This window comes from Aegilops tauschii, chromosome 7 (genome assembly GCF_002575655.3).
Source record: "Aegilops tauschii subsp. strangulata cultivar AL8/78 chromosome 7, Aet v6.0, whole genome shotgun sequence".
Classification (NCBI taxonomy): Eukaryota; Viridiplantae; Streptophyta; class Magnoliopsida; order Poales; family Poaceae; genus Aegilops; species Aegilops tauschii.
The window spans coordinates 599,846,072-599,918,160 of record NC_053041.3 but is presented as its reverse complement, the minus strand read 5'-3'; the positions used below and the strand labels follow the sequence as shown (position 1 = coordinate 599,918,160).

The 72,089-nt window shown below is 45.2% G+C and overlaps 1 protein-coding gene across 1 annotated transcript; it reads left to right on the top strand.

Moving 5' to 3' along the window:
* Positions 1 to 46,759: 46,759 nt before the first annotated feature.
* On the top strand, positions 46,760 to 47,965 carry LOC109763092 (F-box only protein 8-like). The gene has a single exon (XM_020321954.1). It carries the CDS (start codon positions 46,760 to 46,762, stop codon positions 47,963 to 47,965), a length of 1,206 nt encoding a protein of 401 aa, XP_020177543.1.
* The last annotated feature ends 24,124 nt before the right edge of the window (positions 47,966 to 72,089 follow it).

Here is a 72,089-nt window from a genome sequence, read left to right as displayed (position 1 = left end):
TTTGGGACCCCCTACCCGAGATCCGCCGGTTTTGACACTGACATTGGTGCTTTCATTGAGAGTTCCGCTGCGTCGTCACCAGAAGGTTCGATGGCTCCATCAATCATCTACAACTATGCTGCCCTGGGGGAGGTTTTCCTCCTCGGCCAGATCTTTGTGTTCGGCGGCTTCACAATGCGGGCCAACTCGCTTGGCCATCTAGAGCAGATCGACAGCTACGCCCCAGGTCACCAGATTAGTTTTGGAAATCTGGACTATGTTCCTGATATTTGAGGAGACTTGATCTTCCAAGGATTCGCGCCCCCAACCTCCGCTCTGGCCTTAGATCTGGAGCGTATCGCTAGGTCCGAAGACGGGCTTCCTGAGCTCGCCGGACTATTGATATGTCTCCGTCGTATCTACTTTTCCAAACACTTTTGCCCTTGTTTTGGACTCTAACTTGCATGATTTGAATGGAACTAACCCGGACTGACGCTGTTTTCAGCAGAATTGCCATGATGTTATTTTTGTGCAGAAATAAAAGTTCTCAGAATGACCTGAAACTTCACGGAGAATATTTTTGGAATTAATAAAAAATACTAGCGAAAGAATCAAGGCCAGGGGGGCCACACCCTGTCCATGAGGGTTGGGGGCGCGCCTACCCCCCTGGGCGCGCCCCCTGCCTCGTGGGCCCCCTGGTGCTCCACCGACCTCAACTCCAACTCTATATATTCATGTTCGGGGAGAAAAAAAAATCAGAGAGAAGGATTCATCGCGTTTTACAATACGGAGCCGCCGCCAAGCCCTAATCTCTCTTGGGAGGGCTGATCTGGAGTCCGTTCAGGGCTCCGGAGAGGGGAATCCGTCGCCATCGTCATCATCAACATTCCTCCATCACCAATTTCATGATGCTCACCGCCGTGCGTGAGTAATTCCATCGTAGGCTTGCTGGACGATGATGGGTTGGATGAGATTTACCAAGTAATCGAGTTAGTTTTTTTAGGGTTTGATCCCTAGTATCCACTATGTTCTGAGATTGATGTTGCTATGACTTTGCTATGCTTAATGCTTGTCACTAGGGCCCGAGTGCCATGATTTCAGATCTGAACCTATTATGTTTTCATGAATATATGTGAGTTCTTGATCCTATCTTGCAAGTCTATAGTCACCTATTATGTGTTATGATCCGTTAACCCCGAAGTGACAATAATCGGGATACTTACCGATGATGACCGTAGTTTGAGGAGTTCATGTATTCACTAAGTGTTAATGCTTTGGTCCGGTACTCTATTAAAAGGAGGCCTTAATATCCTTTAGTTTCCAATAGGACCCCGCTGCCACGGGAGGGTAGGACAAAAGATGTCATGCAAGTTCTTTTCCATAAGCACGTATGACTATATTCGGAATACATGCCTACATTACATTGATGAATTGGAGCTAGTTCTGTGTCACCCTATGTTATAACTATTGCATGAGGCATCGCATCCGGCATAATTCTCCATCTCCGATCCAATGCCTACGAGCTTTTCACATATTGCTCTTTGCTTAGTTACTTTTCCGTTGCCACTGTTACAATTACTACAAAACTATCACTGTTACTTTTGCCACCGTTACCATTACTTCCATACTACTTTGCTACTAAATACTTTGCTGCAGATACTAAGTTATCCAAGTGTGGTTGAATTGACAACTCAACTGCTAATACTTGAGAATATTCTTTGGCTCCCCTTGTGTCGAATCAATAAATTTGGGTTGAATACTCTACCCTCGAAAACTGTTGCGATCCCCTATACTTGTGGGTCATCAAGACTATTTTCTGGCGCCGTTGCCGGGGAGCATAGCTCTATTCTTTGAGTCACTTGGGATTTATATCTGCTGATCACTATGAGGTACCTGAAAGACGAAAGAACTAAGATTTTCCCCTCAACTACGAGGGGAGGTAAGGAACTGCCATCTAGCTCTGCACTTGATTCACCTTCTGTTTTGAGTAAGCTTGCGACACCTAAACCTGCTTCTGCTATTAATTCTGATATGTCGCATGTCATTGATGATGCCACTTCTGCTATGCATGATACTTATGATGAAACTACTTCTATGCTTGATACTACTGTGCCACTAGGTGAATTTCTTGATGAACAACTTGCTAGGGCTAGAGAAAATGAAATTATTGAAACTGATAATATTGATGAAAGTGACGATGAAGATTCTCCCCCTAGATATGAATTTCTTGTTGTGCCTGAGGGTTATGTTATGGATAAAGAAACTGCTAGAGACTTTCTTGCTTGCAATGATAGGAATGATCTTAAGAAACTATTAGCTAAGCTGAAAGAAAAATCTCTGAATGCTAGAATGAAATATGACCCTGCTTTTGCTACTTCACCTATCTGTGTTACTGATAAGGATTATGATTTCTCTGTTGATCCTGAGATAATTACTTTGGTTGAATCTGATCCTTTTTATGGCTATGAATCTGAAACTGTTGTGGCACATCTTACTAAATTAAATGATATAGCCACCCTGTTCACTAATGATGAGAAAACTCGCTACTACTATATCCTTAAGTTATTTCTGTTCTCATTAAAGGGTGATGCTAATACATGGTTTAATTCTCTTGATCATGGTTGTGTGCGTAGTCCCCAGGATATCATTTATCACTTCTCTGCTAACTATTTCCCCGCTCATAAGAAACAAGCTGCTTTAAGGGAAATATATAATTTTGTGCAAATTGAAGAAGAGAGTCTTGGCTTCTCCAATTACTTAATGCTTTGCCTGATCATTCTCTCAAGAAAAATGAAATACTTGATATCTTTTATAATGGACTAACCGATGCTTCCAGAGACCACCTGGATAGTTGTGCTGGTTGTGTTTTCAGGGAAAGAACAGTTGATCAAGCTGAATTGCTATTGAATAATATGTTGACTAATGAAAATAATTGGACACTTCCTGAACCAACTCCTAAGCCAACTCCAAAGAAAAGGGGTATTCTATTTCTCAGTCCTGAAGATATGCAAGAGGCAAAGAAATCTATGAAAGAAAAAGGTATTAAAGCTGAAGATGTTAATAATTTACCTCCTATTGAAGAAATACATGGTCTTGATAACCCGACGCAGGTAGTAAAGGTAAATTCTCTCTATAGATTTGATGAAGGTGATATTCCTCGTTATAAGTCTGCTAGCCAATGCTTAGATGAGTTTGATAATTTTATTGTTAAACAAGAAAACTTCAATGCTTATGTTGGTAGACAATTGAAACATAATGCTTATATGATTGAACACTTGAGTGATTATATGTCTAGAGTTAAAGGTGAACTTAAACTCATTAGTAAACATGCTTCTATGGTTACCACTCAAGTAGAACAAGTGCTTAAAGATCAAAATGATTTGCTCAATGAATTAAATAATAAGAAGAATGATAATGCTATTAGAGTTATGACTAGAGGGTGCAAAATGACTCAGGAACCTTTGTATCCTGAGGGACACCCTAAGAGAATTGAGCAAGATACTCAGAGAACTAATGTTGATGCACCTAGTCCTTCTAAAAAGAAGAAAAAGAAAAATGATAGGACTTTGCATGCTTCCAGTGAACCTGTTGTTGACACACCTGAGAATCCCAATGATATTTCTATTTCTGATGCTAAAACACAATCTGGTGATGAACATGAAGCTAGTGATAATGCTAATGATGATGTTCATGTTGATGCTCAACCTAGCAATGATAATGATGTAGAGATTGAACCTGCTATTGATCTTGATAACCCACAATCAAAGAATCAACGTTATGATAAGAGAGACTTCGTTGCTAGAAAGCACAGTAAAGAAAGAGAACCATGGGTTCAGAAACCCATGCCTTTTCCTCCTAAACCATCCAAGAAAAAGGATGATGAGGATTTTGAGCGCTTTGCTGAAATGATTAGACCTATCTTTTTGCGTATGCGTTTGACTGATATGCTTAAAATGAATCCTTATGCTAACTACATGAAAGATATTGTCACAAATAAGAGAAAGATACCGGAAGCTGAAATTTCCACCATGCTTGCTAATTATACTTTTAAGGGTGGAATACCTAAGAAACTAGGAGATCCAGGAGTACCAACTATATCATGCTCCATTAAAAGAAACTATGTTAGGACTGCTTTATGTGATCTTGGAGCCGGTGTTAGTGTTATGCCTCTCTCTTTATATCGTAGACTTGATTTGAATAAGTTGACACCTACTGAAATATCTTTGCAAATGGCTGATAAATCAAATGCTATACCTGTCGGTATTTGTGAGGATGTGCCTGTTGTGGTTGCAAACGTTACTATTTTAACAGACTTTGTTATTCTTGATATTCCCGAGGACGATAGTATGTCGATTATCCTTGGTAGACCCTTTTTAAATACTGCAGGGGCTGTTATTGATTGCAACAAAGGCAATGTCACTTTTCATGTTAATGGATATGAGCATACGGTACACTTTCCGAGGAAACAACCTCAAGTCCACAGTATCAATTCTATTGGAAAAATTTCATCAATTATTATTGGAGGTTTTGAATTTCCTCTTCCTATTGTCAAGAAGAAATATAATATTCTTATTGTTGGGGATGTGCATATCCCCGTTGAGGTAACATAGTGCTATTCGAAAATTCTCCGGTTTCATGTGATTCAGAATGAGTTTGTTAACAAGACTTGATCAACCTTGTTAGTGCATTCCTTTTGATGATCATGAGATGGATGAAGTTAGAAAGCACAACCTTCTGTACCCTCATTTTACTTTCTGTTATTTAGATTAAATAAAGCAAAAATAGTATTTTCTGTCTGTTTTCTGAATTATCCGTGCAATAAAAAATACCCCAAAAATAAAAGTTCTCCAAATGCCCTGAAAATGAAATATGATTTTTTCTGGAATATTTGAGAATATCTGGCACTGAGAACACATCAGGGGGAGCAAGCACCTTGCCATGAGGGTCCAGGGCGCGCCCACCCCCTGGGCGCACCCCCTGCCTCGTGGGCCCCTGGTGGCCCCCCTCCACTTATTCCAGCCACCACACACTCCTTCCTCCCAAAAAAATCACCAACCAGCTCAAGCACGAGTTCTAGCTCATCTTGCTGCCATTTTCGATCTCCTTGCTCAAGCTCCACTCACAAAACTGCTTTGGGGGATTGTTCTTCGGTATGTGACTCCTCCAATGGTCCAATTAGTTTTTGTTTTAGTGCTTTATTCATTAAAACTTTTTGCTGCCTAGGTGACCCTGTTCTTGAGCTTGCATGTCAAATTTATATGGTCCCAAGTAGTTCTAATACATGATATAGTCTCTAGGCACTTGTGGGAGTAGTTGCTATAAATTTTGTTGAGTTTGGTTCACTTTTATTTGGAGTTACTAAAATTTTCAGAGGAAGAAATATGTTTAGCAAATTGTACCAAGGTGGTTCTTCAAGGAAGCAAGGACCCAGGCCCGCAATGCGTGAGCCAGACCATGAACTACCAAGAGAAGCTCGAGTGCGGCCTTGTGAATGGCCGTTAGAAGATTTCATGGTCCAAGCAGGAATTAAGGAGGAATTTGACACATATGTGCGTAATGCTGAACTCGAGGGCTTCATGCTAGATAAGTGCCCTCAGTATTATCACCTAACTGATTCCTTTGTGAGAAGGTTCAAATTTTCATCTTCACGTAATTCTCACACTGTCCTATTTGATCTTTATGGTAAATCTTACACTATGGACTTAGAAGATTTTAATACTGCTTGCAAACTTCCACATTGGGGTAGTGCTAGTGAACCTCGCAAATCTGAGTTTAAAGATTTTCTTGCTAGTATTACTGTGGGGGAATCTAGAGAGATAACACAAGCTACCATAGGGAGCATTCATTTTCCTGCTATACATTATTTTGCTCTCTTTATAGGTAGATGCATAAATGGTAAGGATGAGGCATGCCCCATGTGTGTTCCAGATCTTAGTGTTCTCAAGAGTGCTATTTTAGGAGATAAACAATACAACTTGGGGGCCATTATTGCACGAAGGTTGCATAATAATGGTTTAAGTGGAGACTTGTTTGGTGGAATTTATGCAACCCGTGTGGCTAATTTTCTTGAGATACCCATACATGAAAATGATATGGAGTTGCCTCCCACTTATCTAGGTTATGAGGCTATGGTTCGCCATCAGTTTATTGAGAGGAATGAACAACCTCTCCAGTACCGACTAATGTTTGACAGGCGCCGCATTTTCCATGTTGCTCTCCCTGCTCCTACTTTCTTTTACTTTCAGACAAAAGGGAGATATATTATAACCAGGGAGGAGGCGAACGAGTATAAGAGGAGGACGGAGGCAGCTCGCCTCCAAGCGGTAGCTCATGAGGCAATAGCTGCTGCATCTCATTACGGCCCCAGCTACAACTTTGGATATCCGCCAGGCCAGCCATGGCCCTAGACCAACTTAGGTCAAAAGCCTAAGCTTGGGGGAGTACGTATTTCTCATAGACATTACATTCATGTTCACACACTCATGCTAGTTGTCGGTGCTCATACTTTTTCACTGTAATATCCATGCTAGTTTATTTTCTTTTCTCACCTTTTTCTTGTGTGTTTGAAAAACCTTAAGAAAAACAACAAAAAATTAGTTGTAGCTTCTAGCTAGTTTACTTTCCATGCTTTAGTAGTAGTAATAAAAAAGAAAACCCAAAAATATTTATCGTTCTTCTTTTTCTTGTTGGGAGCTTTCCCGTGTAAATAGTTCTATTTCTTTTTCTTTTCTTTGGGGGTCGAGAGGGGAAGACCATAATGAAAATGTTGAAGTGGCTCTTATATGCATTATTGTTGATTTAACCAAGAGCCCGTATTATCTTGTCTTCTCCTTTGTATTGAATGCTTGCAGATTTCAACTTAGTCCAATGCACGTGCACTATTATTATTATCCACATCGTTCAGTCGTGCAAGTGAAAGGCAATAATGATGATATATGATGGACTGATTGAGATGAGAGAAGCTGGTATGAACTGGACCTCTCTTGTTTTTGTAAATATGATTAGTTCATCATTCCTTAATTCAGCCTATTATGAATGAAACATGTTTGCAATGACAATTATAGATTATAGTTGCTTATGCCATGCTTAATTTGCTAGGAGTTTATAATGATTTAGCTTGCGTGCCAACATGCTATTAAAATGGTTGTGATGTGGTATGATAGGGTGGTATCCTCCTTTGAATGATTCGAGTGGCTCGACTTGGCACATGTTCACACGTGTAGTTGAAACAAAATCAACATAGCCTTCACGATATTTATGTTCATGGTGGATTATATCCTACTCATGCTTGCACTCAATGTTTATTAATTTTAATGCATGTCCATGACTGTTGTCGCTCTCTAGTTGGTCGCTTCTCAGTCTTTTTCTAGCCTTCACTTATACTAAGCGGGAATACTGCTTGTGCATCCACTTCCATAAACCCCAAAGTTATTCCATATGAGTCCACTATACCTTCCTATATGCGGTATCTACCTGCCGTTCCAAGTAAATTTGTATGTGCCAAACTCTAAACCTCCAAATGAAATTCTGTTTTGCATGCTCGAATAGCTCATGTATCAACTAGGGCTGTCTGTATCTTCCATGCTAGGCGGGTTATTCTCAAGAGGAGTGGACTTCGCTCCTCACTCACGAGAAAATTGCTGGTCACCGGGATGACCAGTCCCATGCTCTAAGCAAATCAAATCAAAATAATTGCAAACAAAACTCCCCCGGGACTCCCCGGGACTATTGTTAGTTGGAGGCACCCGTTGTTTTGTGCAAGCCATGGATTGATGCTTGTTGGTGGAGGGGGAGTATAAACTTTACCATTCTGTTTGGGAACCGCCTATAATGTGTGTAGCATGGAAGATATCGAGATCTCTCGGTTGTTATGTTGACAATGAAAGTATGCCGCTCAAAATATTGTTCATCTCTATTTCAAAATCGAGCTCTGGCACCTCTACAAATCCCTGCTTTCCTCTGCGAAGGGCCTATCTATTTACTTTTATGTTGAGTCATCATCCTCTTATTAAAAAGCACCAGCTGGAGAGCACCGCTGTCATTTGCATCCATTACTATTAATTTATATTGGGTATGACTGGATCTCTTTTACCATGAATTACAATGTTTAGTCAGTCCTTGATCTTCAGAGGTGCTCTGCATTTATGTTTTGTGGTCTCAGAAAGGGCTAGCGAGATACCATCTTGTTATATCATATTATGATTGTTTTGAGAAAGTGTTGTCATCCGAGATTTATTATTATTGCTCGCTAGTTGATTATGCCATTGATATGAGTAAACATGAGATCTAAATTTTATTGTGAATATGGATAGTTCATAATTTTTGCTGAAAACTTGAATGCTGGCTTTACATATTTACAACAACAAGAGCAAACATAGTTTGTAAAAGTTTTTCTTTATCACTTTCAGTTTGTCAACTGAATTGCTTGAGGACAAGCAAAGGTTTAAGCTTGGGGGAGTTGATACGTCTCCGTCGTATCTACTTTTCCAAACACTTTTGCCCTTGTTTTGGACTCTAACTTGCATGATTGGAATGGAACTAACCCGGACTGACGCTGTTTCAGCAGAATTGCCATGATGTTATTTTTGTGCAAAAATAAAAGTTCTCGGAATGACCTGAAACTTCACGGAGAAAATTTTGGAATTAATAAAAAATACTGGCGAAAGAATCAAGGCCAAGGGCCCACACCCTGTCCACCAGGGTGGGGGGTGCGCCTACCCCCTGGGCGCGCCCCCTGCCTCGCGGGCCCCCTGGTGCTCCACCGACCTCAACTCCAACTCTATATATTCACGTTCAGGGAGAAAAAAATCAGAGAGAAGGATTCATCGCATTTTACGATACGGAGCCGCCGCCAAGCCCTAATCTCTCTCGGGAGGGCTGATCTGGAGTCCGTTCGGGGCTCCGGAGAGGGGAATCCGTCGCCATCGTCATCATCAACCTTCCTCCATCACCAAATTCATGATGCTCACCGCCGTGCGTAAGTAATTCCATCGTAGGCTTGCTGGACGGTGATGGGCTGGATGAGATTTACCATGTAATCGAGTTAGTTTTGTTAGGGTTTGATACCTAGTATCCACTATGTTCTGAGATTGATGTTGCTATGACTTTGCTATGCTTAATGCTTGTCACTAGGGCCCGAGTGCCATGATTTCAGATCTGAACCTATTATGTTTTCATGAATATATGTGAGTTCTTGATCCTATCTTGCAAGTCTATAGTCACCTATTATGTGTTATGATCCATTAACCCCGAAGCGACAATAATCGGGATACTTACCGGTGATGACCGTAGTTTGAGGAGTTCATGTATTCACTAAGTGTTAATGCTTTGGTCCGGTACTCTATTAAAAGGAGGCCTTAATATCCTTTAGTTTCCAATAGGACCCCGCTGCCACGGGAGGGTTGGACAAAAGATGTCATGCATGTTCTTTTCCATAAGCACGTATGACTATATTCGGAATACATGCCTACATTACGTTGATGAATTGGAGCTAGTTCTGTGTCACCCTATGTTATAACTATTGCATGAGGAATCGCATCCGGCATAATTCTCCATCACCGATCCAATGCCTACGAGCTTTTCACATATTGCTCTTTGCTTAGTTACTTTTCCATTGCCACTGTTACAATTACTACAAAACTATCACTGTTACTTTTGCCACAGTTACCGTTACTTTCATACTACTTTGCTACTAAATACTTTGCTGCAGATACTAAGTTATCCAGGTGTGGTTGAATTGACAACTCAACTGCTAATACTTGAGAATATTCTTTAGCTCCCCTTGTGTCGAATCAATAAATTTGGGTTGAATACTCTACCCTCGAAAACTGTTGCGATCCCCTATACTCGTGGGTTATCAACTATCTGCGGCCACTAGGCCCATTATGGGAGAGCCGGAGGAAGTAGTGTCCCTGGCAACCATCACGAAGCCGGACCCTTCTCCGGACACTGGCTCCGAACCCACGGAGTCAGCATCGTACGAGTTCGGCCAAGGAGTTTCCCCCCTGCCGTACTCCACGAACTCCCTTTTCCCTGGCCAAACCTCGCCTTTAAGCGAGGCTATGGACTTAATGCGATCTCTTGTCATTACAGAGGAACAATATCCGAACTACGCCCAGCCCGGACTAGGGGCTAAGAGCAGGGAATTTTACGTCCCACCCACCACCCACTTTATAGCCACTGTCGAGGACTTAACCGACATGCTCGATTACGACTCCGAAGACATCGACGGTATGGATGACGATGCCGGAGAAGAGCAGGCCCAAAACCCGCCGTTTACCGGACGCTGGACGGCCACCTCTTCGTATGACGTGTACATGGTGGACACACCCAAAGATGGTAATGGCGACGATAAAGAAGATCCAGTCGAGGATAAACCTCCTGGGACACAGCCAAAGCGCCGACGTCAGCGGCACCGTTCTAAATCACACCGTGGAAAAGACAGCAATACCGGCACAAGAGAGAACAACACTCTGGATGATGCCGAAGATAAAGAAAACCCCGTCGAGCCAACTTTCGAACAGGACGACCAGGAAGATGGGCAAGTTAGCCCTGACGAATAGGCCGTAAACGAAGACTCGGAGGACAGTAATTACCTCCCACTCTCCGAGGACGAGGTGAGCCTCGGTGACGAAGACTTTATCGTACCTAAGGAACCTCTCGAGCAGGAGCGCTTTAAGCGCCGGCTAATTTCCACTGCAAGGAGCCTGAGAAAGAAGCAGCAACAGCTTCAAGCTGATCAAGATCTGCTCAATGATAGGTGCACTAATGCCCTGGCAGCAGAGGAATACAACCTCGAGCGCCCAACCAAAAGATACCCGAAGCGTAAGCTGCTACCCCAATTTGACGACGAGGCCCCCGAGCCCACGCCATTAGCACGTAATGCGGCTGACCGACCACCTCGTGGCCGGGACAAAATGGCAACTCAAGCCGAACACCAGCCCATACTACCTTGCCGTAAAGGTAGAGATATAATAGCTCGAGGACATGCATATGACCTGCGGCAAGGCCTGGACAGTAGAGCAGGTCAGACCAGATCGATCTATGGATCGCGGGGGCGTACCCCGACGCGCGACGACGGCTATCTAGCCGCACGTGACAAGCATAATCACGCCCGGGCCGAAAACCACAGACGAACTCAATCCGAGCTACGTCGCGACCTGGCCCGATATAGAGGCGCCGCACACCCCCTCTGCTTCACTGATGAAGTAATGGAGCATGAATTCCCAGAAGGGTTCAAACCTATGCATATCAAATCATATGATGGAACAACCGACCCCGCAGTGTGGATTGAAGACTTCCTTCTCCATATCCACATGGCCCGTGGCGATGATCTACATGCTATCAAATACCTCCCACTGAAATTAAAGGGACCAGCTCGGCATTGGCTAAATAGCCTCCCTGAAAACTCTATTGGAAACTGCGAAGACCTGGAGGACGCCTTTCGCGACAACTTCCAAGGTACATATGTCCGGCCTCCGGATGCCGATGACCTTAGTCACATCATCCAACAGCCCGGAGAGTCAGCCAGGAAGCTCTAGACTAGGTTCTTAATTAAAAAGAACCAAATCGTCGACTGTCCTGACGCCGAAGCCCTAGCGGCCTTTAAACATAGCGTCCGAGATGAATGGCTGGCCCGTCACCTCGGCCAAGAAAAGCCAAAGTCTATGGCAGCTCTTACCGCACTGATGACCCACTTCTGCGCGGGAGAAGATAGCTGGCTGGCTCGACGAAACAATAGCACCAGCGATCCTGGCACCTCTAAGGCCAGGGACGGCAATGGCAAGCCTCGACGCAATAAAAACAAGCGTCTAAACAACAATGTAGGAACCCAAGACACGGCGGTCAACGCCGGATTCAGTGGTTCCAAACCCGGTCAACGAAAGAAGCCATTCAAGGCAAACAAAAATGGTCCATCCAGTTTAGACAAGATACTGGATCAACCCTGTCAAATTCATGGCAGCCCTGACAAACCCGCCAACCATACCAACAGAAATTGTTGGGTTTTCAAACAAGCAGGCAAGCTCAACGCCAAACACAAAGGGAAGGGGCCGCCTAATGACAGGGAAGACGAGGAGACTCGCCAGCCAAACACCGGGGGTCAAAAGCAATTTCCCCCGAAGTAAGAACAGTAAACATGATATATGTGACACACATCCCTCAAAGGGAGCGCCAGCACGCACTACGGGACGACTATGCTATAGAGCCGGTCGCCCCAAAATTTAACCTATGGGCGGCCTGCCCGATCACTTTTGATCGCAGGGAGAACCCAACCAGTATCCGTCATGGAGGTTCGGCAGCTCTGGTCCTCGACCCAATTATCAACGGGTTCCATCTTACGAGAGTCCTTATGGACGGCGGCAGTAGCCTTAATCTACTCTAATAAGACACTGTCCGCAAGATGGGCATTGATCCTTCGAGAATCAGGCCCACCACAACTACCTTCAAGGGAGTAGTACCTGGCGTAGAAGCCCACTGCACGGGCTCAATTACATTGGAAGTAGTCTTCGGTTCACCGAACAACTTTCAAAGCAAAGACTTGATCTTCGATATTGTCCCATTCCGCAGTGGCTATCATGCACTGCTCGGATGGACCGCTTTTGCTTATTTTCATGCGGTCCCACACTACGCTTCTGTAAAGCTTAAGATGCCTGGTCCACGAGGCGTCATCAGGATAGACGGAAATACGGAACGCTCCCTCCGTACAGAGGAGCATACTGCAGCTATTGCAGCCGAAGTACAAAGCAGCCACATTAAGCCGTGTATCTCATCGGCCATTAAGCCGCCGGCCTTTACTACACAGGACCGGTCAATTTCAGAGCTGGATTAGCAATTCGGCCTCCGTCGTTCACCTCATATACTCGCAAAGTTTGTATCGCGCATACATCATTATACACTTAAAATACCTTGGTCATCGGCGGAGGCACAATATAGACATGCTTACAATGTGGTTCGCATTCCTATAGCCTTCTTCTTTTTTTTCTAACTATTTTTTATTTTTTACTACAGGTGAATCAAAACCTGTTCATCCTATAGACTTACAAGGACTCTTTTTGAGTTCGGCTTTGTATAAATAACCAACGGCTATTCCTATTAAGGAAGCTTTTAGTGAAGGCAAAGGCAGCACAGACGTGCGACAGGAGGTCCAAATAATTTTTTGTAGACCACACACTTTATTTCAAACCTGTAAAGTGTCTTTTTCCCCAGCCTTCGACCCCTGGCATGTCAAATAGCCTGGGTAGGGGTGGTGTAATCTGTATAATTGCGTTTGACGTATAAATCAGATTCCAGTGAACATAAATCCGTATTCAGTATTTGCTTTTTCGAGAACTGAATTTTGCTTCTCCGGTTGTTTCACACGCGCACCTCGGCTCAAATCGCCACGGGCTCGATACGGCAACATATGTGTTGCCGAAAAATTCGAACAACTTTATAGCATAATTCGGCATCACGAGTTTGGCCTTATATGCATCAGCTCTGAATCATGTCTTTGATCAATAGTTGGGTTGCCCGGCTCCTGTGCTTACTACCTTACGTTCCGTCCTATCGGCTAGGGTAGTAAAGGGAGAACTACTGCGACTGTGTTCCCGGTTCACCTGGTTAAGCACCTCAGTAGAGAAAGCCGAAAGCTGACTGTTGATACATCTCCGTCGTATCTATAATTTTTGATTGTTCCATGCCAATATTATACAACTTTCATATACTTTTGGCAACTTTTTATATTATTTTTGGGACTAACATATTCTTTATTGATCCAGTGCCCACTTCCTGTTTGTTGCATGTTTTTGTTTCGTAGAATATCCATATCAAACAGAGTCCAAACGGGATAAAAACGGACGGAGATTATTTTTGGAATGTTTGGAAAATTCCGAAAGAAGAATCAACGCGAGACGGTGCCCGAGGGGGGCACGGGGCAGGGGGTCGCGCCTGCCCCCCTCGTGGGCCCCCGTAAGGTGGTTGCTGCTCTACTTTGGACACAAGAAAACTAATCTTCGGAGAAAAATCTGGGTGAAGGTTTCAATCCAATCGGAGTTACGGATCTTCATATATATATATGAAACGGTGAAAGGGCAGCAGACGAGAGCGCAGAAACAGAGAGAGACAGAGAGACAGATCCAATCTCGGAGGGGCTCTCGCCCCTCCCACACCATGGAGACCATGGACCAGAGGGGAAACCCTTCTCCCATCTAGGGAGAAGGTCAAGGTAGAAGAAGAAGGAGGGGGGCTCTCTCCCCCTCGCTTCCGGTGGCGCCAGAGTGCCACCGGGGGCCATCATCATCACCGCGATCTACACCAACACCTCCGTCATCTTCACCAACATCATCATCACCTTCCCCCCTCTATCTACAGCGGTCCACTCTCCCGCAACCCGCTGTACCCTCTACTTGAACATGGTGCTTTATGCTTCATATTATTATCCAATGATGTGTTGCCATCTTATGATGTCGGAGTAGATTTTCGTTGTCCTATCGGTGGTTGATGAATTGCTATGGTTGATTTAATTTGCTTGTGGTTATGTTGCTGTGCTTTGGTGCCCATCATATGAGCGCGCGCGTTGATCACACCATAGGGTTAGTTGTATGTTGATAGGACTTTGTATTGGAGGGCAAGAGTGACAGAAGCTTCAACCTAGCATAGAAATTGATGCATACGGGATTGAAGGGGGACCAATATATCTTAATGCTATGGTTGGGTTTTACCTTAATGAACGTTAGTAGTTGCGGATGCTTGCTAATAGTTCCAATCATAAGTGCAGATAATTCCAAGTCAGGAATGACATGCTAGCAGTGGCCTCTCCCACATAAAACTTGCTATCGGTCTAGTAAAGTAGTCAATTGCTTAGGGACAATTTCGCAACTCCTACCACCGCTTTTCCACACTCGCTATACTAACTTTATTGCTTCTTTACTTAAAACAACCCCTAGTTTTTATTTACGTGCTCTTTATATTCTTGCAAACCTATCCCACAACACCTACAAAGTACTTCTAGTTTCATACTTGTTCTAGGTAAAGCGAACGTCAATCGTGCGTAGAGTTGTATCGGTGGTCGATAGAACTTGAGGGAATATTTTTTCTACCTTTAGCTCCTCGTTGGGTTTGACACTCTTACTTATCGAAAGAGGCTACAATTGATCCCCTATACTTGTGGGTTATCAAGATCTTTTTCTGGCGCCGTTGCCGGGGAGCAATAGCGTGGGGTGAATATTCTCGTGTGTGCTTGTTTGCTTTATCACTAAGTAATTTTTATTTGCTGTTCTTAGTTGTTCTTTATCATTAGTTATGGATATGGAACACGAAATACCAAAAAAATTAGGTGTACTTGCTACTCTTGGAGATGGGGAACCTCGTAAAACCCTCGATGATCATTATGTGAAAAATATTATGTACTACTTTGATAATCCTGAGAAAACCTCATTTAATTATGTAATGGGAGACACGTTGGACCTACGTGAATACTTTAGGGATTATTGCTTGACTCAAAAAGGGAAACTATTATGGGATTAAATTTATATGTTGAAATGGTATGCTCGGCAAGTATGCTTGAGATATGATTATACTCGTTGATCTAGGATGAAGGCTCCACACCTTCCCTTTTCATGCAAATTTAATGATAATAAAACCTTAGCTTCTTATGCTAATGGTATATATGATTACTATGATGTGGAACAAATAGAAGAATTCGTTGCTTTTATGGGTGCTTATGAAATTGAATCTATGTTCAATGAGTTTGAAAATCTTTATGATGCTGTTTAGAGACCTGAAAATTCAGCTATCCTTAAATATTGCTATGCCAATTATGAATTCAATTCCGATATTGATGCATTTATTGAGAAAGTCTCCGCTGTCCAAGAAGAGACTAATATTTTTCAGGAGCCTATGGAAGAAGAAATTGATGAAACTGTGAGCTCATTAGATGAAAAAGATGATGAGGAGAGCGAAGAACAAAAGGAGGAAGAGCGGATTAGCTACCCGTGCCCACCTTCTAATGAGAGTAACTCTTCAACTCATACATTGTTTAATTTCCCTTCATGCTTACCGAAGGATGATTGCTATGATGATTGTTATGATCCCGTTGATTCTTTTGAAATATCCCTTTTTGATGATGCTTGCTATGCTTGTGGCCATGATGCCAATATGAATGATGCTTATGGAGATGAACTTGCTATAGTTCCTTATGTTAAACATGAAATTGTTGCTATTGCACCCACACATGATAGTCCACTACTAGAAAAAGGCTTACTAGTGGCGCACCAGTTTTGCCTACTAATGGCGCACTACTGGTGCGCCACTAGCATCACGCCACTAGTAATTTTTACTAGTGGCGCACCGCTGGTGCGCCATTAGTATCTGGTACTCTAATGGCGCACCGGGCAGTGCGCCATTAGTATAGGCCACGGTGCACCATTAGTATGCCTCCCAGGGGGCCATATATACCCATGTGCTTTGCCATACTAATGGCGCACTGCAGTGTGATGCGCCATTAGTATTCTTCGGCATACTAATGGCGCACTGCTGGGTGATGCGCCATTAGTACCCTCTGGCATACTAATGACGCACTGCTCTGGGATGCGCCATTAGTATCCTTTGGCATACTAATGGCGCACGTTGGCGTGATGCGCCATTAGTATGTATATTAGGGATTTTTTTTTCTTTTCTGATTTTTGCACAGATTACAAAATATATTATTGGACAGAAAATAAGCAGCAGGACACAGCAACAGCAGATTCATCGAATACAATAGAAGAGTAGTCTCCGAATACAATTCATCATATTAGTCTCCGAATTCAAAAGACCAAACGAAGATAGAACATTACAAGTCTCGAGACCGCGAGTAGCGAGTTTGTCTTCACATTACAAGTCGATATCGATCATCTAAACTACCATCACATAGAAGAGAGATGCGGTCATCACGATGAGCATCATCACGATGAAACTGGTCTTCATCCGGTTCCTCCAACGCTCCCTCCTCTCTCCCGCTAGATAGCGCGCGTATCTAGATTCCGCCTCCGCCCTAGTGGTGTACCCTTTGTAACTGTTACCGCTGAAACGGTGAACCTGTCTCCGACACTCCTCCCAGTCGTCGTAGACTCCGGGAACCTTACCCTTGTACACGACATACGACGGCATCTCTATGCACTAGCCAAACAACAGACAATACATAAGCAATATATAAGTATGCAACAAAAGGATCGGAAGAGAAAAGCAAGACATCCATAGCACGATTCATGGTCCTACTAACAAATAGCATCGATTACATCTAAGTTGAACGACTGTCCAAACCAAAGAGACATACAAGTTCACTACAGTTTAATTACAACATGAGCTAATGAATGTTTCAGAACTACACATAGCATCACAACTTTCGACTCGACTCATGGGACCGGAGCGTGGATGAAGCCGCCGTCTGTCGTGATGGTCATGAAGTTGCGGGCGTTGTCAGCCTGCATTTGTAGCGTTGTGTCTATCTCGCTGTTGGACGGTTGAAATTTGAGGTAGAACTGCCCCGAGGTACGAAGGACATCTTGATGGATGATTTCTGCAAACTCCGACTGGATGCGAAAGAATTCTTGTCGGATGTCCGCGTCCTGGATTGCCCCCAAGCTTGCGGCCCAATCTTTGAGATTATTTGGTAGCAGAAGGTGATTATGGTCCCGCACGATCGCCCGCATGTGATGGAGGGCGTAGTAGGCATCCTTCTGACCGCCAGGCGGCTGCTTGACGCAGGGGAACGTCGTATTGTGGGTGAACACGTGCCTGCCGTACCTATGAACTGGCCTCTTAAAGGTGCCTCCAGATGCGGCGTAGCCGGGGAGAGCATCATCAAGAACTTTCTTGTTATTTGTGTAGTCTATCTTGGAGTCACGGTCCGGGTAGAGATACGTGGCCATGGAATATTTTGGGCTTAAGAGGATGAGTGTGCAATGTGTGTCACTGCACAGAACACGGAATGTTAGAAAAAAAAGAACGATCGAAATCTAAGAAATCATATGTTACGGGGCGGTTAGGAGATGACTTACTCGGGAAAGTAAGGCACGAGGAAGTTATCCTTATCTGGGTTTGCCAGAATGACGCCTTCGAGGTGTGAACTCGCGACTTGCCGGTCCCCAGCGCTGCCCAAGATCTTGGCACGCATGTAGAAGGGGTCGACTATCACAATGTCCGGGGTCTTGTCTCTAATGATCCGCATCTCCATACTCAGCGAAAACAGCCGAACGAAGGTGTAGTGCAGCGGATGAAGGTTAAGCATAGCAAAGATGTCATCAAATCGCAGGATGATCATACCCCCGACGGCGCTATCCACAAAGCCCTTGCCCTCTGGCACCTTGGCCACGAAAACCGGGTATGCCACATCATTCTCTCTGAGACGCCGCTTCTCCAAAGAAAGAACACTGTCATGCAGACTCCGCATAGCACCAGTTGCAGCATTGAGCATATTTGTCGGTAGCATCGGCCTACCCGCCACATGCACCCTCCTCGAGATATCCTTAGGTGAAGGTGGTCCGTCCTGAGCACGGATCGTACTCGGTGCCGGTTGGCTCGCACTGGCGCCCTTGTTAGTCTTTCGTTTCCGTCCCTTCTTCTTGATCTGCTGTAATGGGATCGAGTTCTGCTCACAGACCGCCTTCTTGAGCGTGTTGGGGCTGATAATATTTGGCACCTCAGCTATCTGAGGCTCGGTGAAGGCGGCAGCTGGAGGCGTCTCCTGAGAACTGAACGCCAGACGACGCCTGTTGCAATTGGGTTTCTCCGCCGTACCAGCTAGATCGCGGTCGTCTTTTTGAGGGTTGGGTTCTTGAGAAGGAGGCCCGCAGAACTCGTCACCGTACCCATGTTCGGCAAAGTACTTATCGACGTTGGTAAATGTACCGTCGTCGTTGTCGTCGTTGTCCGGATCCTATGCCATATGCATGTTCGGATCCTGTGCCATAGGGATGTCCGGCAGGTCTGGTAGCGTTGCGGCGTTCTTGCCATGGCTTGGCGCTGGCACGACTGGCGGTCTTGTCTGTGGAGTGGTGTCCCCCGCCCCCAAACGAATCTGGCTCTTCGGCCAAAGCAGGGGCCAGCTTAGACAGGCGCTGAGGGTCATCACATCATCTTCGTCGGCCCCAGCGGGTCGAATCGGAGGTAACAACTCGTCGCAGCCTGGCAGTACCCGAACCAGTTCAACCCTATAGAAGGTGGGTGGCATCGGATTACCGTGGAACACGCGGTTGCCCGGTTGAACGATTCTGCCCTTGGCGACATCGACCAACTCTCCGCCCATGAAGTGCAGGAGAGTGCAAGGAACATCGGTGGCGCCCTGCGAAAACATGTAGGGCGTCAGGGATGCCCAGTCAAAGGCAAGGAGATGAAGTCATCGGCCGAGAGGCTTAGTTACCGTGATGCCGTCGAGCTCGGCTAATGTCGAGGCACCGCCAACGGCGGGCGTGCGCGTGCAACTGACGGAGGGGCCGCTTGCTGGCGAGGTGCCGGCCGGCGTACACCCAGGTGCATTAAGCTCCAATGCCCGTGCCGGCGCCGGAGACACGAATACCGCCTCCGCCGGAGACACCAATGGCGCCGCCTGCGCGTTGTGCGAGTTGCTGGCCGTGAAGCTGGGAACCGGGGGAGGCCCCTGTTGGCCACCCGCAATCCACGTCGTCAGCCCCTGAATCAAGGTAGGCACAATGGCGGTGAGCGTCGTTCCCAGTTGTTGTTGCACTTGCTCTTGGACAATCTCCGAAATCCGCGCCACTTGTGCCTTGAGTTCTTGAACCTCGCGCGACTGGCTTTCCGAGCTGGTCTTTTTCTCCTTTCGCCCACCAGCGGTATAGTACGATGACCATTTTGTGGACAAGCCTTTGCCGGCCACACGACCAGCTGACGACGGCTTACTGAGCTTATCCTTGTTTTTCATTACGTTCAACGCCCTATTTAAAGGGGTGTCAAAAGGGGAGCTCTGAGATGACCCCGCGCTACTGCTTTCAGCCTCCTGTGGAAGGAATGTGAACCATTTAGAAATTTGGCTTCATTAACTAGAATGCAACCATATATGTAGCTAATTACGCGGGGGTGTATTCCTTACCAGAACATTCTCAAGCGCCTTGGTCTTCGGATACGTGGTAAGCTCCTTTGTTACCGGGTCCTCCTTGTACCGGGCCCTGACAAAGTTCCTGGTCTGCTTGTCAGGGAATTTCTCGAAGCGGGGCGGTAGGCCTTGCTCGGCACGCTCCGCGTCCTCCTTGTCCCATATAGGCTCCGCCACTCTATAACCGCCGGGACCGAGTTGGTCGACCCCTAAGTTCAACTGCCGCATTTCTTTCCCCCACTGACTTGATTCGGAGGTTGCGCTGCTCTCGCACTTGATCTTGAACTCCTTGTAGTCATCTTCGCTCATCAAAGGATATTTCGCCTTGATCTTCTCATAACTATCACCTTTTTCAATCATTGCCTTCACCGTGCTTCTCCATGTAGACAGGGCCGTGCTCATCCTCGTGAGGGCGGCACTGTTCACTTTATTCCCTGAGAGGCGTGTGTTTGCAAACTCATTGGGGAACTTGTATCGTTCGTGCAGCTTCGTGAAGAGGAGGCAGCGCAAATTCCCTCGGTCCTTATGCCTTAGGTTCTCGGTGTTGATCGAGATGGTGCTCCGGAGAATGCACCCGAGCTGAACCAAGTACCCCTTGACTACATGTTTGGGCGCCGTTGGATGCCCGTCGGAGTTCACTTCAGTAAATTCCTCCTTGACGGTGCCGAGCACGTTCGGGCGCCGGTCCTTCCGTTGCCTCTTCGGTTGGCTGCCATCTGTGCGTCCGCCGCCATCATCAGTGGTGGCATCCTCGGCGGCACCATCAGTGGCGTCATCCCCGACGCCACTAGGGGTTGTGTAGTCAGGATCGGTGTCTTCCGCGGCGTCCTCATAGCGGTGAGGTTCTTCCTCCATCTCCTGGGACAGCTCCCAGAATTGCTTGCCGCCCGAACCGCCGGCCTCATCGTTGTGGGCCATGTTTCGCTCTAAATAGGAAAAAAGTTTGGTCAAAAAGTTGGTTATTGTCAAGGAACAAGATCTCTAAGTTGACCAAATAACCTAATTCTCGAGGAATGTCGCCAAAAAGATGGTTATTGTCAAGGAACAATTGAGAGATGTTTGTGATATTGCCTAGGTGTTTTGGGATGGAACCTGTTAGTGTGTTGTTGCTAGGTGTTGTGGGATGGAACCAGTAGCTTCCTTGCAACCCACAAAAGAGAAAGGAAAAGGGGTGAAAAGGGGGAGATGGTTAGCTTTGATGAGCAGGCAACATCTTCCTAACCCCCTTCTTCTTGTCTCCTCTCACTATCTCTCTCACACACATGGCAAGCAAGGGTGTCTGAGTGTGTGAAAAAATACTAAACTAATCCAACCACTAAAGCACTAGATCACTACTATTGGTTAATGTCAAGATACATGCTGATTAATTTTTGTTTCGGTTGAGAATCGGGCACCTTCTAGGTCAAGAAAATTGGGCATGACCTTTGCTAATTTTCTTGACCTAGGAGTGCCCCATTCTCAACCGAAACGGAAATTAATCAACATTTCAGGAGAAAGGGGTCATTTCAGAAGATCACAAGTAGCAGCAGCATCACTTGACAAAATCACAAGTAGCAGCAGCATCACAAGTAGTACAGCAGCAACATCATCACAAGTAGTACAACAGCAGCAACATCATCACAAGTAATACACTTAATTGGCATAAAATATCAAAAAACAGCATAAATTGGAAAACAAGCAATACTTCTAAAACCAGTTGCAAGCAAATGTACAGTAAAATAAAATGATCCCATAGTGTACTTAATTCAGAACACATGGAAGAAACTTGACTAAATGTACATATTTTAGAAAAAAATCCAAGTTAACTAAATGACTGATTCAATTTCAGGCAACTTGGAGAAGAGATCACTTGATCATTGACTGTACTTAATTCAGAACACATGGAAGAAACTTGTTAGAAACTGAAACGGTTAATATTGAGAATTAAGTTACTCTAATGGAGTACCAAATTTTGAGAACAAGCCGTCTGAAAAGAGCACTAGCTAAGATCTAATCCTTATGTCTAGTTAACCACTAATTTACTGTAACCAATGTTCAGAGGCAAATCAGACTTGACAGTAAAGATCAAAATTTCAGACTTGACAGTAAATATAGTGGAAACTGAAGATTATTTAGGAACACACTTGTTCCTAAACTTGATGTCGATTTAGCAACACAGTCTTCAGTGAGAGTATAAAAAATAACTACTCCATCTACTTAAGTGATTCTACACTAAACCAGAACAAGTTGATGTTCAGTCAAGTTGATTTCAAACTTAACACATAAATAAAATTTGACATCAATGAAATTTAGACTATGAGTGCCTGCCCATGACATCTGCATGGTTCTCTACACCACACACCATCAATACTGCTAGCTACTCCTACTCGATCGCCCCAGCTTTTTCCACGGACAGCAAGAACCTAACACATTCTCCGCCTAGCAGCTAGCTAGGATGGCCATGTAATCCTAACACATTTTCAGTGAACATACACTTCAGAAAATTCAGTAAACATGCACTCGAGAAAATTCAGTGACTGCAGAACATACACTCCAGAAAATTTTCAGTGATCTTGTACTCAATTTTACAGTGAACTTGCTAAAGAAGCTCCCAAGCTTCAAGATAGACTAAATTTGACAGCTAATATACTCCAAAGAAGCATTTTGGAGTACAAGAAGGGGAAAGCGGGAGGCAAGAAGAGGGGGGAGCCACACCTTGGCAGGAGGGGGCGAGGGGACTGTGTTGGGCTATGGGCAGACAGAGGCGGGGGCGGGTGCCTTGGACCAGTCTGGGAGTTGGCGGCGCTTCCCGGACTCGGCGGCGTACGTGACCTCGATGGCCCAAGTGGGGAGCCGCACCTTGGCCCAGGTGGACGCGTTGCTGCTCCTCGGCGAGGTGGACGCGCTGCGCAGTGGGTCGGGGCGGCGCAGGTGGACGCGCTGCGTAGTGGGTCGGGGCGGCGCAGGTGGACGCGCTGCTGCTCCTCGGGGAAGGCACAAAAGCATCAAACCCTAATCCCCAGCGTGGGCAGGGAAGAAATGGCTAGAGAGGAATTGGGGAAACAAAAGCGAACCTCCTTCTAGTCGTCGAACTGCGGCGGACGACGTGCAGGCGCGGCGGACGGAGGGGGCGGAGTAAGGGGCGGCGGCGTACGGTTGGGGTCGAGGAGTGGGGGATCTGGCGAGCGAGGGAGGGAGGGAGGCGACAGTGCGAAGGGAACAAGTACGTCGATTCTAATGGCGCACCTCCCCCTGGTGCGCCATAAGTACGTCGATTCTAATGGCGCACCTCCCCCTGGTGCGCCATTAGAATTTTGTTTTACTTACTAGCCCGACTGGTCAGGTTATATTCCACCTAACCCTATCTCCATCAGAACACGCCCATTAGCCTGACTGGTCAGCACGCAGCACACACACTAGGAGGTCCTGGGTTCAATTCCCAGGCTCCCCAATTTTTGTTTTTATGCATTTAAAATGCTGTTTGATATTTATTTGTGTTTAAATATGTTCAAACTTGTTTAAATCATAACAGTAATATTTTTTTTATAAAAACAGTAATGATTTTTTAAAAAATATCATCAAATTTGTTATTTGAAAATATAATCAAATTTGCTTTTTTTTGCAAATTTAGTTGCATTCATTTGTGACGGTGGAGCGGGCCGGGGAGGGTGCGGGGGAGAGGGTGCGGGGGGTCGTCGGCGACGGCCGGTGGAGCGGGGGAGGGTGCGGTGGGTCATCGGCGGCGGTGGAGTGGGGGAGGGTGCGGGGGGTCGGCGGCGGCCGGTGGAGCGGGGGAGATGGTGCCCATGAAATACAACCGAGAAATGAAGGCTACAATTTAAATACAATCGATCTTAGCTAGCTATCTGTTCACAATCTTCTTGCCCTTATTTTTTGTAAATGGAGTTCTTCTCTTGAACGGACGTCCTTTAGGTAGGGTGGTTCTGCTTCTTCTTGTGGTGTATGCTAATACTTCATCGTCGTCGTCATGTTCCATCTTCGGGTCGCCGTACTTGTCGAAGTCTTGCTCATTGGCGACTCCATCCATTCCGATGATCTTCCTTTTGCCTCTCCTCACGACAACACGACTGGGCTTTGATGGGTCGGTAATGAAGAAGCATTGGTCCACTTGGGAAACCAGTACCCATGGCTCATTTTTCGCGGTGACGTTCGCGCCTGCGGTCTTGGATTTGGCTTCGGGTATAACCATGGTGGTGAAATACCGGTCTTCTTTTATGACGCTCTTGGCCCATCTGACACGGAACATCGGGACCTTCTCTCCAGCGTAGCTCAGCTCCCAGATCTCCTCGATCCTTCCGTAGTATCTATCCTTGTCGTTACCGGTGTAGGATTCCATCGTTACCCCGGAGTTCTGATAACCATCGCTCTTCATGTCCTTGTCCTCGGTGTAGAATGTGTAGCCGTTGATATCGTACGCCTCATACGTCATCAGGTTGTGCTCGGCGCCCTGTGACAAGGCGAATATGAGTTGTTCTTCCGCGGAAGAATCCTCATGTAAAGGGTACGACAGAAGCTTCTGCTTGAACCAACGCGTGAAACATGAGTTGTGCTCTTTGATTATATCTCCGTCTGTCCTCTGTTGGCCTCGGTCATTGTACGTCTTCTCAATAAACGTTTTGTGCTCTACCACCCAAGGATCGACCACGTCTATGTGTTGTAGCGCGACTAGGTTTGCTCTTTCAAAGTCGGCGAGTCGACCATCGAAGTCGACATGCATTTCGCGGCGACCCTCACGGTGACCCCATCCAGCGAGCCTGCCGAGGTGCCTGTTAACGGGCAGACCAACGGGGTTCTTGATGCCTAGATAATTCGTGCAGTAGGAGATGCACTCTTCGGTCAGAAAGCCCCTGGCTATGCTTCCCTCTGGACGTGACATGTTGCGAACGTATCCTTTGATGACACCATTCATCCTTTCGAACGGCATCATGCTGTGCAGGAACGTCGGCCCGAGTTGGATGATATCCTCCACGATATGGACCAGCAGATGCACCATAACGTCGAAGAATGCGGGAGGGAAGTACATCTCAAGCTCGCATAGTATCACCACGATCTCTTCCTGTAGCCTTCTGAGTTGCCTCACGCCAACCGACTTCCGAGAGATGACGTCAAAAAAGTTGCATAGGCCAAATAGCATTTCACGGACGTGCGCGTCCATGATCCCACGGATTGCAACTGGAAGTATCTGCGTCATCAGCATGTGACAGTCGTGAGACTTCATCCCGCTGAACTTCTGCTTCACTGAGTCTAGGTATCTGCTTATCTTCCCCGCGTAACCGTAAGGAAGTTTTACTCCTACGAGGCAGGTGAAAAACTGATCGATCTCCTCCTGACCTAGAGTGAAGCACGCGGGAGGGAAGTCATTTCCGGTCTTCTTGGCCTTTTTGCCTTTGCGAAGACTTTCCGTGTCCTGCTTCGCCTCATCATCATCATCATCATTAGCGTGAAGCTCCTCCCTGATGCCCATTGATTTCAAGTCTGCCCTTGCTTTCGGCCCATCTTTGGTCCTCTCTGGCATGTTGAGCAGGGTACCAAGCAGACTCTCGCACACGTTCTTCGTGATATGCATGACATCAAGGCTGTGAGGCACACGGTGGATCTTCCAGTACGGCAAGTCCCAGAAAACAGACCTCGTTTTCCATACCTTCAGCAGTGGCTCTGGCGCCTTTCGCTTCTTTCCCGGCTCTGGCGCCTTTTGCTTCTTTCCCGGCAGTGGGCAATCTTTCCAATTTTTCAACAGCTCGTCTATTTCCTCGCCGCTCCTCGTACGCTGGCGTCTTCGGGGTTCGGTTTCACCATCGAACAGATCCTTGCATTTCCTCCACGGGTCATCGTCGCAAAGCCACCTTCGATGTCCCATGAACACGGTTTTCGAAGACCCGGGATCTCTATCTAGCTGGCGATACGTTGTGTCATCCATGCACCTGACACATCCAGAAAATCCGTGGACCACCTGCCCCGCGAGATATCCGAAACCGAGATAGTCGTGCACCGTCGTGAGCAGTGCGGCTCTCATAGGGAAATATTCTTTCTCTGCGGCGTCCCACGTATTGGCTGGCGTTTTCCACAGCGTGTCTAGCTCCTCTTCCAGCAGCCCCAGATACAGATTGATGTCGTTCCCTGGTTGTTTCGGCCCTTCAATTAGCATACTCATGTGAATGTACTTCCTCTTCATGCACAACCAGGGGGAAGGTTGTACATCCACACAAACACAGGCCAGGTGCTATGTGTGCTTCTCTGGCTGCCAAACAGATTGACTCCATCGGTGCTCGCGCCCAGCACGATGTTCCTTGGATCGTTCCCAAATTCTGGGTGTTCGAAGTTCAACGCTTGCCACTGGCTCCCATCCTTAGGGTGACTCAGCATCTTGTCTTTTTTATTTATCTCTGGATCATTTGCGTCATCTTCTCGCTTCTTCTCCTCCCTATCCGCGTGCCAACGCAGGAGCTTCGCTACCTTAGGGTCCGCAAAATACCGCTGCAGACGAGGAGTGATCGGAAAGTACCACACCACTTTTCGAGGAGCTTTCTTCCTCTTCTTGTATCGAGTGACGCCGCACACCGGACATATGGTAGACTCCGTGTGCTCGTCCCGATAAATGATGCAATTGTTCATGCACACATGGTATTTCACATGCGGTAAATCCAGAGGACACACGATTTTCTTCACCTCCTCGAAACTGGTCGGGCACTTGTTCCCCTTGGGAAGACGTTCGTGCCAGAATGACATGTTCTCGTTGAAGCATGCGTCGGTCATTTTGTGCTTTACCTTCATCTCCAGAGCCATGAGCGTTACTTTCAGGCGGGTATCCTCGGGCCTGCATCCTTCATACAATGGAGTAACCGCGTCTATCTCCAGTTGATCCAACATGGCTTTCTCTCGGGCGGCAGCTCTTGCGTTATCCATCTGCTTGAGAAGCAGCTCTTGAATATGAGGGTCCTGCACCCAGCCCATCGATGGTCCATCGTCGTCTGCTCCGCCGGCATCTTCATCTTCATGATCATGCCCTTCGTCTGCTCCCACATCTTCCTCATCATCATGTCCGGCATCTTCTACATGATGACTGTGTACAGCATCACCGTCGTGATCATGTCCTGGAGATTCTTCGTCTTCTCGCCCGCCCGAGCCGCGGTGGTTGTCTTGCTTCCCATCCTCATTTCTTGCCCGACCCCCATGGACGACTTCATAGTCATCTTCATCACCTTGCCACCGATAGCCATCCATGAAACCACGCAAGAGCAGGTGGTCCCGCACCTGCCTGGAATCCGGGTCCGCAATAAGGCTCTTCAGCTTGCATCTTCGACACGGACATCTTATCTCTGTCTCGTTCTTTTCAAGCATCTCGGCCTTCGCGGAGCTCAAAAACCTATTCACGATGCCTTCGGTCATCGTGCGGACCATGGTCACCTGCGGGGTAGAGCAAAACGATATTTTAGAACCAAGAAAAAATTTGGCATGACTTTCCCTAAAAATAGGACCAAAAAGAATGCATAGTGCCAAAATTCTCGCCAAAACGGAAATGAATCAACATTCCGGCAAAATATTGGCAACTATCGCATTTCAAATACCGGGACCTGCAAACACAAACATATATGCAACACCACAAACATACATAGATCTAGCTAGGACATAAAAAGTGCATGTGCACGTTGTTGGAGGGAGAACAACATAAAGATAGCTTCCCCCTTACTTACCTATCAAAAAAGGGGCTTTAACCACGTAATTTGGATGAATTTATGGTGCAAATGAGGTGAGGAGGAGGAGGCAGCCGAGACAAGCTTGGAGGAGGGAGGAGAGAATGAAGTGGGGAAAGTGAGTGGGTAGGTGTGGCTGTCCAAAATATCTAGTTCGTCCCAGGTTACTAATGGCGCACCACCACATAATGCGCCATTAGTAACCCTGGTTACTAATGGCGCAGCTGGTGGTGGTGCACCATTAGTAGTTTTGCAAAAAAACACTAATGGCGCATGGGGGAGCAGTGCGCCATTACTAGCTTAAACTAGTAATGGCGCACTGCCCCAGGTGCGCCATTAGTGGCCATTCCATCTATAGCCCTTTTCCTAGTAGTGGTCCTATTATCTTTTTGAATTCTCCAAACTACACTATATTGGAGAAGTTTGCTTTTATTAAGGATTATATTGATGTGTTGCCTTTTACCGTTGCACATGATGAATATAATATGCATGTGCTTGATGCTCCTACTTGCAATTATTATGAGAGAGGAACTACATCTCCACCTCTCTATGTTTCCAATACAATAAAATTGCAAGAAACTGTTTATACTATGCATTGGCCTTTACTATATGTGCATGAATTGTTCTTTTATGACATGCCGATGCATAGGAAGAGAGTTAGACTTCGTCATTGCTTGATATATGTTGCTTTGTGCTCACTATTAAATGCCAAATCATTGCTAATGAAAATTGGCTTTGATATACCTTGGGATACGGGTGGATTCACTACTTGAGCACTATATGCCTAGCTTAATGGCTTTAAAGAAAGCGCTGCCAGGGAGACAACCCGGAAGTTTTAGAGAGTCATTTATTTCTGTTGAGTGCTTTCATATAGTTTAAAAACAAAAAATAAAGAGGGGAACCCAAAACTTTTCAAAAAGAAAAGTGAAAGTGAGATAGACAAGCATTGTGAAAGTGGGGGACGTCCTTGAACTTTGTTCATGCCCATGGAAACTTTGTGAATCTTGATTACAGAAACTTTTCAACAAAAATAATTATCCCCTTGTACAATTCCATTTATTATAAAAATAATGTGCCAAGGTTTGCCTTTAGGATGTTTACAATGCTTGTTGGTTTGTGCAGTGCAGGACAGAAACTTTGGCTGTAGTGCGCAATTTTACATTTTTTTACTGGAACGTCAAATGGTTCTGAAATTTTTTGCACTGTCTTTCTATACAAATTTTTTATTTTTCCTAATTTTGGTAGAATTTTTCAAGTATCAGAAGTATGGTGAATGTTCAGATTATTACAGACTGTTCTGTTTTAGACAGATTCTGTTTTTGATGCATAGTTTGCTTGTTTTGATGAAACTATCAATTTCTATAAGTGGATTCAGCCATGGAAAAGTTATATTACAGTAGACATACTGCAAAAACAAAATATGAATTGGTTTGCAACAGTACTTAGAGTAGTGATTTGCTTTATTATACTAACGGATCTTACCGAGTTTTCTGTTGAAGTTTTGTGTGGATGAAGTGTTCGATGATCGAGAAGGTCTCGATGTGAGAAGAAGGAAGAGAGGCAAGAGCTCAAGCTTGGGGATGCCCGAGGCACCCCAAGTAAATATTCAAGGAGACTCAAGCGTCTAAGCTTGGGGATTCCCCGTAAGGCATCCCATCTTTCTTCAACAAGTATCGGTATGTTTTCGGATTCGTTTTGTTCATGTGATATGTGCAAATCTTGGAGCGTCTTTTGCATTTAGTTTTCACTTTTCTTTTATGCACCATGCTGGTATGAGATAGTCCTTGGTTGATTTATAGAATGCTCTTTGCACTTCACTTATATCTTTTGAGTATGGCTTTATAGAATGCTTCATGTGCTTCACTTATATCATTTGAAGTTTGGATTGCCTGCTTCTCTTTACATAGAAAACCGCCATTTGTAGAATTCTCTTTTGCTTCACTTATATTTGTTAGAGCGTGGGCATATCTTTTGTAGAAAGAATTAAACTCTCTTGCTTCACTTATATCTATTTAGAGAGATGACAGGAACTCGTCATTCACATGGTTAGTCATAAAATCCTACATAAAACTTGTAGATCACTGAATATGATATGTTTGATTCCTTGCAATAGTTTTGCGATATAAAGGTAGTGATATTAGAGTCGTGCTAGTTGAGTAATTGTGAAATTGAGAAATACTTGTGTTGAGGTTTGCAAGTCCCGTAGCATGCACGTATGGTGAACCGTTATGTAACGAAGTCGGAGCATGAGGTGTTCTTTGATTGCTTTCCTTATGAGTGGCGGTCGGGGACGAGCGATGGTCTTCTCCTACCAATCTATCCCCCTAGGGGCATGCATAGTAGTACTTTGCTTCGAGGACTAATAAACTTTTGCAATAAGTATATGAGTTCTTTATGACTAATGTGAGTCCATGGATTATACGCACTCTCACCCTTCCATCATTGCTAGCCTCTTCGGTACCGTGCATCGCCCTTTCTCACCTCGAGAGTTGGTGCAAACTTCGCCGGTGCATCCAAACCCCGTGATACGATACGCTCTATCACACATAAACCTCCTTATATCTTCCTCAAAACAGCCACCATACCTACCTATTATGGCATTTCCATAGCCATTCCGAGATATATTGCCATGCAACTTCCATCATCATCATATACATGACTTGAGCATTTATTGTCATATTGCTTTGCATGATCGTAAGATAGCTAGCATGACGTTTTCATGGCTTGTCCGTTTTTTGATGTCATTGCTATGCTAGATCATTGCACATCCCGGTACACCGCCGGAGGCATTCATATAGAGTCATATCTTTGTTCTAGACATCGAGTTGTAATATTGAGTTGTAAGTAAATACAAGTGTGAAGATCATCATTATTAGAACATTGTCCCATGTGAGGTTATCAAAATAAAAGAGGCCAAAGAAGCCCAAATAAAAAAAGAGGCCAAAGAAGCCCACAAAAAAAAGAAAAAAAGAAAAAAAAAGAGAAAACATAAAAAATGATGAGAGAAAAAGAGAGAAGGGGCAATGTTACTATCCTTTTACCACACTTGTGCTTCAATTTAGCACCATGTTCTTCATATAGAGAGTTTCTTGAGTTATCACTTTCATATACTAGTGGGAATTTTCATTATATATAGAACTTGGCTTGTATATTCCGATGATGGGCTTCCTCAAATGCCCGAGGTCTTCATGAGCAAGCAAGTTCGATGCACACCCACTTAGTTTCCAGTTTGAACTTTCATACACTTATAGCTCTTGGTGCATCCGTTGCATGGCAATCCCTACTCCTCACATTGACATCAATTGATGGCCATCTCCATAGCCCGTTGATTAGCCGTGTCGATGTGAGACTTTCTCCTTTTTTGTCTTCTCCACACAACCTCCGTCATCATATGCTATTCCACCTATAGTGCTATATCCATGGCTTGCGTGAGGGTTGAAAAGGCTGAAGCGCATTAAAAAGTATGAACCAATTGCTCGGCTTGTCATCGGGGTTATGCATGATTTGAATGCTTTGTGTGGTGAAGATGGAGCATAGCCATAATATATGATTTTGTAGGGATGAGCTTTCTTTGGCTATGTTATTTCGATAAGACATATGCTTGGTTGGTATGCTTGAAGTATTATTGTCTTAACGTCAAATGATAGACTATTGCTTTGAATCACTCGTGTCTTAATATTCATGCCATGATTAGATTACATGATCAAGATTATGCTAGGTAGCATTCCACATCAAAAATTATATTTTTTTATCATTTACCTACTCGAGGACGAGCAGGAATTAAGCTTGGGGATGCTGATACGTCTCCGTCGTATCTATAATTTTTGATTGTTCCATGCCAATATTCTACAACTTTCATATACTTTTGGCAACTTTTTATATTATTTTTAGGACTAACATATTGATCCAGTGCCCAGTGCCATTTCCTGTTTGTTGCTTGTTTTTGTTTCGCAGAATATCCATATCAAACGGAGTCCAAACGGGATAAAAACGGACGGAGATTATTTTTGGAATATTTGGAAAATTCCGGAAGAAGAATCAACGCGAGACGGTGCCCGAGGGGGGCACGAGGCAGGGGGGCGCGCCTGCCCCCTGGTCGCGCCTGCCCCCCTCGTGGGCCCCCCGTAAGGCGGTTGCTGCTCTACTTTGGACGCAAGAAAACTAATCTTCGGAGAAAAATCTGGGCGAAGGTTTCAATCCAATCGGAGTTACGGATCTCCATGTATATACGAAACGGTGAAAGGGCAGCAGACGAGAGCGCAGAAACAGAGAGAGACAGAGAGACAGATCCAATCTCGGAGGGGCTCTCGCCCCTCCCACGCCATGGAGACCATGGACCAGAGGGGAAACCCTTCTCCCATCTAGGGAGAAGGTCAAGGAAGAAGAAGAAGAAGGAGGGGGGCTCTCTCCCTCTCGCTTTCGGTGGCGCAAGAGTGCCACCAGGGGCCATCATCATCACCGCGATCTACACCAACACCTCCGTCATCTTCACCAACATCATAATCACCTTCCCCCCTCTATCTACAGCGGTCCACTCTCCCGCAACCCGCTGTACCCTCTACTTGAACATGGTGCTTTATGCTTCATATTATTATCCAATGATGTGTTGCCATCTTATGATGTCTGAGTAGATTTTCGTTGTCCTATCGGTGGTTGATGAATTGCTATGATTGATTTAATTTGCTTGTGGTTATGTTGATGTCCTTTGGTGCCCATCATATGAGTGCGTGCGTGGATCACACCATAGGGTTAGTTGTATGTTGATAGGACTTTGTATTGGAGGGCAAGAGTGACAGAAGCTTCAACCTAGCATAGAAATTGATGCATACGGGATTGAAGGGGGACCAATATATCTTAATGCTATGGTTGGGTTTTACCTTAATGAACGTTAGTAGTTGCGGATGCTTGCTAATATTTCCAATCATAAGTGCAGAGAATTCCAAGTCAGGGATGACATGCTAGCAGTGGCCTCTCCCACATAAAACTTGCTATCGGTCTAGTAAAGTAGTCAATTGCTTAGGGACAATTTCGCAACTCCTACCACCACTTTTCCACACTCGCTATACTAACTTTATTGCTTCTTTACTTAAAACAGCCCCTAGTTTTTATTTACGTGCTCTTTATATTCTTGCAAACCTATCCCACAACACCTACAAAGTACTTCTAGTTTCATACTTGTTCTAGGTAAAGCGAACGTCAAACGTGCGTAGAGTTGTATCGGTGGTCGATAGAACTTGAGGGAATATTTGTTCTACCTTTAGCTCCTCGTTGGGTTCGACACTCTTACTTATCGAAAGAGGCTACAATCGACCCCCTATACTTGTGGGTTATCAACTGTCATGATGCGGCGAGAGCTGATCAACCACTCGTTGACTTATCAGAATCTTTTGCGATTTCTTCTGTATTACACGAAGGACCATTCTTCCGGTCACCTATGTAGCGTAGCCATATTCGGATAACCGCGTACATACAAGGGGCTATATCGTAGACCCGTCGTCAAACTCCTATGGCTAAGTGAAGTTGTTAAAGCCCTATAGTCCGATTGCCTAGTTCACCGCACTGACACCTCCTTCACGGACCAAGACGTTGGGTCAAGCGTGGTCAGTTGCTATTCCGAACACCCCCGCATTATATGCGAGGGGGCTGAAGCCGACAACTGGCAAACTTTCAGATTATAAAAAAACGGCCGCATAGGAGGAAATGCCTTTCAGGCAACATGCATAAATATAACACAGCCTTAATATATCATAATATTGTTATCCCACTACTGATACACTCACTCGAACATAATATCTTTCGAGCATTGACCCTCTATCAAGCGGCCGCCCTCTAGGACATCCTCAAACTATTGCTCCGGCGCGCGATGGTCCTTGCCCTCAGGTGGACTGTTTGCTGCCACATCGGTGGCCTTCATTTTTGCCCAGTACGTCTTGATGCGGGCAAAGGCCATCCGTGCACCTTCAATGCACGCCGACCGCTTAACAGCGTCGATACGCGGCACTGCATCAACAAGCCGCTGCACCAAACCGAAATAACTGTTCGGAATTGGCTCAGTTGGCCACAGCCGGACCACGACTTCCTCCATGGCAGCTCCGGACACCTTGTGGAGCTTGGCCCACTGGGCCATTTGTTCGTTCAGCAACGGCAGACGCTTTGGCCCGTCGAACTGTGACCAGAAAAGCTTCTCCACTGCATGCCCGTCTTGCGCTTGGTAAAACTGCGCCACATCGGCGACACTCTTCGGCACGTCCAAGAACGAGTCTGGAGAACCCCACATTTGATTCAGCGGGGCATACTTCGGATCGCCGATTTTAGTCTGTAAAAGAAAGGGCTTACCAGCCGCTATCTCCCCAGCTTGCCGAATCTCTTCCCAAGCCGCTCTTGACTCGGATTGTGGCTCTCGCGCCTCTTGTAAGGCCTTGTCAAGATCGGCCGTCTTGGCTTTGTTATCCTTTTCGAGTGATTTGCATTGGGCAGTGGCATCCTTTAGTTCTCGCGCTATGGCAGATATTCTCTCCTCGCACTGGCGCCAAGTGGCCTGTTCGGCCTTTAAATCAGCAGCTGCCTTTTTGACAGCCGCAATGCTCACTCTGGCTTGCTCCTTGGCCCAGGCAAGTTTAGCCCGAAGGGTCTCAATCACAGCAGCACCATCTGCAATTATGCATGTCCCAGTATATAATTCTCAGCTTCGTGCTTATATTATTATACATGCATAAGCTGACTGCCCCAAAACATACCTTGTGCCTCGTCGAGCCGCCTGTTAATAAGAGTAATGTCCTCATCCACTGACTCAAGTTTTTTCTTTAAATCTGCAACTTCCGCAGCGGGGGCAGTCGTCATTGACGTAACAGCCTGTTTTTTAAATTATTCATGTTATTTCCTGAGCATATCTTTTTTGATCCTCTGATCGCCTCCCTTTGGACGCCAACCAGAGTCTCAGGGGCTACTATCTATACACAGGCACATTTTGCATGTAAAGAGTAGTCAAGATATTACATTGCATACCTCAAAGCCTCTTAGTAGGCCCGTGAAGGCTTCATTCAGTCTGCTTCTTGCGGACAGAATCCTTTCAACTACCACACCCATTAAGGTACGATGCTCCTCTGAGATGGACGCATTCTGCAACATGCCCATTAATGTATCCGGCGCTTCTGGACTCCTGGAAGCGGCTGCAGGAGTACGAACTCCCTTCGAAGGGATATGTTTACTCAACCCTAGAGTCGCTTTCGGCTGTAAACCGGATAGTTCGGGGCCTTTATTGTCGGTCCCCGTAGGGGCTGCACTCCCCGGACCATTGACGACCGAAGTCTCACCTTCGGGCGCTGCCTTTATTACCCCCCCCCCCCCGCGCCACTTGGTGATCGGAGAAGACCCTCCAGGATGACACCTCGAAGTCGTCTGCCCTAAGGGGCGAGGAAGCATGTGGTGGCGTCTCGCTTTCCATCATCTCCGGAAGCAGGTCACCCGAGGAGGAGGACTGTTAAGGAAGACTGCGTGCCGGACTGCAAACATATATTTAAGATGTTACCCTTGTAACCTAAAAAGAAGAGGATATGTCTAAAACACCCTTGTTCACTTATGATTCGGCTAAGGGCTTGTCCTTACGGAGGAACTGTGCAGCATCGTCTTCCGAACCGGCTGATAGGGACACCTTCCCTTTCTTGGGATCCTCCACCTTCAGATCTTCGGAGGCAGTCCTTTTCTTCCCATGGGGAGAAGAGATATCAGCTTCTTCTCCCCCTTCGTCTTCAGAAGAGGGAGTTCCAGTCTCCCCGAACATAGCATCTGGTGTACCTTTCGAGTGGAGGCCACCTTTGGCCTTTCTGCTCTCCTCCTTGACCTCCTTCACCGACACTTGATACGGTGCCGAGGCCAGCATCCTTGTCAACACAGGATCAGCTGAGTCTTCGGGGAGTGGAGTCGAACACCTAATTTGTTCCGCCTTCTTTATCCAGCGCTGATCGGAGACAGGCTTCTCAGTATGTTGCTATGGGATAATTAACTAAGCCGTGTTAAGGAGTCGAGTGCTTACCGAGGTATCCGGATGGTTGCAGTCGAGGCCGATGTCCTCGGTTGTATCCGGCCACTATTTTCGGGTCCCGAAGAATAACTTCCACATCCCTCTGTGCGTTGTGCCGAAGAAGTGCTGAAGGGTCCGTGGTCCTTCCGGATTGAACTCCCACAGGCGGAGAGGCCGTCGCTGGCACGGTAGGACCCGACGGACTAGCATTACCTGGATCACGTTGATGAGGCCAGTGTCCTTTTCAAGGAGACTCCGGATACGGCTTTGTAGCATCTGCACTTCATCAATTGGTCCCCAGTCCAGCCCCTTGTTAATCCATGATGCGAGTCGTAACGGAGGGCCAGATCGGAATGCAGGTGTAGCTGCCCACTTGGTACCGCGGGGTTCAGTGATGTAAAACCACTCCCGCTGCCATAGGTTGGAAGTTTCTGTGAAGGAGCCCTTTGGCCAAGGAGTATTGGCGAGCTTGCTCACCATAGCACCGCCACACTCCGCTTGTTCCCTGTCGACTACCTTCGGTTTCACATTAAAGGTCTTGAGCCATAAGCCAAAATGTGGGGGAATGTGGAGAAAGGCCTCGCACATGACGATGAACGTCGAGATGTGAAGAAAGGAGTCCGGAGCTAGATCATGAAAATCTAGCCCATAATAAAACATGAGGCCACGAACGAAGGGGTGGAGAGCGAACCCTAGCCCCCGAAGTAAGTGGGAGATGAATACGACCCTCTCGCCGGATCTGGGTGTAGGAATAACCTGCCCCTTAGCAGGAAGCCCGTGGAGGATTTCCGCGGTCAGGTACCTTGCCGCCTAGAGCTTTGCGATATCCTTCTCTGTTACAGGGGAGGCCACCCACCGTCCTCGGAGGCTGGGTCCGGACATGACTGGGAGGCTTGGATCGATTATGTTGAAACCTGGGTGCTGGAGCTCGGGGTTGGGAAAGTTGAGGAAGAAAAAGACGGGTCTGTGCCCCTTTATAAAGGCGATGAATATCGAACGCCTTCTCATAAGCCTTGAAACTTGCCTATTCCCAAGGAATTGTGCCAACGGGGCGGTTGGATTACCCACGCTCGTATTGATGAAAATCCCGTAATAAGGGGACACGATCTCTGCTTCGACGAGATGTGCCAATAAAACCGCATCTTGAAACATGGAGCGGGAGGCTAAAAAACGGTTCAAAATAATGACCGGGCGGCGACGTGATGTCACGCTACGAAAGTTGTCAGCAGATTGGACTCGTGAAAATATTACAAGATATGTGTGGTGTTTGTTTTACAGAGCCGGACACGTTCTCTGTGTTCGAGAGTTGCTTTGGAGTATTCGGAGGAGGAACCCGCCTTGCAATGCCGAAGACAATCTGCGCGCCGGACACATCGTCATTGAACCCTGGTTCAGGGGCTACTGAGGGAGTCCTGGATTAAGGGGTTCTCAGGCGTCCGGCCTATGTGACGTGGGCCGGAATGATGGGCCATGAAGATACAAGACAGAAGACTCTCTCCTGTGTCCGGATAGGACTCTCCTTTGAGTGGATGGCAAGCTTGGCGTTCAGATATGAAGATTCCTTTCTCTGTAACCGACTTTGTACAACCCTAGTCCCCTCCAGTGTCTATATAAACCGGACGGTTTAGTCTATAGAGGCAATCATAATCATACAGGCTAGACATCTAGGGTTTAGCCATTACGATCTTGTTGTAGATCAACTCTTGTAATCCTCATATTCATCAAGATCAATCAAGCAGGAAGTAGGGTATTACCTCCATTGAGAGGGCCCGAACCTGGGTAAACATCGTGTCCCCCGTCTCCTGTTACCATCGAACCTAGACGCACAGTTCGGGACCCCCTACCCGAGATCTGCCGGTTTTGATACCGACACTAAGGCCATTTGTTGAAGAACTTTTACAGCTGTGGAATGGAAACGGTGTCGTGTGTGGGATGAGCACAGACAGGAGGAACTTAACCTGCATGCGTTGCTGTTTGTAACCATCAATGATTGGCCTACTCTTAGTAATCTTTCAGGACAGACAAACAAGGGATACCACGCATGCACGCACTGTTTAGCTGACACCGAAAGTATATACCTGGACAAATGCAGGAAGAATGTGTACCTGGGGCATCGTCGATTTCTTCCGACCAACCATCAATGTCGAAAGAAAGGCAAGCATTTCAAAGGCGAGGCAGATCACCGGAAGAAGCCCGCCATGCGTACCGTAGATCACGTACTTGCTATGGTCATTGATTTACACATAATCTCTGGAAAGGGTCCCGACGGACTATCTGTTCCGAATGACGCTGAGGGACGTGCACTCATGTGGAAGAAGAAATCTATATTTTGGGACCTACCCTACTAGAAAGACCTAGAGGTCCGCTCTTCAATCGACGTGATGCACGTGACGAAGAACATTTGCGTGAACGTGCTAGGCTTCTTGGGCGTGTATGGGAATACAAAAGATACACCGGAGGCACGGGAGGACCTGCAACGTTTGCACGAAAAAGACGACATGCATCCAAAGGAGTATGAAGGTCCTGCCAGCTACACTCTTACCAAAGAAGAGAAGGAAATCTTCTTTGAATGCCTGCTCAGTATGAAGGTCCCGTCTGGCTTCTCGTCGAATATAAAGGGTATAATAAATATGCTCGAGAAAAAGTTTCAGAACCTAAAGTCTCATGGCTACCACGTGATTATGACGCAACTGCTTCTGGTTGCATTGAGGGGGCTTCTACCGGAAAACGTTCGATTAGCCATTGTGAAGCTATGTGCATTCCTCAATGCAATCTCTCAGAAGGTGATCGATCCAGAAATCCTACCAATGCTAAGGAGTGATGTGGCGCAATGTCTTGTCAGTTTCGAGCTGGTGTTCCCACCATCCTTCTTCAATATCATGACGCACGTCCTAGTTCGTCGACGAGATTGTCATTCTGGGCCCCGTATTTCTACACAATATGTTCCCCTTTGAGAGGTTCATGGGAGTCCTAAAGAAATATGTCCGTAACCGCGATAGGCCAGAAGGAAGCATCTCCATGGGCCATTAAACAGAGGATGTCATTGGGTTTTGTGTTGACTTCATTCCTGGCCATAAGAAGATTGGTCTCCCTCAATCATGGTATGAGGGGAGACTGACTGGAAAATGCACGCTTGGAGGGGACTCGATAATACATAGGGACAGACATTCTTGGTCTCAAGCACACTACACAGTTCTACAGAACTCTACCTTGGTGACCCCCTATGTCGATGAACACAAGAACAGTCTGCGCTCCAAACACCCGGAGCAGTGTGACGACTGGATTAGATGTGAACACATCAAGACTTTCATCAGTTGGTTGGAAACACGTCTCAGAGGTGACAACACTGTTTCTGATGAGCTGTACTCATTGTCCAGGGGACCATCTTCGACTGTATTGACTTACAAAGGATACGAGATAAATGGGAATACATTTTACACGATCGCCCAAGATCAAAAGAGCACCAATCAAAACAGCGGTGTCCGCTTTAATGCAGCAACCAATAGGGTAAAGGACACATATTATGGTTACATAGGGGACATATGGGAACTTGACTACGGACATGATTTTAAGGTCCCTTTGTTTAAGTGCAAATGGGTCAATCTGTCAGGAGGCGGGGTACAGGTAGACCCACAGTACGGAATGACGACAGTGGATCTGAAAAATCTTGGGTACATAGACGAACCATTCGTCCTAGCCAATGATGTGGCGCAGGTTTTCTATGTGAAGGACATGTCTACCAAACCGAGAAAAAGAAAAGATAAGGAAGCGAATACATCATACGATGAGCCAAAGCGCCACATAGTTCTTTCAGGAAAAAGAGACATCATGGGATTGGAGGGCAAGACAGACATGTTTGAAGATTATGAAAAGTTTCATGAAATTCCTCCCTTCAAAGTCAAGGCTGACCCAAGCACCATGTTAAGCGATGAAGAACATCCATGGTTACGGCGCAATAAGCAAAGGACACAAGCGAAGAAAAAGTGAAGATTTTCTCTCCACAACTGTTATGATGATGCCTTTGATCTAGAATATCACTGCAGTTACAATGTGAAGAAATGAAATGCCTTTTGTAACAGACGAGTTTTCGTATGAAACCCCGATACTTCGAAAGAGATTGTCCGTTTTGTACACGAAGTGCATGCAGTTTTTGCCGTAACCCTCTCAACTTTTTAGCACATGCTATGTGGGTGAAATGATGATACCATGCCAACTTTCAACCTTTTCAGAGTTCATTTGAAGTGCTTTTGAATTTCAGGGTCATATAGCTCAAAAAAATCAGTAAATGCATGAAAAATACAAATGAAGTCAGAAAGGGTTGAAAATTGATGATGTGGCTTTTAATGGTGCATTTTGAACACACAAAAAGTCTGGAGTTCAAATAAGTTCAAAATAATGAAATCCCTTTGTAATAGATGAGTTTTCGTCCGAAACCCTGATACTTCGAAAGAGATTGTCCATTTTGTACACGAAGTGCATCCAGTTTTTCCTGTAACCCTCTCAACTTTATAGCACATGCTATGTGGTGAAATGATGATACCATGCCAACTTTCAACCTTTTCAGAGTTCATTTGAAGTGCTTTTCAATTTCAGGGTCATATAGCTCAAAAAAATCAGTAAATGCATTAAAAATAACAAATGAAGTCAGAAAGGGTTGAAAATTGATGATGTGGCTTTGAATGGTGCATTTTGAACACACAAAAAGTCTGGAGTTCAAATAAGTTCAAAAAAAATGAAATCCCTTTGTAACATATGAGTTTTCATCCGAAACCCTGATACTTCGAAAGAGATTGTCCATTTTGTACACGAAGTGCATCCAGTTTTTCCCGTAACCCTCTCAACTTTATAGCACATGCTATGTGGGTGAAATTATGATACCATGCCAACTTTCAACCTTTTCGGAGTTCATTTGAAGTGCTTTTCAATTTCAGGGTCATATAGCTCAAAAAAATCAGTAAATGCATGAAAAATAACAAATGAAGTCAGAAATGGTTGAAAATTGATGATGTGGCTTTGAATGGTGCATTTTGAACACACAAAAAGTCTGGAGTTCAAATAAGTTCAAAAAAATTTAATCCCTTTGTAACAGAAGAGTTTTCGTCCGAAACCCTGATACTTCGAAAGAGATTGTCCATTTTGTACATGAAGTGCATCCAGTTTTTCCCGTAACCCTCTCAACTTTTTAGCACATGATATGTGGGTGAAATGATGACACCATGCCAATTTTCAACCACTTCAGAGTTCATCTGAAGTGCGTTTCAAATTCAGGGTCATATAGCTAAAAAAAATCAGTAAATGCATGAAAAATAACAAATGAAGTCAGAAAGAGTTGAAACTTGATGATGTGGCTCTGAATGCTGCATTTTGAACACACAAAAAGTCTGGAGTTCAAATAAGTTTAAAAAAATGAAATGCCTTTGTAACAGATGAGTTTTCGTCCGAAACTCATCTACTTCTAAAGAGATTGTCCATTTTGTACACGAAGGGGATCCAATTTTCACGCAACCCTCCCAACTTTTTAGCACATGCTATGTGGGTGAAATGATGATACCATGGCAATTTTCAACCTCTTCAGAGTTCATCTGAAGTGCTTTTCAATATCAAGGTCATTTAGCTCAAAAAATGAACTAATATAAAAAAGAATGAGCTAGATTTTTTTTATTAAACTCTAATAGCAAAATAATAAACTAAAATTTATGCAACTTAAATTATCAAAGTATTTTCTGTTCAAAACATTAAAAGCAAAAAGAATTTTCATAAAGAACTTTTTTTGTTAGAAACTTTAATAGAAAAAGAATTATCATAAAGATTTTTTTTAGAAACTAAAATAACAAAAATTGTTTTTGAATATAATGATAAAATACAATAATATTAAATAGCAGCAAAAAGAATCACTCCAAAATCTATTTTTATAGTAAAGTTAATCACAAACTAGTGATTCACACAAATATCAAATAATTCAAATTTAAACTATTCAAATTTGAAAACTAATGGCACTAACAGAAAGTTTATATTATTTCTGACCTAAAAGCAAAAAGAATTAAAAAAATAAAGCAAAAAAAACAAAATAAATAATGCAAAAAACAAAACAAAAAAACTGGAAAAAAACTACCACCTATTGGGCAACCACGACCTGAATACGACTAGAAACCCAACCATGGGCCAGGATTCAGGCCCGCAGAAGGCCCAATAGGCCCACAGGCAACATAGCGTGAGATTAGACCCGTAAGCCTGCATTTGAGAGGAGCTCGAGAGGGCAACCGCGGTGGGGCTTATAAACCACTCCGAGCCGCTCTCAACTAGCGAGGTGGGACTAAACTTTTGGCCGCGGGCAGCGCAAGGCCTTTGGTCCCGGTTGGTGGCACCAACCGGGACTAAAGGGGGGCATTTGTCCCGGTTGGTGCCACGAACCGGGACCAATGCTCTGTCTATGTAAGCCAGCACTTGTGAAAATTTTGTTTCAGTTCTTCTTCACCCCGACGACGCCGCTAGGCTGCCCCTCTGCCCCGACGACGCCGCGCCCCTGCCTCTGACGCCCTCGTCGCCACGCCCGCCCCTGCCCCTACGCCATCGCCGCGCGCGCCCCTGCCCCGACGCCGTCGCCGCGCGCGCCCCTGCCCCGACGCCGTCGCCGCGCCGCCATGCCCCGACGCGGTCGCCGTGCTGCCCCGACGCGGTCGCCGCACCGCCCCGTGCTATGGTCCGGTCGGCCCTCCTCCGTGCATATATATGCATTTTTTCATACATATGTTGATGATGTTGATGATATGATGTTGTTGATGATATGATGATGTTTTTTTCATATATGTATTAATTTTTTATTTAAGTTGTTAGTAGATATCGATTTTAGGTTAGTGCATTTTAGGTTAATTGATTTAGTGCATTTTAGGTTTGTTGTACTGTTAGTGCAATTTAGGTTAGTACATTTTAGGTTAGTGGAGAGGAAAAAGTAAAATAAGGAAAAGGAAGAAAAGAGGAAGAAGGAAGAAGAAGAAAAAGAAGGAGAGGAAAAAGGAAAATAAGATGAGGAAGAAGGAGAAGAAGAAGGAGAAGAAGAGGAGAGGAAGAAGAGGGGAAATAAATAAGAAGAGGAAGAAGAAGAAGAAGAAAAAAGAGGAGAAGAAGAAGGAATAGAGGAGGAGAAGAAAAAATATATTAAAATATTTTTTTTCTTCTTCTCCTCTTTTTCTTCTTCTTCTTCCTCTTCTTAATTTTTATCGGGAACGAGGGTGTCGACGATCGCCGAGGGGTCGAGGGTCGGGAACTAGTGTAGAGGGTCGAGGGTCGTCGAGGGTCGAGGGTTCGAGGGTCGAGGGTCACATGGCGATGTGAACTAGATTACTGACTCTAGTAAACCCTTTGAGTGTTGGTCACATGGCAATGTGAACTATGGATATTAATCACATGGTGATGTGAACTATTGGTGTTAAATCACATGTCGATGTGAACTAGATTATTGACTCTAGTGCAAGTGGGAGACTGAAGGAAATATGCCCTAGAGGCAATAATAAAAGTTGTTATTTATATTTCCTTATATCATGATAAATGTTAATTATTCATGCTAGAATTGTATTAATCGGAAACTTAGTACATGTGTGAATACATAGACAAACAGAGTGTCACTAGTATGCCTCTACTTGACTAGCTCATTGAATCAAAGATGGTTAAGTTTCCTAGCCATAGACATGAGTTGTCATTTGATTAACAGGATCACATCATTAGAGAATGATGTGATTGACTTGACCCATTCCGTTAGCTTAGCACTTGATCGTTTAGTATGTTGCTATTGCTTTCTTCATGACTTATACATGTTCCTATGACTATGAGATTATGCAACTCCCGAATACCGGAGGAACACCTTGTGTGCTATCAAACGTCACAACGTAACTGGGTGATTATAAAGATGCTCTACACCTGTCTCCGAAGGTGTTTGTTGGTTGGCATACATCGAGATTAGGATTTGTCACTCCGAGTATCGGAGAGGTATCTTTGGGCCCTCTCGGTAATGCACATCACTATAAACCTTGCAAGCAATGTAACTAATGAGTTAGTTGTGGGATGATGCATTACGGAACAAGTAAAGAGACTTGCTGGTAACGAGATTGAACTAGGTATTGAGATACCGACGATCGAATCTCGGGCAAGTAACATACCAATGACAAAGGGAACAACGTATGTTGTTATGCGGTTTGACCGATAAAGATCTTCGTAGAATATGTAGGAGCCAATATGAGCATCCAGGTTTCGCTGTTGGTTATTGACCGGAGATGAGTATCGGTCATGTCTACATAGTTCTCGAAGCCGTAGGGTCCGCACGCTTAACGTTCGGTGACGATCGGTATTATGAGTTTATGTGTTTTGATGTACCGAAGGTTGTTCGGAGTCCCGGATGAGATCAGAGACATGACGGGGAGTCTCGATATGTTCGAGACGTAAAGATCGATATATTGGAAGGCTATATTCAGACATCAGAAAGGTTCTGAGTGGTTCGGGTATTTAACGGAGTACCAGAGAGTTACGGGAATTCGTCGGGGAGTATATGGGCCTTATTGGGATTTAGGGGAGAGAGAGAGGGGCTGCCTAGGGCAGGCCGCACGCCCCCCAAGGCCTAGTCCGAATTGGACTAAGGGGAGGGGCGGCTCCCCCTCCTTCCTTCTCTTCTCTCTTCCCCTTCCTTCTCTCCTACTCCTACTACTTGGAAGGGGAGGAATCCTACTCCCGGTGGGAGTAGGACTCCCCAGGGCGCACCATAGCAGAGGGCCGGCCCACCCCCTCCTCCACTCCTTTATATACGGGGGAGGGGGGCACCCCATAGAGAACAGACAAGTTGATCATTGATCTCTTAGCCGTGTGCGGTGCCCCCCTCCACCATAATACACCTCGGTCATATCGTCGTAGTGCTTAGGCGAAGCCCTGCGCCGGTAGCTTCATCATCACCGTCATCACGCCGTCGTGCTGACGAAGCTCTCCCTCGAAGCTCTACTGGATCGTGAGTTCGTGGGACGTCATCGAGCTGAATGTGTGCAGATCGCGGAGGTGCCGTACATTCGGTACTAGGATCGGTCGATCGTGAAGACGTACGACTACATCAACCGCGTTGTCATAACGCTTCCGCTTTCGGTCTACGAGGGTACGTGGACAACACTCTCCCCTCTCGTTGCTATGCATCACCATGATCTTGCGTGTGCGTAGGAATTTTTTTGAAATTACTACGTTCCCCAACAGCCCGGCCCGCCGGTGCCCATGGTACCTCCGCCTCCGCCTCCGGAGAGGAGAGACGAGAACAGCAGGGGTTTGATTGCTTTTTAATTTTTCCGAAAAGGGCGTCGGTGTAAAATCCTCTATCTAACGGAGTTGCCTGTGAACCGTTAGGCCACGTCGGCAAAAGCGGGACTCATCTGTCATAATCATCATCAAAACGACCAAAGCTGCCAACTAGTGTTTTTTGCAAAAAATTAGAGAAAAAATTAGTGGTTTTGAGCACAATTCCATAGACTTGTGGTTCCTGCAAACCTTGCTTGAAGTGCCGATGTTTTCTGCAATTCACTCTTTGTCAATCAGTCAAAAGATGTTCCCAATTCTGCCTTCACATCTTCCCTGCCGACCCTTTCGACAAAACCTCTAATCAATTACAAAAAATATAATGTCCACAAAAAAGTACACATTAAACATGTATTTCAAAAAAAAACATTAATGATGTATTTGAAAGATGTTAACTGTGAATAGAAAATGTTCCTTATGTATATTAAAAATGTACAAATATGTATGAAAAAGTACACATCAAAAATGTATTTCAGAAAAATGTTAATCATGTATTTCAAGATTGTTAGACATGCAAAAAATAATGTTCTACATGTATGGAAATATATACAACGTCGATGAGAAAAATAATATCAAAATATATTTATAAAAATGTTCAAAACATGCATGAAAAATGTTCCTGATATATACGAAAAATATACATTATGTGTAAACATAACACACATTAAAACATATATTTGGAAAAAAATGTTTATCACATATTTTAAAAATGTTTAAAATGCATAAAAATAATGTTTCACATGTATACAAAAAATGTACTACGTGTACAGAAAATGTAGTTATCAAAACATATGTTTAAAAAAACATTAATCATGAATTTGAAAAATATTAAACGTGTGTAAAAATATATTCCTTGCGTATACCAAAAATATACATTGTGTGTGAAAATAGTAGACATGTGTTGAAACCAACAAAAAAAATATAAAAACCAAGAAAGAAAGAAAAGAAAAGAAAAAAGAAAAAAAAGTAAACTTCAATGAAATCAAAGAAACCCGGAGAAAAAGGAAAATAAAAAGAAAACCCGAAGAAAATCAGATACTATTAGACCCATTGAAAACTGAAGAAAACATAAAGAAAAAAGAAATAAAGCCAAAGAAAACGAAGAGAACGAGCTAGCGAACGCGGGAATGCAGCCGAAGAACGCACTAGAACCAAGAAACTGTTCTTTGTGGACGCTTTCGAGGCAGCCCAAACCACGAGGTGGGCTCCCCCGGGGTTCGAGTTTTGTTTCAGTATAAAAGTAGTACTACGTACTAGCCTCAAAAAAGAAAATTGCCTCAAAAGAAAAAACTAGCCAGTTCTTAAAAAAAAAGTAGTACTAGCCTAAAATAAAATAAAAGTAGTACTAGAAAAAACTCAGATGTTATCATCTTTGCAAACGTACTAACCAACTCTAGCTGATTCTTGTCCGTACGTACAACGCAAGGATTTGCTGCCCTTGATTTTAGTTGCTAATGCGGTATACAATCTCTATATATGCCAAGTGAATCACCTCGAGATTGTTTTCCCACACGGCTTAAACGCACAACGAATCGACATCGTGTCCGGTCATCTCGCCCTACGTATTTTGCAAGGAACAAAAGGGCATAGGGCAAGGCCGGCCTTCAGAAATCTCTGGGCAAATCCCAGAGTGCAAGAGGACCCAAACGTGGCCGGCCGCCGGGAACGAAGCCAAACCATATGGGGATCAAGGCGTCCTCGCTGCGCGGTCTACTTCACCGGGCGCATGCGCTGTTCCGGGCACTGTTGACCGACACGGGATCGCCGGTGTACCTGCCGAATGAGCTCGTGTCGGATATCCTCTCCAGGATCCCAGAGAGGTCCGTGCGTCGGTTCCGGTGCGTGTCCAAGGAGTGGCATGCCCTCGTCACCGCCCCCGCCTTCGTCGCAGCGCACAAGTCCCGCGCCGAGCCATTCCTCGTCATGTACTCCAATCCCTCCGAGGGCCTGCGGCTGATCGATATGGATGGCAACGTCGTAAGGTTGATCAGCGACATGTGTGGGTGTTGGAGTCCGGTGTCCACGAGCCCCGATGGCATTCTATGTGTCACCGGCTATCTGGATAGCTACCCGGGCAACGCTGTTTTTGCCGGGTTGATCGACCTTGGCACCATGGAGGCGGTTGTCACCCGCTTAGAAGACAATAAAGCCTGGGGCTTCGGTCGTGCCATCCCGTCAGACGCGTATAAGATTGTGCGTTTCCGAGACCACATTAGGGGATGCAATTGTGAGGTTTACACAATAGGGGGTGGTGACGGGTGGAGACGAAGGAAATCACACCCATTGCATTACAAATACGATAGCTTTGAAAACTATGCTGCTACGGTCAATGGTGTGTTGTATTTATTGGCAAGGAAGAAGCCACATGACATGGACTATGTACTCTGCTTTGACCTTGAGAGCGAGGAGTGGAAGAATACTATCAAAGGCCCATCAAATGTGGACATCTGGGGGCATGATATCAGCTTAGGCGAGCTCAAGGACACTTTGTATATGGCTGAAAAGAAGAACTGGGAAACCGATCATGGGTATACAAACATATGGCTCCTGACTGATTTTGATACGAGTATCTGGATCAAGGCATATACGATACCGTTGGAGCCATCCATGCTCCCATATGCTCCCATGTTTTGTCGGATGATACCTTTGAGGGTGTTGCATGACAGTTCAAAGCTGCTCTTCTACTACGGTTCTAGATATGTATTATTTGTGTTACGAGGAGCACAGTTACAAATCTATGACCCTCATAATGAGACATCATGCACAGATGTGACAGAAAAACTGCTCGGTGACCATGGCACCGTTGTCGGCTTTTGCAGCTCGCACTTGGAGCGTTTCGGCTCGGCAAAGATCCAGCGCCCCATATCCTCTTTCCGCCACATTTGATGTAGTATATTTTTTTCTGGTGCATTTGGAGGCGGGGATCTGGCGTCTTGGAGTGACTCATCCACGAGTGGGAATTTAGAACCAGAGATTTTAGGGATTTTAGGAGGATGTCTTATGTAGCTTGCACTAGTGCAGAATGATTACGAGAGAGTTAGAGGCTGAACCTACAATTTTTACTTTAACTTTTCTACAAAATTGTTTTTGATTCACCGAACCAATTCTTATCTCTTACTGAACTGCCTCTTTATTTCATGGAAAAAGGAAATACCGATAAACTTTAACAGGGAAGTTCTAATTCTTGTGTAAATCCATATAAATTTAATAAGTACTCCCTCCGTTCACAAATATATATATGCTCTAACTTTTTTGTGAACCTGATAGTTGTGTACTCCCATCGTCTCATAATGTAAGACGTTTTTGCAAGCTAGCCGTCTTGCATTATGAGACAAAGGGAGTACATCACGCTAACTACAGAGAACAATGAGTAAAACTCAGTTTTTATCGCAGCCGGGCGCACAGTTTTTATCCTGTTTGCAGCCGGCACCGAATCTACCAGTTTTTTGCAGTTTTATCCGGATCAACTCCAACTCTAGATTCGTATCGTTACGTACCAGGCAAGGGTTTTACTTGCTTCTGCGGTATACAATCTCCATGTATGCAAGTGAACGACGGCACGATCTCTTTGCAATACGATGCATACGGTGGCTTCCATGCGAATAAACCAAGATGGTTTCTCACACGGCCGGGCCTGCCAGCTTCCAGCTTATACGCACGACCGATGAACATCTTGTCCGGCCTTCAGAAATCAACCTGAGCAAAATCCGAAGGTGCAAACTCGCCGGCTGCCGGTACGATCGAAGCCAAATCATATGGGGATCAAGTTATCGTCCTTGCGGGTTCTTCTTCACCGGGTGCAGGCGCTGTTCCGAACTCCGTCGACCGAAACGCCATCGCTGGTCTACTTGCCAAAAGATGCGCTATCCTGGGCCCGTTGCGTTACAAAGGCCACAGCCTTGACAACTGCGCTGCAACGGTCAATGGCATATTATACTTCTTGGCAAATGGGAGACAGGACATGTATGTACTTTGATTTGACCTCGAGAGTGAGGAGTGGAAGAATAATATCAAAGGCCCACCAAATGTGGCCATCTCGTGTCATGGTATCACCTTAGGCGAGCTCAATGGGGCTCTGTGCATGGCTGAACCAAAGAATTGGAGAAGCAACCATGGATGTACGAACATATGGCTCCCGACTGACTCTAATAATAGTATCTGGGTCAAGGCGTATACAATACCTTTGGAGCCATCCACACTGTCGGATTATTGGTGGGTGATACCTTTGAGGGTGTTAGATGATCATGATGGTTCGAAACTGCTCTTCTACTACAGTGCTGGTTGTGTAGGAATATGGTTAGAAAGACTGCCAGTACTACAAATCTATGACCCCCATGATGGGACATGCACGGATGTAACAGAGAAACTGCTCGATGACCTTTGCAACTTGTGCTTGGCCTTTGCAACTTGTGCTTGGCGTGTTCTGCCTCGGCAAAGGTCCAACAGCCAATATCCTCTCTGCATTTTATCTGAGTAATTTCTTTTGCAGAATCATGCACTATATATAGGTGTCGAACAAATGTCTCTATACTGGCTCAGTCCATGTACTGGACGACAGAGGCGGCATCCGTGGGCGTCGTTCTCCTCCTTGGAGGCTCCGTTGTGGTGCTCCCACTCCTTTCGTGCCACTCCGGGTGAAAACTTGATCGTCGGGGTCAGACGATGACGGCTACGTATGGTCGTATCCTTTTTGAAGGCACCGTCTTGGAGTCCTCGCTCCGGCCATGTCCGTCTCACTGCTCCTTTGTGGGTTGCTTTTCTTGGTGGTAGTCTCCGTCGGACTAAGCGGTTCTTCTTTGCTTATCATTAGGTTGCTTGGCTATGGTTGGAGTGGTGTTTCGGTGTGCCCGCTACCTTTGTATCTCGTATTGAGTGTGTGCGTTGAGAGTGTTGGTGGAGTGCGTCTGTATCTTCTTATTCAAATTTTTTTTTAGGGGAAGGCCTTCGTGGCTGCTTTATTAACTCATAATAAACTTACATCGTTTGCTAAAGCATTTAGAATGAAAAAAGGAGGGGTATCCGAGCACACTGTCGGTGGATTACCCCTCATGAGAAATCATGTTCGACTCTCTACTACAATGTTCGATAATGACCTTCCCGAAATCTTTAAGTAAATTACGGCAATCCTCAAGAATTGGCGCAGCCACCAAAGCATACCATTCATTCATCCTCAAAGCATCCACGACGATCGAGCTATCAGATTGGACCAAAATGCTATCACACCCAAGACCGCGTATGAACATGATACCTTGGTGCATTGCCTCGGCCTCAGCTGCCACTACATCAGCCACATGAGACATTTGAGTTACTGCAGCTGCTATAAATCCGCCATTATGGTCCCTCACCACCATCCCACAAGAGCCCGAGTGATCTTCTTCAAAGAAAGAGGCATCTACGTTTAGTACCTGCATCCCTGACAGTGGTTTCTTCCAAGCGTTTTGACGAGGCACTGGATTGGTTTTCATCCCTGACAGTGGTTTCTTCCAAGCGTTTTGACGAGGCATTGGATTGGTTTTCCCGACCACTCGGACAAAGTTCAAATATAGGGCCTGGATGGCCATAGTTGTGCGGACCGGATCTTGGACTTGTTCCCCTCTGACTAACTCCCTTCGCTGCCACCTAAGGTACCAGCTAGTAGAGGCTATGACTTCATGTATATCAATAATATCTATGTACTTGCGTTGAAACCTGTCGTCGCACAGAAGAGACTCCATCGCCCTCACACCTGATTTGTCAATTGGAATCGCCTCATCTATGAGAGTTTGCAAGCCCAACTCAGACCATATCAACCTAGCACGGGAACATGTGAAGAGCGCATGCTTAATATCTTCCGTCCCCTGCTGACAAATAGGGCACTGCCCACTCGTGGGAATATGCCTGTTGGCTAGTGTACACTTAAAAGGAATGGTGTTATGCAAGCATCTCCATATGAAGATTTTGACTTTCCCTGGTAGCTTTAACTTCCACAGCCTCTTCCAAACCGGATGATCCGGTGTACTCGACTGTCTAGCCTCACCACCAACTTTTGGATCATATTGATCTTCCCATTCTCTGTAATAACCAGAGCGAACGTTGTATACTCCATTCTTTGTAAAGTGCCATGCAACATCATCCTCCAAACTATGATGGGATAGAGGGATTTGCAATATACGGTCCACATCTATTCTCCAAAAATTATCTCTGATGATATACTTGTCCCAGTCACCTGATATAGTATCGATCAAGTCGCCACATGTGATAATAGACAGTTACCTCGTCGTGTTAAAACTTTCCTTGTTGGGCTGTTTGGTATTCAACAATCCTCCCATATGTCAATCTTGGTGCCGTCTCCGACTCTCCAGATGCTTCCTTTTTTGAAAGTTTGTATGCCTGCAAATATTCTCTGCCAAACAAAGGAAGAACCCTTCTTTACGTGCAATTAAGGATATCGCCCGTAGGGTAGTATCTTGCACGCAGCACTCTTGCACATGACGAGTCATAGTTCTCAATTAACCTCCAGCATTGCTTTGCTAATAGTGCAAGATTGAAAGCATGGATATCTCTAAATCCCATTCCACCTTTTTATTTCGGGACGCACATCTTCCACCAAGCGACCCAATGCATTTTGCGTTGATCATCCTCATCACCTTACCAGTACTGCGACATTGCATCAGTGATCCCTTTGAAAATTTATGTGGGAATTGGAAAACACTCATCGCATAAGTTGTGATGGCTTGGGCCACCGCTTTTATTAACACCTCTTTGCCGCCAAATGATAAGGTACACCTTCCATCCATTAATCAATTTCTGAATTCTCTCAATAAGGTGCAGAAAAACAGTCAGTGCGGTCTACACCTATCATAGATGGCAGTCCCAAGTATTTCTCCGATAATGATTCAGTCATAATATCTAATACTTGACATACCTCGGCTTTGACTTCCACATTAGTATTAGGACTGAAGAAAAATGAGGATTTAGCCACACTCACCATTTGCCCTGAAGCTGAACAATACTCATCCAAGATACTCGTTAGTGAGTGTGCATTTGCAGAATCAGCCATCATCAAGATTAAGGAGCCGTCCGCAAATAACAAGTGCGATATTGTAGGGGAGTCTCTACAGACCTGAACCCCAAGAGCCTGCCTTGTGATTCTTCATGTTCAATTAAAGCTGAAAGGCCCTATGTGCACAGTAAAAAGAGGTAGGGGGATAGGGGATTCCCCTTCCTGAGCCCTCGGGTGGGTTTGAAAGGATTCGTCTCATTTGAATTAAACCTCACCGTATATTCAACAGAGGTCACACAAGCCATGATAAAATCAATCCATTTTTCTGCAAACCCAAGCTTGCCCAAAATAGCTTTAAGGAATACCCATTCTACTCGATCATAGGCCTTGTGCATATCTAATTTGACAGCGCAAGTGCCATTCTTCCTCTGCTTCCTCTTCTTCGTTGTGTATAATCATTCATACGCCACAATTACATTGTCAGTGATAATCCTCGCAGGCACAAATGCACACTGTGTTTCGCTGATAATATCGGGTAAGAAAACTTTTAGTCTAGCAGCCAATAGTTTAGAGATCACCTTATAGACAACATTGAAGAGACTTATAGGCCTGTATTGCGAAATCTTCTCTGCATTTTCCACTTTGGGCATGAGCACAATAGTAGTTGAGTTCCAACCCTCCGGTATAACTCCACTGTTTACTGCATTTAAGACTTCAGTCACTAGTTCATCTCCCAATAGAGGCCAGAACCTCTTGTAGAAGATTGCATGCAAGCCATTTGGACCGGGCGCTTTAAGATCGCTGATACTAAACAGGGACTTTTTCACCTCCTTGGCCGTATACGGTGCAAGCAATGCTTCATTCATATAGTCCGAAACTCTAGCTTTAACTTTATTCAAAACATCCATGTTTGGGTGTACAACTTCAGAAGTAAACAGTGACTTAAAATAATCAGAGATTAAATTTTCCATGGAGTCTACATCTTCCTTCCATACGCCATCATCTCCAAGAAGTTTCCGGATCTGGTTTCTCCTTCTTCTGGCCGTCGCAAAATTGTTAAAGAAGTTTGTGTTCCGATCCCCATACTTCAGCCAGTTGGCACAGCTCCGCTGTGCCCAATAGATTTCCTCCTTTTCCAGAGTTTCTTCAATAAGAATCAGAAGTTCTCGTTGCCGATCTGCCACCTCATCAGTAAGGGGCCCCGACCGCAACCTTTCAAGCTCCGCCTTAAGTTTCTTCAGGAGGCGTTGTGGTGCACACAACACCGTCCGATCCCATGAATGCAGCTCTATGTGGGCTGCTGCTGTTCGCGCTGCAAATGAGTCCTGCTCACACGTGTTTTCCCAAGCCTCAATTACCCGTTGTGTAACATCATTTTCCTGCAGCCATCTTGCCTCAAAGCGACGGCTTCCATCAGCTGGCCATTGGACGACACTACTATCACCTTCCAAGTCCAGGACCAAAGGTCTATGGTCTAATTTAGATTGCTCAGCATTGGTGATGGTTGCATTCGGAAATAGTGCATGGAACTCGCCATTACACACACCTCTGTCTCCTCCTTCTCCATGTAAATATTTCACCCTTATATCCCGTGTCTATGATGATACCATGCCAACTTTCAACCTTTTCGTAGTTCATTTGAAATGCCTGTTGTAACAGACGAGTTTCCGTATGAAATTCTGATACTTCAAAACAGATTGTCCGTTTTATACACGAAGTGCATCCAGTTTTTGCCGTAACCCTCTTTACTTTCTTGCACATGCTATGTGGGTGAAATGATGATACCATGCCAACTTTTAAACTTTTCAGAGTTCATTTGTAGTGCTTTTCAATTTCAGGGTCTTATTGCTCAAAATAATCAGTAAATGCATGGAGAATAACTAATATCATAAAATAAAATAAATAAGTAATTAGAAACAGAATAAAATAAACTTTAATAAAATATATAAGTAGAAACAAAATAAAATAAACTTTAATAAGATAAAGAAAATTTATGAAACTAAAATTATCAACGTATTTTCTGTTCAAAACATTATAAGCAAGCAACCTCTAGTATTATTGAAACTAAAATTATATAAAATTGATGCAACTAAAATTATCAAAGTTTTTTCTGTTCAAAATCATTAAAAGCAAAAAGAATTTTCATAAATAACTTTTTTGTTAGAAACTTTAATAGCAAAAAGAATTATCATAAAATAAAATAAATAAGTATTTTGTTGTAAGTAGAAACAAAATAAAATAAATAAAGCAAAAAAGAGAAGAAATAAACTGGGAAAAAATAAAAAAATGCCACCTACTAGGCCACAATGGCTTGAATACGACTAGAAACCCATCCATGGGCCAGGATTCAGGCCCGCAAAAGGCCCAGCAGGCCCACAGGCATAGCACTGCGAGATTAGGCCCAGAGGCCTGCAATTCAGAGGAGTTCAATGGAGATGGCGGGGCAAGGCTTATAAACAGGTCCTGCCGCTCCTCGGCTAGCGAGGTGGGACTAAACATCCCACCGCACCGCGGCTTTGGCAGACGCAGGCCTTTGGTCCCGGTTGGTAGCACCAACCGGCACTAAAAGGGGGCATTGGTCCCGGTTGGCGCCACGAATCGGTACCAAAGCCCCCCTTTAGTCCCGGTTGTGCCACCAACCGAGACCAAAGGCCTCTGCTTCCCGCCCTTTGGGCTGCTGAAAAGAGGCCTTTGGTCCCGGTTGGTGGCACCAACCGGGACTAAAGGGTGGCTTTGGTCCCGGTTGTTGCCATGAACCGAGACTAAAGCCTTTCCTATATAAGCCAACACTTGGCATTTTTTCAGATTTCATCGCCAGTTGCCGCCCGACGACGCCGACCTCCTCGACGCCGCCAGGCTGCCCCGCCGCCGTCACCCGTGCCCCCGAGCCCACGCCGACGCCGTTCGCCGCCCCCGAGCCCACGCCGTCGCCGGCCGCGCCCCTGCGCCACGCCCCGACGCCGTCCCGCCCCGCCCCGACGCCGTCGCCGCCCCGCGCCGCCCCTGCCCCGACGCTGTCTCCTCGTCGCCGTCGCCGCGCACCCTGTGAGCGCCGCCCCGACCCCCTCCTCCTCCTCCTCCCTGTAATGGCCGCCGCCGCGCCCCCTAGCTATTATGTTTAGTTTAGATTTGTAATTTAGTTGTATTAATTTGGATGTGTAGTTAGATGTGTAGTTAATTTAGTTGTTCTAATTTAGATGAATTAATTTAGATGTGTAGTTTAGATTTTTTTGGTGATATTATTATTGAATATGCAAATGTTTGTATGTTCATATGCAACGAATATGTCAATTTTTTCATAGAATTTTTATGTTTTTTTTCTGTTGTAATTTTGTTCATAGAATTTTTATGATTTTTTTCTATTGTAATTTTGTTCATAGAATTTTTATGATTTTTTTGTTCATAGAATTTTCTTTGTCAATTTATGTATATGTTCATATTGTGTAGGAATCTGAAAATTGTGTATGATCAAAGTCATTTATGTATGTTCATATTTAGAAGAAAAAGAAGGAGAGAAAAAAGGAAAATAAGAAGAGGAAGAAGGAGAAGAAGAAGAAGAATAAGAAGAAGAGGAGAGGAAGAAGAGGAGAAATAAATAAGAAGATGAAAAAGAAGAAAAAAAAGAGGAGAAGAAGAAAAAATAGAGGAGAAGAAGAAGAAATAGAATAATATATTACTCTATTTTTTCTTCTTCTCCCTCTATTCCTTCTTCTTCTCCTCTTTTTTTTTCTTTTTTTTCTTCGATCTCCTCCTCAATTCCTTTCTTCTTCTCCTCTTTTTTTTCTTCTTCTTCCTCTTCTTATTTTTTTCGGGTATGTCGTTGTCGATATACCCCCCTCCCCGATAAATTTTAGTAAGTACTACTTAGAAAGTGTTTAATATAATTAGTTAGAAAAATAATAGAACTAGTTAAACTAGTTTATTTTTAGTAAGTACTATTTTATTCTATTTATAGTAAGTGCTTAGTAGTTGAACTAGTTGATTTAATAAAACTAGTTTATTTTACTATATAGAAGTAGTTTATTTTTAGCAAGAAAATTAATAGAACTAGTTTATTTTTTTAGTGAAAGCAATTATTCCCGCATCGACGTCGACGATGCCTATCCCGCATCCTCGTCGGTGACTCGGTGGAGGAGGCCGGCTTGATCAGAGGGGCCATGTCCGGGACTGGGCTCTGCCGGGCTGGTTTTGGGAGGTGCTACCTTCCGGGGGGCGTAGGTTGGTGAGGAGCCAACCCGTCATTGACCCGATCCTTGTTTGGTGGCAGTCGCGTGGGCCAGTGACGGTGCCGAGGCTTCCGGACACCGCGGAGGTGGTACGTCATCGTGTCAGCGAGGAGGACGAGCACGTCCGTCACTACATGGTTGCGTTGGAGGGCAGGTTCGACAATACCAGGCAGGTTCTTCAGGGATTTCACTGGAGCTATGATCTTGTGATGGTTCCTTCCCTTTGGGTGTCCACCGCCCGCGCCAATACCCGTCGGGCACTACGGTTCTAGCTGTACTAGCGATGGTATATGTATGATAGTATTCGAGGTGTATTAGTGATAATATTTGACGATGTACGGACGGAAGAGATGATGTAGTTTTGCTTATAATTGAATGCATGCTAATTTGAATACTACTTTATTTTACGATTTGGTTTTGCTTATTGAATGCTCAAATTGGAAAACTACTCCTACTTTGAATGCTAAAATTGGAGAGCACTATGCAAGGCGTATGCATATGATTAGTTGATAGCTTATAGGGTTTTTGTTGTCACAGAAATCTAGGAGCCCCCTCCATCATCCCCGTCGTCGTCCCCGTCACCGACCCCCTCCGACCTCGAGGTGAGACCAGCCAAATCCTTTTTTAGAAAGATAATTAAATGATATTTAGGGTTGACTTTAAGTCTGTCGAGTCTCCACCATATATATATATGAGAGGACGAAGAATCCCGACTGTTGTCGTGGGGGTCGCTTCTCCTTCGTTCCCGTGTGCTAGACATTTTGGTGTAATGCACTCGGGGACGAATGGAGGAGCGACCATCACCAACGGTCGAATGTATACACCACGTGAGCTGATAGTTTCCAAGAAAAGACTCGACAGACCGATAGTCAACCCATGATGAATAATAATGATCTAATTTAGTTTTTGTAGTACATATATTTAATTGCACAAGTTTAATCTTTGAATTATGAACGTAGGAAATGTCGTCATCGGACGACAAAAGTCTCCCGGCGGAGTGCGTCTGGTGCCACGACGATCGAGGTTTGTGCGATAGGCCTCACCTGGACGATGATCGGCGCTTCAGCATTAAGCTCGAGGAGACCTTCGATGTTGAAACGGTACACAACGGCGACAAGTGTTTTTTTTCGTAATTAAGCATGACTTCAACTATTTCAACGTGTAATTTTCATCTTTTACAATTCGAGTATAGCTTATCCCATGCCATGCAAGACGCTATGTCTTGGAGAGGATGGATTTTGAAGACCATGAAAATTTTGAAACAAAGAAAATTCACCTAAGGACCCATCATGATGTGGATTTTGAAGTAAAACTGTATAATGCTGAGAGTGTAACCCATTTTGGTTGCAAAAATTGGGAAGCATTTTGCAAGATGTATGGTTTTGATGAGGGTTGCTTGTCACAATGGATCTTGGTGATCCTGACATCGACCAAGACAATATGGACATTTGGTCCTTGTTGATATGCCTCGAGTTCTACCGCTATGTGAGTTTCTCAAACATAGTTAATTATTAACTAATTTATATTGTTTATTTCAAAATAGTTGACAGCTTATTTCCATTGACAGCTTATTTGGTTTGTTCAAACAATGTGCGGAACATGGTAGACAAAACCCACTACACCGATGGCTCCGAGTTAACTTATCAGGAGAAAAATCATCTGGTCGGATTTTGTACTGATCTTGAGAATTACAATATCTACAATCAAACTCCTCAACATTATGATCAATACGTGCCACTAGTGCACGTGTTGAACTACGGTAACTACCATAGAGATACACTGGTAAGATTTTCTACTATTACGACATCCGTGCATCTTTTGCATACTTCTAAAACTAGTACATCATTGCTAACTATGAAGTTATTACTATGTTTTTAAACAGAGAATCCCAGAGGACCGTGTGCCTCATTTGATGTATCAGAATGGCAGCCTTCGTGTTTTGAACATATATCCAGGTCATCCTACGAATCTCAACTGTCCATACCGGATTTCTAAAAGAAGTGGAGACATGCGAATCAGAGAATGGAAATAATGTATGGACAGTCGTAAGGAGGTTCTTGGAAGCAAAAGGAAGCGCAGCGCAAGAATTGGAGACAGGATGATCTCCATTCTCCATAATGGAGAGTCAGGGTCTATATTGTTTTATGCTATTTTACCTTAAATCACTACAAAAAAAAGACACATCCGTGACACTTTGGGCCGAACGAATTTTTTTTCTGTCATACATATGACACTTCTATGACGATAATTGTGACAAAACCCGGTATCATCATAGATGTGGTGGGCTCCTACTTCTATGACAGAAAATCATGACAGAAAATGGGCTTTTTGTCCTGGGCGGGCCGGAGACGCAGCTGCATGACATTCTTTGGGCCGTCCATGACGGGAAAAACCGTGGTAGAAGCGAGGGGGAGGAAAATTTCGGGGAGTTCCCGGTTACGGTGGGAGGTCGGGGCCGAGCGATGCGCGTTTCTCTCGTACACGTACACGCGTGTGTGCGAGGCATTGGCTCTAACTGAACCCGAGCGAGGCGTTGGGCTCTAACTGAACCCGAGCGATTGCACTGCAGGCTACGCGTTATTGAATCCGAGCGATCGATCGATGGCTGTTAACTGAACCCGATCGAGCGATTCCTTCGCTACTGCTGCTAACTGAAGCCGATCGATTGATGAACAGTGAGCGTTGCCGGGGGGGGGTGGATGAACAGTGAGCGGTGGCGTTGCCTCTGGATGAACAGGACCCCGTGGTGTGGTGGAGGGCTGGATGAACAGTAGACGGTGGAGGGGTGCCCGTGGAGGGGTGCTTCAACAGGACCCCGTGGTGTGGAGGGCTGGATGAACAGTAGATGGTGGAGGGGTGCCCGTGGAGGGGTGGTTGATCAGTTGCCGGTGGAGTAGCGCGCGGTGGAGGCTGGATGAACAGGAGCCCGTGGAGGCTGGAGGAGGTCGACGGTGGAGATGAACAGTATCCCGTGGAGTCCCGTTTTGCGGTACGCCACACCCCTCCCGATGAACAGGACCCCCGTTTCGACCGTAGGAGGTCCGTTTCGTCCGTTTTGCGGTACGCCACACCCCTCCCGATCAACAGGACCCCCGTTTCGACCGTAGGAGGTCCGTTTCGTCCGTTTTGCGGTACGCCAGACCCCTCCCGATCAACAGGACCCCCGTTTCGACCGTAGGAGGTCCGTTTCCTCCGTTTTGCGGTACGCCAGACCCCTCCCGATCAACAGGACCCCGTTCCGAACGTAGCAGGTCTGTTTCCTCCGTTGTGCGGTACGCCAGGCCTCGTTTCCATCGCTTGTTCCGTCCAAGCCCTCCCGATGAACACGACCACGCATTCCGTTCCGACCCAGCCGGTTGGCTCCCACGCGTTCCGTTGCCTCCCGATGAACACGACACATTCCGTTGCCTCCCCATGAACACGACGCATTTCGTTGCCTCCCCATGAACACGACGACGACGTTGTTTCTCCATTCCGACCCAGCCATGTACACGAGCCCTGGCCGTACGTATGCGCGATTAGGCGTTCGAGACCCCGCCCGTATGTACACATACGTGGCCGTATTTTCTTTCTTGCACCCTGGCCACTGTACGTACATGTACATGCTACGTGCGCGCCTCTACTACGACACGTACGCGCCTCTACTACGACACGTGCGCGCCTCTACATCCACCAGTATATATGTACGTACACGTTCGCGACCAGAATGACAAGGCTACATACGCTTCGACCAGGTGGCTCCCGACTGTCAGGCACTTCCTTGCCTGCGAAGATGTAGCTGGTGGGTCCCAGCAGCCAGGGGGGCGAATCGTTTTTTTTACCCGGACGCACTTCCTTGCGTGCGAAGATGTAGCTGGTGGGTCCCAGCAGTCAGGGGGAAACGTTTTTTTCGTGAAATACAGTGGCCCGTCCGGTGGGTCCCAGCTGTCAGGTGGAGGAATCATTATTTTCCGCGTAATAAGGAGGCACTTCCTTGCTGCGGCCGTGGACCCAGCTGTCAGCCTCTCCACGTACAGTTCACGTCCGATGGAAGTCGTTCCTTGACCACGTTGACCACGCCGCGCCAAGAGCACCAGGGCGATGGACGACGTCGAGGCCTAGGAAGGGGACGACGGGGAGCCGGGGAAGATGCGGCAGTGGAAGCCCGCGCGGAGAGGAGTACGAGGGTTCACTGGTTCGGCTGCGGTGTGAGGCTGCCGTCGCCGCAGGGCCTGGCCAGCGGTGGGAATAGTAGGGGGCGGTGAGGCCTCCACGGCAGCATAGCCGGCTACGGGAGGCAGGAGCATGTGGCACGACCGACGCTGCTTTCGGCGGCTGGAGCAAGAAGACCAGTGGTTGAAGAAGCACTACGGCCGTTGGATGGACATCGTACGGTCACTGGAGCTAGAATCGTTCATATTGACTAAAGTTGACAAAGGCCGCCGTCCCAGTCAACTTAGTAGGCCCACAAGTCAGCCTCCCACCATGGTGGGTCCCAGCTAGCAGGGGGAGTATTCATTTTTTTGTGCGTAATAAGGAGGCACTTCCGGTGGGTCCGAGCTGACAGCGGGGGGAACTTTTTTTCACGAAATACGCTGGCCCGTCCGGTGGGTCCCAGCAGTCAGGGGGAAACGTTTTTTCACGAAATAAGGTGGCCCGCCCGGTGGGTCCCTGCTGTCAGGTGGAGGAATAATTTTTTTGCGCATAATAAGGAGGCACTTCCTTGCGGCCGCCTGGACCTAGCTGTCAGCCTTTCCACGTACAGTACTCTTCCGATGGAAGTCGGTCGTTGACCACGTTGACCACGCCGCGCCGAGAGCACCAGGGCGGTGGTCCGGACGACGGCGAGGCCTAGGAAGGGGATGACGCGGAGCCGGGGAAGACGCAGCAGTGGAAGCCCGCGCGGAGAGGAGTACGAGGGTTCACTGGTTCGGCTGCGGTGTGAGGCTGCCGTCGCCGCAGAATAACAGGGGGTGTGGGTGAGTAGAGGGATAGCCTGGCCAGCGGTGGGAGTAGTACAGGGCGGTGAGGCCTCCGCGACATCACAGCCGGCCACGGGAGGCAGGAGCACGCGACACGACCGGCGCTGCTTTGGGCGGCTGGAGCAAGAAGACCAGAGGTTGAAGAAGCACTACGGTCCTTGGATGGACATCGCACGATCACTTCAGCTAGAATCGTTTATATTGACTAAGTTGACAAAGCCCTTGGTACACGTCAACTTAGTAGGCCCACAGCTCGGATTTGGCAGAGAACATATAGCCCATTTGCGATTTGTAAGAATGTACAACCCATTTTTTAATTCTAATGGAAATTATTACAGCGCATTTATAGTTTGTTAAAAGTACAACCCAACTTCTAGCTAGGACAACGATTAATAATTTCAAACAACCGCTCAAAACAGAATTCAAAAAAAATTCCCACACTTTGATGGGATCTGAAATATTTTTATCCGAAATTTCTAGTCAGGTTAAATATAATTTCAAAATAAAGTTGTATTACATTAAAATCCAACGAAATATTGCGCGCGCAACAAGTAATAAAATTAAAATTTTCAAATTCTAAAAATAATATATTTTTCAAACTAATTACGTGTTTGGTGGATAGTAACTGTCCAGTTATTATAATTAGATCCCATTTATTATTTCTTAAATTCCATTTTCTTGTTAAGCCTAATGCATACGTGCTAGGGAAGTTTGCAGCCCAGCAGGGCGGAGAATAAGGATATTGTGTACAACTGTCGGCCCAGTTGCATTGCTGATGTTGAAAAAAAGGCATGTGTAGTATAGTACAACCTAACATGGTTACTCAACCCACATTCAGCGACGCCGGAAAGGCCCAAACAAGGCTTCTGTACAACTTTTTGAAGTCACTGAGCTCAATTAATAACTTAAGAAAAAAGTTAGATTACAGTGGAACCTAATTAAAAGCTGTCACGAGTAAATAAATAATTCGACGGGTCCCACTTGTGCGTGTGTGCGCGCGCGCGCGCGCGTGTGTGTGTGTGAGAGAGAGAGAGAGACCCATCGGTCCATGCTCGTAAATATATCTTTCAGCCATATGCATTGCTGATGCTCAGTAAAAAGTTATATAGTTGACACAATCATATAGAATATCATAGCACACTGAACTTGCATACAAATATTTCACGCAGGTGGTACAATCAGGATGGAAGCAGTGGATCACTACGGGAAGGGCTATGTTGAAACCAACGAAGTCGTACATAACGGTTCATCGTCTTTATCAATGACGGGGAAATATCTTGAATGTTGTGCAAAGAAAACAGACAGACAACACAATAAGTTCTGCTAGCACATTAAGTTGACGTACAACCCTTTCTAAAAAAAGTTCAGGTACAAAATTAGAACAGGTCACAATCAAATGTACTGGCATATCAGTGCTTCACACCCATAGCTCGGATTTAACTAGTATCTGACAAGATTCAGTTGTTACCTCAAATTAGAGCACATCCAGGCAGCCAGCCCTGCCTCTTCTCCCAAAGAAGCAGTGGCCTCCGCCGTGCGATGGAGTAGGCCCTGTGCCATCCATCGTTCCGAGCAACACGGGGAAACTCTGACGTTCACTCCTATAATGGACGTCGTCGACGGACCCTGGCACCAGCGGCGGCGGCAGGACTTCGATTGATGGATTGACCACTTCTTCGACATGCACGAACACTCGATACAGGTACATCCCTAACGTGGTCCGCGGCGGCCTTTGTGGCGACGAATAGTACAACCCCGGTTCCTGCACCGGTATCTCAACACCAATCAACTTCGGTATGGTGGACAGCTTCTTCATCCATGCCATAACCGTCAGAGCCCAGCTGTCTGGAGGAACAAACATACTTACGAACTCACCTCCAAGGTCGTTGATAAGCTCGTTCATGGACTCGCTGTTCCAAGAACGTCGAGGCATGCCGTGGAAGGTAAGCTTCGTTGAAAACTCAAGCTTAGAGGGCACCGAGCCCCATCCTGGGTGCCACCGATCAAAGCTCACCAGCACGCCATCGCAGAACAAACGCCGGGAAGATTCGAACACACGACTGCAGTCGAAAGTTGTCCGGAACCTGACGAAGAAATCAGCCGGTGGCGGACAGACTTCGACGAGCAAGTCACTTATTTGGATGCCGTGCGCAATGCCAAGAGCTTTGACAAGGTCGTCCGGCGAGACGGGAGGCCGGTCGCCCTTGATGGTTACCATCAGCACTTTGCCGACAAACTCGTCGTCAAGCGCCGCCATGCCACTGTTGAGCGACAGCACGCAGCGACCGAAGGCAGGATGGACCTCAGGATCTCCGGCTCGGAGATCCGCGTTGACCGGCGACATGATAGTGCGCTTGAGTACAGGGAGTACAGGAGGGGGATTTGGGGGAACTGGAGTAGGAATCGAGATTCCAGAGGTGGGGGAGGGGCGGGAGACTGGGGATGAAAAGGTAGCATGAATTTTGAGCACGCGCCAATATGCTCCCGGCGCGCAAGCGCACGAAAACACCGGTGGCGCCCACATGTCGGCCTAAGAGTCCTTATTCTTTCTTTTTTGGAGAGCCCGGCCTTTTTTCAGGATCTTTTGAGAGCCCGGCCTGAGAGTCATAATTGACCTGTTTGGCATTGCGTTACTACTCGGCCCATATTCAACGACACCTCACTGGCCCAAACAAGTGTACATCATCGAAAAGACACTGAGCTCAAATTATCTAACTTGAAAAAGGAGATATACTCTGAACACTGGAGAATGGTGATGCCCTCACTTAGCCCACCAGTAGTTCGAGACAATAAACAGTTCGAAACAACGATATATACAACATTCAAACACTGACTAGTGACTACTACTGACATAAACAGCAAGACATGATAGTTCATAAGAAGTCTTGCTACACCACCAAAACGCACCCATCTGCAGCGCTCAGACTCTCGTGATCCAGACGAGAATGACATTCTAAACAGAAGCAACTATTACATAGTAAGAGTGACATAGACAAGGATGACCAAATGACAAGGAATATGCATAACAAAAGAAAGAACTGCCCATCCAGAACCAGCAGCAAAGACAACAAAGTCATTCGAAGAGATGATCCAACACCATCATAATTTGCAGCCCCGCTTCAGCGACCAGTGATTCAGAGACACCAGTACTCCACCCTTTCGATGCAACAGCCCAATTACCTATCAACTTGAAGGCTTGAACCACATCACTGCCTGTCGTAATTGAGACATCCAAGGATCAAAGTTAATCCGGATGCCTTTGTCATTCTCACCTTCTTTTGGCTGCAGGCTGTATCGTTGACAATCAGGGGACTTTGCTCCCGAACTCCTAGGGCTCGCCGTGTAGACACAGTTTTCCATAGCAAACAGAGCCTCTCTGCCATCAAGGTCCTTGCCAACGGTGATCTCCTGGTTAATCGGATAATTGAGTCCGAGAAACAAAGAGTGTGAACCAAGGCTGTTTACCCGCCTCCAACTAAAAACTCCTAAAGGCCCCAACAAGTTGGTATCCTGCTCATAGACATAACAGCCACTGTCCGGATACTCACGTATTACACGGTGCTTGTATACAGTGGGTTTTTTTGCAATATAACTTTTCCGGCTCATGTGTCCGAATGATCATCAGTCTTTTGCCGTCGTCTGATCGAGCGAGGAACCAATTGTGCTTCCCTGTTTTTGGCAAAGGTGGTGTGATTACAAAGGGCAGTAACTGTAGGGACACTGCATCATATCAAAAAGGACAGACATTGTTAATGTAAGATCAACATTGTTCAGAGTATGAGTAGGATAAGGCAAGAAACAGCATTGATATGTCCCTGTTGGAACTGGGAGGAAAATACAGGGAAATGTATACTGGGTTCGAAAATATAGAAGTGCCATGCATGGTTATACTCATGTTATCTCGCAATCGATTCTTCACAGGAAACTACCATGTCATGCATGTTATGTACTCCCTCCGTTCCCAAATATTTGTCTTTCTAGGCATTTCAAATAGACACAACATACGGATGTATGTAGACATATTTTAGAGTGTAGATTCACTCATTTTGCTCCGTATGTAGTCACTTGTTAAAATCTCTAGAAAGACAAATATTTGGGAACGGAGGGAGTAATCATGTTCTGTCATCACAAACAAATTCTTCAAGGTAACTAACAGACCATGCATTGTTATATACTCGTGTTCTGTGGGCAAAATTTTTGTGAGGATATTATTCTAGCCATTGATTGCTGAAGGGCGAATATAGGTATGTACACATGGTAAGCATTGCAGGATTTCACTACTTCCAAATATAGAGTTCTCCATATGCACATTTACTTCCCTAATGTATGGTTAGATGAAACCAACAGTGTGGTGCATGTTTCTACATCATGAAAATGAGGAAATTAACATGGCCATTGATACACACTCATATTTAGTAGTAGTATATAGATTACTGTAAAATAAGGATAATATCCATATATTCGTAACCGTTTGATTATTCAGGGTACAAATTGGCTGTAATTACATGGTCACAATCGCATTAATTAACTCATTCCAAATATAGCTGATTTACGGCGTACTGAAGGAAATATGCCCTAGAGGCAATAATAAAGTTATTATTTATTTCCTTATATCATGATAAATGTTTATTATTCATGCTAGAATTGTATTAACCGGAAACATAATACATGTGTGAATACATAGACAAACAGAGTGTCACTAGTATGCCTCTACTTGACTAGCTCGTTAATCAAAGATGGTTATGTTTCCTAGCCATAGACATAAGTTGTCATTTGATTAACGAGATCACCTCATTAGGAGAATGATGTGATTGACTTGACCCATTCCGTTAGCTTAGCACCCGATCGTTTAGTATGTTGCTATTGCTTTCTTCATGACTTATACATGTTCCTCTGACTATGAGATTATGCAACTCCCGTTTACCGGAGGAACACTTTGCGTGCTACCAAACGTCACAACGTAAATGGGTGATTATAAAGGTGCTCTACAGGTGTCTCCAAAGGTACTTGTTGGGTTGGCGTATTTCGAGATTAGGATTTGTCACTCCGATTGTCGAAGAGGTATCTCTGGGCCCACTCGGTAATGCACATCACTATAAGCCTTGCAAGCATTGTGACTAATAAGTTAGTTGCAGGATGATGTGTTACGGAACGAGTAAAGAGACTTGCCGGTAATGAGATTGAACTAGGTATCGAGATACCGACGACCGAATCTCGGGCAAGTAACATACTGATGACAAAGGGAACAACGTATGTTGTTATGCGGTCTGACCGATAAAGATCTTCGTAGAATATGAGCCAATATGGGCATCCAGGTCCCGCTATTGGTTATTGACCGGAGACGTGTCTCGGTCATGCCTACATAGTTCTCGAACCCGTAGGGTCCGCACACTTAAAGTTACGATGACAGTTTTATTATGAGTTTATGTATGTTGATGTACCGAAGGAGTTTGGAGTCCCGGATGAGATCGGGGACATGGCGAGGAGTCTCGAAATGGTCGAGACGTAAAGATCGATATATTGGACGACTATATTCGGACTTCGGAAAGGTTCCGAGTGATTCGGGTATTTTTCGGAGTACCGGAGAGTTACAGGAATACGTATTGGGCCTTATTGGGCCATACGGGAAAGAAGAAAAAGGGCCTCAAGGGTGGCCGCACCCCTCCCCTTGGTTTGGTCCGAATTGGACTAGGGAAGGGGGGCGCCCCCTTCCTTCCTTCTCTTTTCACCTTCCTCTTTTCCTATTCCATATGGGAGGTGGAATCCTACTAGGACTAGGGCGTCCTAGTAGGACTCCACACTTGGTGCGCCCCCTCCTAGGGCCGGCCTCCTCCTCCCTTGCTCCTTTATATACGGGGGCAGGGGGGCACCCCAGAGACACAACAATTGATCCTTGAGATCTTTTAGCCGTGTGCGGTGCCCCCCTCCACCAAATTACACCTCGATAATATCATTGCGGAGCTTAGGCGAAGCCCTGCGTCGGTAGAACATCATCACCGTCACCACGCCGTCGTGCTGACGAAACTCTCCCTCAACACCCGGCTGGATCGGAGTTCGAGGGACGTCATCGAGCTGAACGTGTGTAGAACTCGGAGGTGCCGTGCGTTCGATACTTGATCGGTCGGATCATGAAGACGTACGACTACATCAACCGCGTTGTGATAACGCTTCCGCTGTCGGTCTACGAGGGTACGTGGACAACACTCTCCCCTCTCGTTGCTATGCATCACCATGATCTTGTGTGTGCATAGGAAATTTTTTGAAATTACTACGTTCCCCAACAGTGGCATCCGAGCCTGGTTTTATGCGTTGATGCTATGCATGAGTAGAACACAAGTGAGTTGTGGGCGATATAAGTCATACTGCTTACCAGCATGTCATACTTTGGTTCAGCGGTATTGTGAGATGAAGCGGCCCGGACCGACATTACGCGTACGCTTACGCGAGACTGGTTTCACCGTTCGGAGCACTCGTTGCTTAAAGGTGACTGGCGGGTGTCTGTCTCTCTCACTTTAGTTGAACCGAGTGTGGCTACGCCCGGTCCTTGCGAAGGTTAAAACAACACCAACTTGACAAACTATCGTTGTGGTTTTGATGCGTAGGTAAGAACGGTTCTTGCTAAGCCTGTAGCAGCCACGTAAAACTTTCAACAACAAAGTAGAGGACGTCTAACTTGTTTTTGCAGGGCATGTTGTGATGTGATATGGTCAAGACATGATGTGATATAATGTGTTGTATGAGATTATCATGTTTTGTAACTGAGTTATCGGCAACTGGCAGGAGCCATATGGTTGTCGCTTTATTGTATGAGATGCAATCGCCATGTAATAGTTTTACTTTATCACTAAGCGGTAGCGATAGTCGTAAAAGCAATAAGTTGGCGAGACGACAACGATGCTACGATGGAGATCAAGGTGTCGCGCCGGTGACGATGGTGATCATGACGGTGCTTCGGAGATGGAGATCACAAGCACGGTGCTTCGGAGATGGAGATCACAAGCACAAGATGATGATGGCCATATCATATCACTTATATTGATTGCATGTGATGTTAATCCTTTATGCATCTTATCTTGCTTTGATTGACGGTAGCATTATAAGATGATGTCTCACTAAAATTTCAAGATAAAAGTGTTCTCCCTGAGTATGCACCGTCGCAAAAGTTCTTCGTGCTGAGACACCACGTGTTAATCGGGTGTGATAGGCTCTACGTTCAAATACAACGGGTGCAAAACAGTTGCACACGCGGAATACTCAGGTTAAACTTGACGAGCCTAGCTTATACAGATATGGCCTCGGAACACAGAGACCGAAAGGTCGAGCGTGAATCATATAGTAGATATGATCAACATAGTGATGTTCACCATTGAAACTACTCCATCTCACGTGTTAATCGGACATGGTTTAGTTGCTTTGGATCACGTAATCACTTAGATGATTAGAGAGATGTCTATCTAAGTGGGAGTTCTTAAGTAATATGATTAATTGAACTTAAATTTATCATGAACTTAGTCCTGATAGTATTTTGCAAATTATGTTGTAGATCAATAGCTCGCGTTGTTGCTTCCCTGTGTTTATTTTTTGTTCCTAGAGAAAAATTATGTTGAAAGATGTTAGTAGCAAAGATGCGGATTGGATCCGTGATCTGAGGATTATCCTCATTGCTGCACAGAAAAATTATGTCCTTGATGCACCGCTAGGTGACAGACCTATTGCAGGAGCAGATGCAGACGTTATGAACGTTTGGCTAGCTCAATATGATGACTACTTGATAGTTTAGTGCACCATGCTTAACGGCTTAGAATCGGGACTTCAAAGACGTTTTGAACGTCATGGACCATATGAGATGTTCCAGGAGTTGAAGTTAATATTTCAAGCAAATACCCGAGTTGAGAGATATGAAATCTCCAACAAGTTCTATAGCAAAAGGATGGAGGATAATCGCTCAACTAGTGAGCATGTGCTCAGATTGTCTGGGTACTACAATCGCTTGAATCAAGTGGGAGTTTATCTTCCAGATCAAATAGTGATTGACAGAATTCTCTAGTCACCATCACCAAGTTAGTAGAACTTCGTGATGAACTATGGTATGCAAGGGATGACGAAAGTAATTCCCGAGCTCTTCGTGATGCTGAAATCGATGAAGGTAGAAATCAAGAAAAACATCAAGTGTTGATGGTTGACGAGACCACTTCAAGTGTTGATGGTTGACGAGACCACTAGTTTCAAGAAAAGGGCAAAGGAATAAAGGGGAACTTCAAAAAGAACGGCAAGCAAGTTGCTGCTCAAGTGAAGAAGCCTAAGTCTGGTCCTAAGCCTGAGACTAAGTGCTTCTACTGCAAAGGGACTGGTCACTGGAAGCGGAACTACCCCAACTATTTGGTGGATAAGAAGGATGGAAAAGTGAACAAAGGTATATTTGATATACAGATTATTGATGTGTACTTTACTAGTGTTTATAGCAATCCCTCGGTAATTGATACTGGTTCAGTTGCTAAGAGTAGTAACTCGTAACGGGAGTTGCAGAATAAACAGAGACTAGTAAAAGTGAACAAAGGTATATTTGATATACAGATTATTGATGTGTACTTTACTAGTGTTTATAGCAACCCCTCGGTAATTGATACTGGTTCAGTTGCTAAAGAGTAGTAACTCGAAAACGGGAGTTGCAGAATAAATAGAGACTAGTAAAAGGCGAGGTGACGATGTGTGTTGGAAGTAGTTCCAAGATTGATATGATCATCATCGCACACTCCCTGTACTTTCGGGATTAGTGTTGAAACTAAATAAGTGTTATTTGGTGTTTGCGTTGAGCATGAATATGATCTGATCCTGTTTATTGCAATACGGTTATTCATTTAAGTTAGAGAACAATTGTTGTTCTGTTTACATGAATAAAACCTTTATGGTCATACACACCAACGAAAATGGTTTGTTGGATCTCGATCGTAGTGATACACATATTCATAATATTGAAGCCAAAAGATGCAAAGTTAATAATGATAGTGCAACTTATTTGTGGTACTGCCGTTTAGGTCATATTGGTGTAAAGCGCATGAAGAAACTCCATACTGATGGGATTTTGGAATCACTTGATTATGAATCACTTGATGCTTGCGAACCGTGCCTCATGGGCAAGATGACTAAAACGCCGTTCTCCGGAACTATGGAGAGAGCAACAGATTTGTTGGAAATCATACATACAGATGTATGTGGTCCGATGAATATTGAGGCTCGTAGCAGGTATCATTATTTTCTGACCTTTACAGATGATTTGAGCAGATATGGGTATATCTACTTGATGAAACACAAAGTCTGAAACATTTGAAAAGTTCAAAGAATTTCAGAGTGAAGTGGAGAATCATCATAACAAGAAAATAAAAGTTTCTACGATATGATCGCAGAGGTAAAATATTTGAGTTACGAGTTTGGCCTTCAGTTAAAACAATGTGAAATAGTTTCACTACTCACGCCACCTGGAACACCACAGTGTAATGGTGTGTCCGAACGTCATAACCGTACTTTATTGGATATATTGCAATCTATGATGTCTCTTACCAATTTACCACTATCGTTTTGGGTTATGCATTAGAGACAGCTACATTCACGTTAAATAGGGCACCATCAAAATCCGTTGAGACGACGCCTTAGGAACTGTGGTTTGGCAAGAAACCAAAGTTGTCGTTTCTTAAAATTTTGGGGTTGCGATGCTTATGTGAAAAAATTTCATCCTGATAAGCTCAAACCCAAATCGGAAATGTGTCTTCATAGGATACCCAAAGGAGACAGTTGGGTACACCTTCTATCACAGATCCGAAGGCAAGACATTCGTTGCTAAGTATGGATCCTTTCTAGAGAAGGAGTTTCTCTCGAAAGATGTGAGTGGGAGGAAAGTAGAACTTAATGAGGTAACTGTACCTGCTCCCTTATTGGATCATAGAAATCTGTTCCTGTGACTTCTACACCAATTAGTGAGGAAGTTAATGATGATGATCATGTAACTTCAGATCAAGTTACTACCAAACCTCGTAGGTAAACCAGAGTAAGATCCGCACCAGAGTGGTACGGTAATCCTGTTCTGGAGGTTATGTTACTAGACCATGACGAACCTACAAACTATGAAGAAGCGATGGTGAGCCCAGATTCCGCAAAATGGCTTGAGGCCATGAAATCTGAGATGAGATCCATGTATGAGAACAAAGTGTGGACTTTGGTTGACTTGCCCGATGATCGGCAAGCAATTGAGAATAAATGGATTGTCAAGAGGAAGACGGACGCTGATAGTAGTATCACTATCTACAAATCTAGAATTGTCGCAAAAAGGTTTTCGACAAGTTCAAGATGTTGACTACGATGAGAGTTTCTCACTCGTATCTATGCTTAAGTCTGTCCGAATCATGTTAGCAATTGCCGCATTTTATGAAATCTGGCAAAGGGATAAACAAAACTGCATTCCTTGATGGATTTATTAAAGAAGAGTTGTATATGATACAACCAGAAGGTTTTGTCAATCCTAAAGGTGCTAACAAAATATGCAAGCTCCAGCGATCCATCAATGGACTGGTGCAAGCATCTTGGAGTTGGAATATACGCTTTGATAAGTTGATCAAAGCATATAGTTGTATACAGACTTGCGGTGAAGCCTGTATTTACAAGAAAGTGAGTGGGAGCACTACAGCATTTCTGATAAGTATATGTGAATGACATATTGTTGATCGGAAATAATGTAGAATTATTCTGCAAAGCATAAAGGAGTGTTTGAAAGGAGTTTTTCAAAGATAGACCTCGGTGAAGCTGCTTACATATTGAGCATCAAGATCTATAGAGATAGGTGAAGACGC

Coding starts and splice junctions, on each gene's coding strand:
- LOC109763092 (XM_020321954.1), top strand. CDS start 46,760: ATGGGGATCAAGGCGTCCTCGCTGCGCGGTCTACTTCACCGGGCGCAT.